At 33.6% G+C, this 61,472-nt stretch overlaps 1 protein-coding gene across 1 annotated transcript; it reads left to right on the top strand.

The window, feature by feature from the left end:
- The first annotated feature begins 11,494 nt into the window (after window positions 1–11,494).
- LOC122135772 (prostaglandin F2 receptor negative regulator-like) lies at window positions 11,495–58,946 on the top strand. Its single transcript, XM_042715991.1, has 12 exons — window positions 11,495–11,729; window positions 21,013–21,378; window positions 26,995–27,402; window positions 29,954–30,177; window positions 30,265–30,340; window positions 31,561–31,571; window positions 39,173–39,295; window positions 40,820–41,270; window positions 44,045–44,434; window positions 46,340–46,447; window positions 54,103–54,408; window positions 55,294–58,946. Exons 1-12 carry the CDS (start codon window positions 11,495–11,497, stop codon window positions 55,455–55,457), a joined length of 2,862 nt encoding a protein of 953 aa, XP_042571925.1. The 3' UTR covers window positions 55,458–58,946.
- The last annotated feature ends 2,526 nt before the right edge of the window (window positions 58,947–61,472 follow it).

A 61,472-nucleotide genomic window follows, 5' to 3' on the forward strand; every position in this document is an offset into this window, starting at 1 on the left:
AAAATAAAAAAAAAAAAAAAAAACATAATATATATATATATAATATTAGTATAGTATATATATTATGTTGAGGTGACTGGTGACTGCGGACCATAATCTATGCTCTCTTCCGCCATGCTATAGTGTGTGCCAATATTATAATCGTGTTTAATTTCCACCACGGTGGGCTGCTCTTCATTTTTTTTAAGCATGGCAAATTATTTCATTAATTAATTACTTAATTACTTAATTATCTCTATCAAGGCACAACTGACAAAAATATGCAGTTTTCTTAAAGTGAATTTTAGCAGTGTTCTCATCTTTGTAGTAAAAATATATAATAGGGGCCCCCCTATGCATAACCTTCCGGCAACATGATATAATAAAAACCATAACATCGCCTCCAACACTGGCCTAACTAAAAAGTGAACAACTATTATATGTGTTTAAAAAAGAGTGTTTTAAATTTTTAGCTGTGATTTTTTTTTTTTATTATTTTGTATTTTTTTCAGGGGGCGTCAACACCTGATCTTGGCACTTCCCACCTCAGCATAATTGTGCGGTTTGCGGCCCGGCTGTTAGCCCACCCTACAAACTGGACTACTCATGTTTGCTTGATACTCACAGTCAACTTTTTACAATCCTGCTGGAGTTGAATATTTGGCGATGCAAACTATAAGTGCTGTTTTCCATATTTCTTAGCATTTTATTTAAACTGCCCCCTCTAACAGCCCCTACAACCTACATTGTGTTATGTAGAACAGTAGTAGTACAAATTTAGATTAAGAGCTTTAGATTTTTCATATGCCTGTGGGGTGCCTAGTTCATATTCCCTGAAGACATCCACATCTCTTTGGCTTGGTTTTCCATGTATAGGTCATATGCTAGGGTCTCTGATGTGTTTTCTGTTTTGCTATAATATAAAGACGCGCTGGAACTTTTTATGTAGGTATTATTTCATACACAATCGATTCATCACGTCCTTAAAACCGCTGCTATGGTGCCAGTAAGGAGTATTCTCATGTTTCGCTCCTTGATGACTAAGTAGGCTATTAGCCTATGCTTAGGCATCGTATTCAGAACCAAGAGATGGCCATTCCAATCCCCCTCACCGAGTTCCAGGAGATGCAGAGAGGTTCCGACAGCACTAGGAGCAAAGTTATGAAGGCACAGTATGGTTAGGAGCTCCAGTTCCTTCCGTAACGTCTGGGATTTAGAGCCAATGACGAGACAAAAAGGTGCAAGCAGATTCCTCTTGTCTCTTTGCATCTGGGGGAAGGGAACACCTGGGTCGCATGATGTGGGGAGGCTTACCACATCATTCTTATCAGTTGCATGTCTGCTGGCTTTGTTAGCATCCCCTGTCTTTTAATATTCTAATTTTTTTAACATGTACATTGAAAAACGTTATGGTAGCAGAGGAGTCTCTCTGTCCTCGATGCTTGATTGGATCAAGACTGTTCGCCGTGCATTTATATTAAACACGCTGTTTATGCACATACTATTATATCGATTTAATTTGATCTGTGGATACTGTGCCGTTAATGTATCTCCCATGAATTTGCTCCACAAGGAAATAAACCTTACCGCTGGAAATCATTTGTTTCTCACGGCGGAGTAGCAGTGTGCAAGATAACCTTAAAGAACAACTAGATGACTAGACTCAGTCCATTTGTAGTGCATATTATCGATCGCAATTTACTTTATCTAATACACCATCAGTGAGCGCTGAAGCCTTCAAAGGCGTTTTCTCTGCTGACGATCACTAACGGTCGTCCTGGCTTACTGGATAAGGTTACCCCATAGGGCCTAGATAATAAGCCTTTAGGCATTGTTTTAGCAAACTTTACCAGCGCAACGCTACTTTTTTTTTGTTTTTGTTGCTTGCTGAATGTCTGATGTTCACAGTGGAAATATGTGACATTTATGGGCAGTATAGCAAGTTATGGCAAATGACGAAACCACACTGGATAACTACTACATTTACGTAACGAAAAAGAAAAGGACAACTTACCGTTAGTACGCCCACTTTCTGGACAGATTGTGTTTTGATCAACGAATGAAGCATGAAAAAAAAAAGGAAGCCCTGGCCGATACAAGAAATGTTGCTAAGGTTTCGAATAAAGATTTAAGTGAGAGCATACGCATTATTAGACTGGCAGTACCCCACCACTAAGCGATCCCAACACATAATCACAGTAAAATGAGTAGACCTGCCCCCTGCCCCATTCCTTTCTTTGAATCTGGTTTAAAATAATGGGGAGGAAACAAAATGTTAAAAGTGCGTGTATGTGATGCCAAGTTATGCAAGCCATATTTTGAGAATGTTGTGCTTTTTTGGACATTTAATGCCATGCCGTCAGTGCTGATCAACAGCACCCACACAACAGTGCGTATTGATTCACAAACACACATTCACACACACACACACACACACACACTACACGACACAGCTAGTGAACACACAGCTAACCACTCATTCCTATACGAGAAAGAAATGTCTATGCGGGTTCCTGGCGCAGGTCTTACCCCTGAAACAGATCTCTTTTAAATACACTGGATCACGTGGTCTCCTCACTCACTTTGCGTTCTCCAGTGTGCAGGGTGTATGTGGCCTGTCTGGGTTACTGCTGTTGGTCCATGGTATTGTCCTCATATTACGATACTTTTTTTTCCTTGAACCTTCTCTCCATCCGCTGTATTTCCACATGATTGTCCTTTCAGAGAGAGGGCTTTCCCCCTCACAGGCTCCAGGAAACATTCACCAACATCTTTCCAATAAGCACTCTTTTGGTTAATATGAGGTTGCTGACCGGCTCTATGGATTAGAATCTATATAAATATTATGCTATTCAGTCTTCAGTAATAATAATTAATATGGATCATAAATAATTAACACAAAAATATGTTTTTTTTTTAAAGTATTTGTCTACACGTCACATTTTATTTAGGTCTATTTATTGCTATGGTGCCTATCATTTTAAATAAAACGAATAAATATAGTTGGTATAAGAAAGAGAACAAACAAATAAATATTATTATATGTGTTGAAAGTTTAAATTATGGTCTCAATTATTTCTAATACAGATATGTAAAGTACTGTAATGCGATAATGACTATGAAATGTACTACAATGTACTCAAACTCACAGCCATAACATTAAGGCTAGGATTTTTTTCTTTGCTCTTTGCTGTTGATGTCGACGGTATAAATTCACGCTGTGTCTGAGCTGGCAGATATTTTAAGTTAAGATTTCCAGTGCTTTTGTCCAGAGTTGCGTGGGATTTTTGAAGTTGGCGTTGGGAAATGTCAGTGTCTGTCCTCCTCCCGATCCCATTCAATGCCCCTTCAAACAAGCTCCAGCTTTGTCTCTGTGTTTTCCATATAATGCTGGGTGGTGCTAGGAGCACTGCCCCAGTCACTAGAGTGAATGCAGTTAGTTCACTATTCACCGCCCTTTTGTCACACATCATCTCCTATAAATAAGACATAAAATAAGGGAAAGTGATTCAACATTATAGAAATTATATACTAGCGCAGCAGAACACTTATTTCATTGTATCTTACATTTTGAGCCTACATTATTTTCAAAACAATGTTAACAGTAGGCTTTCTTGGGAATTTGAGTTCAAAATATTTTAAGTTTTATTTTATACTTTCTACTCGATTTTGTTGGTTTTAGAACCGCTTTGATTTTACTCAAAACTCTTAAAGCACCAAATTAAACGTGAAATTACAATTTAGTGGTTTGAGTTTCTTTTACAATGACTTCTCTTACAAGGGTAAGGCATGGTGGTGCCATGATGCACTTGGGGTAAAAATTATGGCAATGCCAAATATTAATTCAGCACCAAGTATAAACATACTATAGTATAAGCATAAGTATAAGCACATAACTATGCATATGCATTTATACAAACAGCTTAATTTGTAGAAATACATCCGTAAAATAACAGAAAAATTACTGGCAGCTCATTATACACAACATTAACCATTAATTAATATACAGAGATTTCTGTTAACACAATGCAGTGAAGTGTAAAATTCTAACTACTGGTTAAAACACCTGTTAAAAAACAATAATAAAATAATAGAAAAAATTACTTAAAATTATACAGTAGGTATACTGTGCCTATATATTACACATTTTTTTTTTTAGTAATGTGTACCTGAAACAGATTCGCAGATGATCAACGATCCATATAAAATGGCATGGTCTGAAGAACATCATGTTTTCTTGTTTCTTCTCTTTGGTCTTCTCTACAATAGTCTAGTAGTCTGAGGCATCTCTGTGCCTTTTGCTGAACACTTGTCAACGTGGGCTATTGTCTTGAGTCTGTAGGTTGAGTTGGGAATTGTTTGTGCCCCTTGTGGCAGAAAGGAGGATTGAACCTGACATGAACTTTCCAGCAAATTCAGAAGAATCTCTGTCTCATTTAAGAATTAAAAAATTTTATGTCATGTGACACACTTTTATACCTTCGTAAACTGGTTTGTGAATATCTCTTTCCCAGTTATTTTATCAGTATAAACAGGGCCATAGCTGGGGTTTGTGGGGCCCAGTGCATGTTATACCCTTGTTGTTTGAAATTGTGTAAATACTCTCTTCAGAAAAAAAGGTACAAAAGTTGTCACTGGGGGGGGTGGTACCTTTTTAAAAGACACAACTTTGTACCTAAAGAGTCCATGTTGGTTCCTTAAAGGTTCATATTGGTACCTAAAGTGTAGATCTTAGTACTTAAAAGGTACAAAAAAGTTTTTCTAGTACCCTTGTTTTGAAAAAGGTACCGCCCCAGTGACCCGGCTTTTGTACCCCTTTTTTTTCTAAAAAAAGTTGTAGCACAGCTAAAAATAAAAAGAACACAAAGATACAAATTAAACAATGTTTCAAGTTTAGGTAGGTGTTCAGGTTCAGAAGAAACTGACATAATCACAAAGTTGGTTGTAAAAATAGCATTGTACAGTCACTGCTATGGTAAGAAAACAACATATGTGTACCCTTTCAACACGATGTCAATAATAATAAAATAATCAAGCTGTATATTTCTACATGAGAGTTTTTTTTTTTTTTTTTTTTTGGCTCATCTTAAATGTATACTGTTAGGAGTTTATATTAATCTTCTGTTGTTTTTAGCAACAGGTCGGGGACTCCGCTCTCTGTGTAAATAAACAATGAAAAATGATGAAAGTTCAAGGTTCCACGGTTGAAAACAAAGTGAAATCAAACACCACTTACAAAAAAGTTGTTTTGAAATGTTTTTGAACATTTACCATGATAGGCAATCTGTGATATTTTCGGAATACCTTGGATCTACTATGTTAACGTTACATCCAAGTAAAGCTCCAGAGTACAATCTGACACACAAATTTTCTAAATAGAGCTGTTTTTTTTTTTTTTTTTTTTTTTTTTTTTCAGGTGAGGGTCTAAGTACAGGCTAAGAACAAACCATTAATGTAAAAATACAATGGTTATTCATATCAGTATTAACTGAATTTAATAACTAATATCCACTCCATAAAACCAAGGTGTTAGTTTTTGTCCTGCTCTTTACTGTGGATATCAATGGAAATATAAAGTTACCCCTCATTAAAAGGGAAGTTATCCAGAAGATTGGCAGTATTGTATGAAAATTAATAAATGTCATGCAGTTGGTTATATGTTAAAAAACCAAAAGGTCAACTGGTATATAAATGACAAGGTTTTTATTAAACTTATAAGGACATTTATTTACTGTTTTGTTGATTTATACTGTCTTAAAGGATGTCCAGAAATTATGTCAAATCAATAGCACAGACACAGACTCACACAGAAAGTGTGAGTATCAGACCAGAATATGAAATAAACCACAGGGTTTTTGGGCTAAATATTTGTACTTTTGTAATTTGCCCACCTTCTTGCTAAATGACACGATGGCTTGTGACACCAAAAACATACGTGGAGTTTGACACACGGCCACTGATGGTTCCTCCCACAATTTCCAAACTACAGATCACTGAAAACTTATTTTAGGTCGTGTCCAAACCGTAGAGAAACACACTGTCCTCCGCTTGGATCCAGTTATAAGATTGCATCTTGCATTCACACTCAGAAGCAAGCCTTGAGCTGTATGCTTTTTCTATCTCGTCTTGCTTAATTTTTTTAAAATCAGATGCTCTTTCAGCATTCTATGTGGCAGGATTGAGATTAAAAATAGCTGGCCCAAGTTCACCAAAATATTCAGATCCAATCTTTATTTTTTAGACAGAAAACACCCTGCTTGACAGCAACATTAGTGGGGCATCCTTTCACACCTGTGATGCACCAGTGTCAAACAGGCCTCCGTACTGCAAACTGACATCTTTAGCTCATGGTTTCTGCGTAATTCATATGTCCTGCGGTAACCGCCCCAACTATGCTCGCGAACCAGGAAATTCTTTCTGATTCCTCAAGTTGATGTGAAAGGTTCTGGAACATTTGCTGTTTTCAGAAGCACAATGAGCTGCAAATATAGTCTCTTATTTTTTATTCCTCTGCGGCTTCGCTGCACTCACTGGTAAGTTGTGATTACATTTTGTATAGATGTGTTGTTAGTGGGCTAAAGTGTATTGGCTCTTTTTTCCGTAATTTAAGGGGTGTTACTGCTGACCTTAATATAGTTTCTTGTTGAGATCAAACATTACGATGTGATTAACATATTAAGGATAGTAATCCCTCTCATTATTCTTTGGTCTCATGCATATTGTGCTATCTTTAATATCAAAACAATGACTATAAATGATGTGAAAATAATCACTTGTTTCATTGTGGGGGGGGGGGGGTTCAGTTAACTTAAAAAAAGTACTTTATATATGAATATCTAAATTCATTTTGTTAATCAAGAGTCAGATTCATGTAGAAATATCTCCTAAAAACAACACATGCCCTTTTACAGTGGGACACTGATCTAGTCTACAAATCTAGTGACATTTACATGCAAACCGCTGCAATGAGGGTTTGTTCCCACATACAGCTTTGACAGAAAACACGCCACAGAAATTGTCATTTATAGATAAGTAGTAAAATTCTAGGGAGAGACCAGAGCAATACTGAAAATAGGTGCTTTTAAAGATCTTTTTTTTTTTTAAGTGTTTCCATGAAGGATATTTAACATCCATGTGGAACTTCTGCATTCCCACAAAATGTTTCTTTATAGTTATAAAATGCTTCTTTAGATCATTTAAATGTTTTTTTTTTTTTTTTTTTTTTTAAGGAGAAGGAGATTTTTTTTTAAAGAACTTTTTTGACTGAAAGGTTCTTTGAAGACAAAAGCCTTCAAAAAAAAAAAAAAACCCTTCCCTAAGATTGCAGTTACTAAAAAGGTTTGAGTCAAAAATTAACAAATGCTCATTTTAATGTGCACCGATTGGTTGTTTTCAAACATCAGGTTCAAAACTTTCTTAAAATGGAACATTTTTTATTAAATTCCAGTATCATCATATTATTTTTGTAACATCTGTTAAATAAATAGGTGAACGCAACAGAGACTAACGGAAGACACGAGTCACTATATAACAAAGGCAGATTTGAACTGAATCCTTGTACTGTATTCAACGCCGGACAGGGCCTTTCCTGAATTGCTGTTTCATAATCGTTTTACTGTTTAAGTTATAATGAAAAGACTGTAACAATATGTTCTCTAAAGCAGGGTCCACATTTGTGGACAACTTACCCCATTCAGTTTTGATAACACGCGCCTATTGTTATAGGTCAGGAGTCAGTTGTGTGTCTAAATGAACCCTAACATTTTTTTTTCAAAATGGACAATAATGGCCAGACAGAATAGGGATTTTGAACTGAGATTGGGTGCTAACGTTGAAGTTGTCCCCTGTATATTTAAAAAAGAAACCCATTCCTGAGAAATTCTCGTTCTTTATAATGTAGAGATGTTTATTCCTCACAGTAAACCACATATGGGTGTATGAATCCTGTTGAGTTTTATTTAAATGCTTAATATCATTTTTATTATTTGTTATAAGTTGCAGAGATATGTTAAAACAGATCTACTAGAGGGAGCGTCCTGCACCTTCCAAGCTGCCCAAACAAAAAACACTGACAAATCCTAATGATATCACATGGATCCATCTCTCTGGTGAATGCCTTGATTCAGTTGGATACTCCCCTCCTAAAAAAAAGCGGACTTCAGATCTAAGAAAAGCATTTCCAGGTCTAACAATGGAAAGATGACTGGATCATTAACAATTTGAAAGTGTCAGTCCTGAAGAACACCGGCAAATATAGATACAATGTGTATAAATAGCTGACGGTACAGAGATTGATGCTGGAGGTGAGGAAATTAGAGTTTATAGGTAAGGAGGACAGATATTCATACGCTTTCACCATAATAACAAAACTACATAAGACTGTATATTTTTACAGTATACTTCAGTAGAAGGAAATGCCCCCCGACGCCCATGCGTTCTGTCACAGCAAAAGCTCCTAAAACCTACTTTGAAGATCGACTGCAAAGATGAGGGAAAGCTACACTCACACTGTAAACTTGAAGTCCATCAAATCTGACTGTATCCTGGGTATAAAAGAAAAAAGAGAATATCACGCAGAATGAAAACAACCAAATACTGCTTCTTGACCATCTGATCAATGTAAAGGAGAAAAAGCCGTACTCATGCAGTGTAGGCAATCCTGCCAGCACCGAGCAATCGTAACAGCGTTACGTCATGTAAGCAATTTTTATTTCCACTAAGCTTTTTCCTGTTATTTCAAATGCTTGCATTAACTATTATTATACATTTTTAAATGCTTGTGTTTTATTCCGTCTTAAAGAACCAAGATTTAAATCATGATTTTCTCAGGGTTTTGAACAGACTTCGACCTTAAATACTGATGTTAACAATTAAGAGGGTCGTGCTCCTAGCAGAATTAAGGATTGTATTACTTTTAATGATTTTTACATTTGTTTCATGAAAATAAGCAATGTTTGGTTGTCCTGGTAATTTCCTGTTTTTTTACTGTTGACATATAATCGCGAAAGAATGACCAACAAAACAAAACAAACAGTATTGTTCTAACAAGTTGATAACAGAATGGTGTAAAACTGTATACTAACTGAAGATATCTCACCAGATTTTATAAAGTCCAAGAAAGCTTGCTGCACCTTATCACTGTAAAGAAAATAAAATATATATATATATATATATATATATATATATAGTATATATAAATATGTTTATATAGTTATAGTATATATATTATATAATATAATATAGATATATATATATATTAAATTAGCTTAATTATATTAACTTAATTTTGCATTAGAATAGCTCACCTGCATTAAATTTGTTGAGATAACTCAAATACAAAGCTTTTTACTTAATACAGCTTTAGATTTCAAGTAGAATAAAATTTACATTTACTTTAAGTTGAGGCAATATTTTGTCCAGTTTTTGCTTTATTCCCTCAAAGCCATTAAAAATGTTTGTCTGGGATTGATTAAAGTGACTCTAAAAATGTTAAGATTGCACAATAAATAGGATTTATAACATTTCAAAAGGAAGAAGGAAAAAACTTTCTTGTTGTTCATGTCAAAGCGGTCCATATATTGAGTTTGCACACATGCCGGACATCCCTTGTCTTGGAAAGGGACCAAAAATGCAAGTTAAATAAAAAATAATCCCAGAATACTTTAAAATGGGTTGTTTGTTACTGTATGAGTCATACTGTAGATTCCATTTACTTGAAACGAGGAACATAGACTCTATAAACTTATGATGTGTTTAGTCATTCACCCGTAGTTAATAAAATTAAATGTTTACATGGCATACACAGTTATCTTGCCTACAAAAACGAATTCCAAGCATTTAAAACAGAAGCTTTTTAATCAAAAGGTTATTAAACTAAGTAGGAGTGGGTCCAAAGGAGGGACTTATATTGTGCATTTTAAGACCTTCTCGTGCTTCAACACTGCCACTGCCGTTTACCAGTATTAGGCATGATGCAGTGCTTAGGACGTGTAAACTGCGTCAAATAGAGTTTTTTTTTTTCAGGTGATCCAATTGTTACTGATTTCATGACAATTTTGCTTACAGGTTCAGATACAGGTCCTGGAGGTGGACTCCAGGTCCTCGTAAACTCCTTTGGCTTTGATTTCTGGATCATGGTGAGGCATTTTTAGCAGGCGGTAGAGGATCCTACTGCTGCTGCTGATATGTGTTCTGGTCATCGACTTGGCGTGTCGAAGTTGTAAAACACAAAGGCAGCACGAACAGGCGGTAAGGAGACGTCTACATCGCCTGCTGAAATTATGCATTGAGCATTTGTATTTTCAAACAAAAAAGAACACTGATCTAAAAATTACTGAAGCTGTCAATGTTCTTGTTGAGCTTTAATACCGTGTTTTTAAATGCCAAATGGTAAGTAAAATAAAGTCATAGAATTATCGTAAAAGTAAATCTTTAAAGATTACAAAAGAATAACACATGGGGGAATTATGAAGATATCGTCTCAAAAACTCATTATTGTTGTACTTTACAAGTTTAAAAACAGGAACGCAAAGTGCCTTTTACCGGACGAGAGCATTTGGTTAAAGTGACAGGTTACGAAGGCTTCTATTATATGCAAATATATACTTAAACACACATTTTATGTGTAATATTATATTGGACTATGTTAAGCTACTGTTACCCCACAGTGGCATTTGCCAAATCTCTTTGTTTAGGTGGCACCAGACAGATCGAGAGAAAAGATACAACAAGCTCCGCTAAAATCCTTTATACAGACATTTTTATGTGGTTTTCTGAGGCACATTAAAAGACAATTGGCACTAAGGTTTTTTAAGAAGCCACACAATCACCAAGCCTGGAGTTATTTGAGAAAATATAATTGCAGCACACAAACTTAAAGATCACTAAGTGCACTGCTGGTTTACAGTGTTTATTTGGTTTCCTGTTTTTTACCTTGAGAAAAAAAATAAAAATACTAGAACAGGATACACAATTCAGAAGTTCTATCTAAAGATTAAATCTGGTTATTTTAAAAGATTATTATTGTTTATCGGGTTCAAATAATTTATCCAGAAAATATTCCCTTTTCAAATTATTTTATTTAGAATTTAGATTATAAAAATCTATGGATATTAATATAAATAGTAAATATAAAAGCGGTTAAAAAATTTTTTATTTTGGGGGGGGGGGTGTTAGATCTGACGGCTACACATAAACACATATTTACATTTATATTTATTCACTGAGCAGATGCTAGACATTGTTCAGATTCGTACAAACTAGCAAGGGAGACATTAATGAATTTTTTTCGTTTAGGATAAAGTCAATAATATATATTGCAGTCGTGTTATTCATAAATAGTGTGATTTCATATATACTCAGCTCATCAGCCACAATACTGGCATCCAAAAATAGAATAAAATGTGCACATAACAATTTTTACTTCCACATTCTTAAAATATTCTAACTTTTATGAATATCTATGTCGTTGATATTTTCCAGCTGAAGATGAGATCAGGCTGAGGAGTTTTCACAGATGAAGGTCAGGAACGGTACAGCCAGATCCAAAACCCACTGCTATAGGGCAACCGCGCGCCCCCCCATCCCGCAAGAAGAGCGCCATCTCCCACAATCCCCGCTCAAACCCAGACTCAGCCCAAGCCCAGACCCGCGGTCGACCCTCCACCACCCCCGCCTGAAGACGATGAACGAAAATCCTCCTCCTTACCTCGGCCCGAGGAATAACAACACCGCAAGAGACATGAAGAACCGTACCGAACCAAGGAATGAGACTCTTGTATGTTCACTGAACAACAGTAACTCGGGGCCTTAATGGAATAATTTTCATAAGCCATACTGCGATGCTAAGATTGTGAGATTTAAGAAATAGCATGTGGTCATGTACTCCACCCTCATGTTCTTCCAAAACTTGACCACCAAAGGAGGTCTTAGGCAAAAAATCAAGCGATTCTTGTCCATACGATGTGAAAAGAGATGGTGTATACATTATACTGTAAGCTCCCATAAATCCCAAACTAGTCCTTAAGACCCTTTGTGTGCTATCATACTCAAAATATAACGCAAAATATTCACAATCAAAAGATACACTTTTTTATTTTTTTGAAATCAAGAAAACGTACATAATTAGCGAGTACATATGTGTTTACTCGTCCTATCGTAAATAAAGGAAAGCAATCAGAAGTCAGAAATATCACTATTACTAATAAGTGGATCTAGCTTGAAGAAATTAACAGCTCAACTGAATATTCAACCAAAAAGCTAAAAGGGAAAGCTAAAGTATCCGTAATAAAACATGAATCAATATATTTTACATAGAATCCCATTTGCTGTGTGCTGGCTAGGATCACAAAATGATGTTTAGGTTGGTAACAATATTAGTTACTACTTTGATCTGTTTGTTATGGAAGCACGTTTTCTCCCGCCACTGAATAAAAACGAAAAAAAAAAAAAGAATTGCAACTTTTTTATCTCACAATTATGACTTTTTTCCTCGCATGTTCTGAATGACACAATCTCCCGAATCGCAACTCAAGTGATTAAAACAATGTACTCCGCGAGTAACGTCACCGCTAGAGTTTGTCTAGCTGTTCAAATAAAGGAATAGAATACAGCGAATAACGATTTAAATTGAAGTCTGTTTGTGAGGTGGTGGTTATTTGTTTGATGAATTTTCATTTTCAGATGAATTATTATTCAGGTTGTGCTAAGTAGCTTATTTTCTCTGAGGTTCTTATTCGTGTCTTTAAACATTATAAAACAAGAGACGTCTTGAGCATTATGCTGGCACATCTGTAGATGTACATGCATTGCATTTTTATTTATTGACTCAACAGTTTCTATGGTTTTAACATTAGAGGTTAGAACTCCGCTTTGTTAAATTAACCAACTTTTGTCCTAGTCTGCATTAAGACATTGTTGTAAATATATATGGGTTGTCACTTTTTAGAGTTACAATTAACTTTAAGTAGAAAACAAAAGTATATATGAGCTGAGACATGTAAACAGTATTTTATAGAATATGTTTTCCTTTTGTGCGTGTGTGTGTGTGTATGTGTCTGTGTGTTATGTTTAGACCATAAAAGGTCAAAAAATAAAGACATATATTTTCAATGTTTGTGCAACTATCAATCGTTTAAAAATATTTTTCGTTCAAATCAGTTTTCAGTTCATTTCTTTTGCATTACTTCCTCATTAAGGTCTTTCTCGAACATATTTGAGACTATAAAAGACGACCATAGAATAGGTGGTGAATGTGTTCCTTTCATTTTGACAAATACTCTCAATTGCACAGAATAATGCAAATGCAAAGCAAATGCAAAGAATGAACACGTTTCATTTTTAGTGCTATGTGGTGACATTTTCTCACTAAAATTCAACATCTAACTTGCAAGTGTGAAGGCTCAGGGATGTGGTTAACTGCATCTCATTTCACCCACTGACATGTCAGCTTTTTCTTGTATTGTTTGCAGTTTTTCCTGTGCGTGGGAGATGATGAGATGGATATGGCCCCCAAGGCTACACACGACACACTTAAGACAAAACATCAACTTGTTTCCCTAAATATCTGAACTATTTATTAATTCCAGTCATGCGGTGAAAATATGCTTCCATATCTTGTTTCTTGGTGTAAAAAATTAATAATAGAAATGAGCAAAAGCACAATGGGGTCCAGCAATGGTGTAAACTGAGATTTTTTCTGAAGGCATTTGTTCTTTTAACACTCAATAAAATATATATATATTATCTTACATGCATGCATAATATTGAACATATATACATATTTAGACTAATTTTGCTTGAATTTCAACATCCTGCTGCTGTTGTGCTAAATGTGCAAAACATGATTTGGCTGTAATGTTGAACATAAGTATAAATGCAAAGATTTTAGAGTTTTAAAAGTCTTTTTTAAAACATAAATATTCCAAAATGTTTTTTTTTTGTTTTTTTTTAATGTTTGCATGAATGCATTTAGACTTGTTTGGCATTTTTACTTACAGTATGTTCAACTTTATAGCCCAAACCATATTAAAATAGCTGGAAGACATTAAAATTGGTTTATTAAATATTTAATTTGTTTTATTAATTTAGGTTATTTATGTCAGTATTTGTGGTGATGTGCATTGTGACACTTTTTCCAATTAATCATAAGATCTTTTTCCACAGTTGTGATCGGTTGAGAAGTGTGTGCTAATCTTGGTTTGGATCAGAAATTTTTCATCATGGAAAGAAGAGACGTTTTAATCTCATTTGAGGCCACAGCATGCAAATTCGTCTGAAAGGCTATCATCACTAACACGACATATGTTTCTATATGTAGGTGTTTCCTGTTTTTGACTGTCCACACAGGAAGTGGCTAGAATGGGTGATTATTACTTTCTTAGATACATCAGAAGCACAAATACAAAGCAGCTGGGGACAACAAATGAAGAAAAAATAAATAATAACTTTGTACATCCATCAAAAATTAAGTAATACCTTTGGGTTGCATGCTTCATTATGTGTAGTAATGTATCAGTACTATAGTTATGAAACAAGAAAATGATTTTAAACACTGTTTGAAGGTACTAAAACACAAAGTGTGTTGCCCTTTCTTCCCTTAGGCGCCAATCAGCATCTGAATCCATTTTATACTATGTTCTTGACCAAAACGCTGCATTTTATTGTAGCTGACTCCAGTAAGCAGAAAGAAATTCGGAATTGATGAAAAGTATATTCTCACTTCTCTATTTTTATTTTGAACTGAAACCACACAGACCTAGGCTATACCATAAGAGTGGCACATCACCACTGACTTTTGCTAATAAAGATGCACCACAAACTCAATTAACTGAGTATAGACTCAAGATTTCAGCATAATATTCATGCAATTTAATTTAATTAAATGAAGTGCAGTGGTTTTAAGAAGTGATTTAAGGATGGTTATCAGTTGTTTATGACCCACCAAGAAATGAGTCTTAAAGAGTGATGTCAGTGTCACTACGGTTTCCCTGAAAACCATAAATTCACTTCATGTCATGACTGCAGGTTATGCAACTGTTTCTCGACACTAGATGGCATAAGAGGCTTATGCGCCTCTGATCTGCTGCTAAGAGTATGTTAATTCGATTTAAAAATCATTTTGCTACTAAACAGATTACAGGTTATGTATTCTAGAATGGACTGAAACCATCATAGATCTAAATTGCAATGATGCAGAATTATTATAAATAATTAGTCTATCTATCTATCTATCTATCTATCTATCTATCTATCTATCTATCTATCTATCTGTCTATCTGTCTGTCTGTCTGTCTATCTATCTATCTATCTATCTATCTATCTATCTATCAATTTATTTATTTGTTTGTTTATTTATCGTAATTTTCAAATGAAGTTAAAATCTATCTACACTGAAAAAAATGTTTCATTCATCCAATTAAGAAAATTTTAGGGTAATGATTCCCATCTATATTTTTTAACTTGAGCCAATGAAAAAAATAAATAATAATATAATAATAATAATAATAATAATATAATAATAGATAATAAGAATCAATAATAAAATAATAATAATAATAATTGCCCCTAAGAGTAAGTTATTTATTTTTTGTTTCATGCTCAAGTATTAAAATTATAGATGTGAATCATTACCCTATTTTTTTAAATGGGATGACTGAAACATTTTTTCAGTCTACTGCGGTCTGGTCTGTCTGTCTGCTGTCTGGTCTGTCCTGTCTGCTGTTCTGACTGGTCTGTCCTGTCTACTAGCTTTCTGTCTTCTGTCTATCTATCTATCTATCTATCTAATCTACTATCCTATCTGTCGTATCGGTGCTGACTATCTATCTGTCCTGTCTGTCTGTCTGTCCATGTCTTCTGTCCTATCTATCTATCTATCTATCTATTTCTATCTATCTATCTGTCTGTCTGATCCTGTGCTGTCTGTCTGTTAGCGCTGTCTGCTGTCTATCTTTCTGTCTATGTCTAATACATATCTATCCTGCTATCGCTCTACATCAGCGATCTAATCTATCTACTCTATACTCTATCTATCTATCTTAATCTTTCTTATCCTGTTATCTATCATTTCTGTCTATGTCTATCTATCTAAGCTATCCTCTCTATCTAATCTGTCGCTATTCTATCTATCTTTGTCGAGCTACTTGTCCGTCTTTCTGTCTATCTAGCTAGCTATAGATAATTCTATCTATCTATCGATATATTCTAGTCGGTCGGTCGGTCTGTCTAATCTTTCTGTATGTCTGGTCTATCGATCTTATCTATCTATCTTATCTATCTATCTATCTATCTATCATCTATCATATCTATCTATCATCTAGCTATCTATCCTATCGATATGTCTGTCTGTCGTCTGTTGCCTGTCTGTCTGTTATGTCTGCTGTCTATCTATACTATCTATCTATCTAGCTATCGATCTATCCTATCTATTCTATCATCTATCTTCGTCTGTCTGTCTGGTCTGTCGGTCGATCTATCTACTCTATCTGTCATTATATATATTTCTGTGTCTTCTATCTATAGTCTTTCGTTATATACTATATTGATCCAGTCTGGTGTATGTCTGTCTGTTTGTCTGTCTGTCGATGTCATTCTCATAAATATGCTATCATATCTATTATCGTATCGTAATCTATCTATCGGGTCGTATCAGTCTGTCTGTCTGTCTGTCTGTCTGTCTTTCTATCTAAATATCTATCTTAGATCTGTCTGGATGTCTGTCCTTTCTGTCTGTCTATTCTATCTATATTCTATCTATCTATCTATCTATATATCTCGTTGTCTGTCTGTACTGTCTTCTCGTCTGTCTTATCATTCTACTATGATTATTCTATCTATCTGTCTGTCTGTTGTTGTTGTCTATCCTATCGTAGTCTATTCTTGAGTCTATCTGTCAGGTCAGTCGTATCTATCTACTCCTAGTCTATAGATCTATCTTATATTGGGCTGTCTGTATATCTGTCTGTCTGTTGTCTATCTATCTATCTATCTAATCTATATAGTGTGTGACTCAGAGTGGACGTTCCTCCAGTCCTCGTCGCAGGGAATCCCGCTTCATTCACTTGCCGTCACTCGCGTTAGTTTCGGTAGTTTAAAGCCTCCGCGAGCACGAGTCAATCAAGCGTTCCGTCCGCAAGCTAAACATCGTCTCCCGCTCGCGCTTCAAACGGAGCGGCGTGACGTCACCGCGGCGAGGGGGGTTCGGTTCTCAGGTGTATCCGGTCCTGTCTGTCTCTCGCGGCGGTCGGTCGTGGCGGTCTTCGGCTCAGCAAGACCGCGGAATAACGCGGCGGACCGCGCGTCTCCAGCGACATTGGGAAAGGACTCGAGCGCTGCTACCTGCTTGTGCGCCGCTGTCCGGTGAGTTTCCTGCGGGAAAAAACTCGGCTACAAAATGTAGCAAAGAAATGGGACAAACCATCCGCGAACGGGCGTGATGCTTCTGTTGTATTGACAAGTAACAGCGTTTCCTGTCAGAAACATCAAAGTGTTTTGCCAGGTGACCCTGAAATGTGTTTCAGGTGGTGACATCTGAATTAGCTGCTTTTCTTTCTGTCAAAATATGATTTACTCTGAACCTGATTACATAAGATTACAGTGATTGCACTTTTTATAGCGTTAGCGTTGCTGCTTCGCACGCTTAATGAGATCTTATTTAACTTCATATGTTATTTTTGCTCTGAATTTGTTTTGATAAGATTAATGTGTTCTTTTTTAGATTTTCAGTCATTATAGATTTATTCTGCCGTCATTTCTTTTCCTTATTAGATTTGCATGATGAAAATTTACAGTAAATACCTCAAGGTTTATTAACAATGTGTAAAAAATAATTAAGTATAAATCAACCATTACCATTATTGGATTAATCTGCCTTGATTTCTGACTATTTTTAAATTTGCATTATCAAAATGTACAGTTAGTACCTCAAAAGGCATGAAATAAACCATTATAGAAAAGTGATCTAACTAATCCTCTTATTGTTCTTATAAAAATGTTATTGATTTATTACAGTTTTAGCATAGTCAAATTGAAGACTTAAATAATATTAAATAATTGATTTAAATGACATGCAATGAGTGTGTGTGTGCGTGTGTGTGTAATCTTGTTTTAATTTATTTATTTATTTAAATTAACAAATTTTATTTTTTTATTTTTATAATATGATAAAATGATGCATTGATGGATTTAGTGGAAATAAAACAAGTGGTTTTTTTTTTTTGTTTGTTTTTTTAGATGTTTCTATATTAAGAAAGGGATTTGCATAATTACCATACGGACCTAACTAAACCTCTAGATTATTATAGAAATGTCTTGATTACAAGTTTCAGATTTATATAGTCAAAACATATAGTGTCTACATTAAAATGTAGTTTGTATTGTTACAGTTTTATTTTCATGTTTTTTGTTTTGTTTGAGTGTGATGTGATGTCTTGTTTTTGTTTTTTGCATGTATTTTATTTTGATTTTTATGTTGTGATGTTGTGCATGTGCAAATAAATTTAAACCAGACCAGAATATATCACCTCTCCTCCCTTTTCTTGCTATTCTGTATTCATTTATCACAGACTGGTCTGTTAAACACTTCTGTATCGACTTCATCTTTATCAAGAATTTGTGATTTTCGAATGCTGACAAGATTCCCAATGGACTTGATTTACTTAAAAATAGTTGCAAAAGACGAATAAAATGAGTATATGGTGAAAATAACAATGCTTTAAAGCACACATTTCTCCTGTGTCTTCCCCAGTTTTGAAGTTGCTCAGTAGGCGCATTCAGCCGAAAGCGTGTCAGTCTGTGTTACAGGAGCTTTCCTGTAAGAAAGGAATATTTTAGGATAGTCTTTTTTCATTTAGTGTCATTTGCAAGTCTAGTGGGGTGAGAGTGACAGAGTTATCATTAGCATGGTGCTTCATTTGCATTTGTGGTCTTTTTATGAAAGTGCTGCATGCTTTGAAGATAATCCTCATAATCCCATTGTAAAGTGCCATATGCCAAACCATAGTCAGCACCTGTGTGCTTATGACTCCAGGAATCAGATTAAATATTCAGATATTGTGGTAAAGTTATATATCACATCATATGTCACATAATTATTGATGCTTTCTCACTTTTCACCATCCAGTCAATTTCAGATGCACTGATAACATGTGAATCAGAGATGCCCAAACTTGACTTTTAGTTTATATTATATATCTGTTTTTTATATTATATTGTAATTTATGTAATTATATTGTATATAATTTGTTATTTTGTTTTAACTTTTTTAAATTATTTTTTTATTTGTGCATTAAAATCTAAAAAACAATGTAAGGGAATCTACTTAATTAAATTGTTTATAATTATATATATTATATTATTATAATATATATATATATAAAGATTATATATATATATATATATATATATATATATATATATACTATATTATATATATATATATATATATAAAGATATATATATATATATATATATATAAAGATAGCTTTTTAAGGTAACAATTGCAGGTTACCACTTTTTATCGTGGTTATAAAATCATACTAAACCAAAATATAAAAGTTAAATGTTCTGTTTTATACAGAAATCCAGACATTAAATGGTCTGCCTTTGAGTTTTTTTTTTTTTTTATAATAAATGTCATGGAAAAGTTCATTTATTTCAGTAATTCAACCCAAATTGTGAAACTCGTGTATTAAATAAATTCAGTGCACTCAGACTGAAGTAGTTTAAGTCTTTGGTTCTTTTAAATGTGATAATTTTGGCTCACATTTAACAAAAACCCACCAATCTCAACAAATTAGAATACTTCATAAGACCAATAAAAAAAACATTTTTAGTGAACTGTTGGCCTTCTGGAAAGTATGTTCATTTACTGTACATGTACTCAATACTCGGTAGGGGCTCCTTTTGCTTTAATTACTGCCTTAATTCAGCGTGGCATGGAGGATATCAGTTTGTGGCACTGCTGAGGTGGTCTGGAAGCCCAGGTTTCTTTGACAGTGGCCTTCAGCTCATCTGCATTGTCTGGTCTCTTGTTTCTCATTTTCCTCTTGACAAATACCCCATAGATTCTCTCTGGGTTTCAGGTCTGGTGAGATTGCTGGCCAGTCAAGCACACCAACACAATTTTAATTTACTTTTGGTGCTTTTGGCAGTGTGGGCAGGGGCCAAATCCTGCTGGAAAATGAAATCGGCATCTTCAAAAAGCTGGTCAGCAGAAGGAAGCATAAAGTGCTCAAATTTCTTGGTGGCTTCTCCACCCTTCCTCCAGACTCTAGGACCTTGGTTTCCAAAAGAAATACAAAACTTGCTCTCATCTGAAAAGAGGACTTTGGACCACTGGGCAACAGTCCAGTTCTTCTTCTCCTAGGCCAAGTAAGACACCTCTGACATTGTCTGTGGTTCAGGAGAGGCTTAACAAGAGGAATACGACAACTGTAGCCAAATTCCTTGACACGTCTGTGTGTGGTGGCTCTTGGTGCCTTGATCCCAGCCTCAGTCCATTCCTTGTGAAGTTGACTCAAATTCTTGAATTGATTTTGCTTGACAATCCTCATAAGGCTGCGGTTCTCTCGGTTGGTTGTGCATTTCTTTCTTCCACACTTTTTCCTTCCACTCAACTTTCTGTTAACATGCTTGGATACAGCACTCTGTGGACAGCCAGCTTCTTTGGCAATGAATGTTTGTGGTTTACCCTCCTTGTGAAGGGTGTCAGTGATTGTCTTCTGGACAACTGTCAGATCAGCAGTGATCCCCATGATTGTGTAGCCTAGTGAACCAAACTGAGAGACCATTTTGAAAGGCTCAGGAAACCTTTGCAGGTGTTTTGAGTTTGAGGTTTTTGTTAAATGTGAGCCAAAATCATCACAATTAAAAGAACCAAAGACTTAAACTACTTCAGTCTGTGTGCACTGAATTTATTTAATACACAAGTTTCAAAATTTGAGTTGAATTACTGAAAAAAATGAACTTTTCCATGACCTGTAACTACAAAATAAAGAGCAATCAATAAAGCAGTGTTGTGTTTGTGTTTTATAGCTCTATGCCACTGTAGGTCGGTGACAGTGTCCAGGGGCCCTCTGCTCCGGGTCCAGGGCCAGCCGCTGTCCATTCGCTGTGATGTATCGGAATACGAGGGCCCGAGGGAGCAGGACTTTGATTGGACAGTAACACGAGGAACAGAAAGCATCAAAGTGATCTCGACGCTTGATACTGGTTTCACAGACCGCTCTCTTCAGGACCGCATACAGAGCGGCGACATCAGTGTGTCACGACTAGCGGATAACGCTGTTGAGCTGAGAATTCAAGAGGCTCGAGTTAGTGACAGCGCCACCTACCACTGCAGTACTCCGAGCACAGACTCGTTCATCAGTGGAAACTATAAAGCAGACGTCCAGCTGCAAGGTCAGTATGTACTGTTTTACATGCTAGAAACATGGCAATGCATAATGAATGTGCAAAAATGAGATCAAATCAAAATGGAAAACTTTTTATGCTTTGGACATTCATTTGCATGTCTGTTAAAATGGGTTTCAAAGTACAAGTTTTTGAAAATGATGTCATTATCGTCTACATGTGAATGAGTAAAATGCAGATTTGTGAAAATAGTGGTTGTCATAAGTGCGCATGTGAAAAAAAAATTGTTTTCTCAAGAATCTGTTTTTAGTACATCATTGTCATGTAAACGTGCCCTCAGTATCACTGAGATGCTATTATAGTCTTAAATATTATTTTGAATTATTTGTATATTTTGTTATTTCTTTAAATTTTAGTTAAAGTTTTAGTAATTTTGTTGTGATTTTATCACTTTTAGTTTTTTCATTTAAGGATGTCTATATTGATTATATTAATTATATTATATTATATTATATTTATTTATTTATTACAGTTTGTTTAGTTTAAAAATTATACTAATATTCTAATATATGTATCACACCCACACACATAAAATATATAATAATTCTTAAATCAAATTATATTTACTTTATATTATATTATATTTATTTATTACAGTTTAGGTTTATTAAAAAAATTCTACAAATATTCCTATATATATATATATATATATATATATATATATATATATATATATATATATATATATATATATATATATATATATATATATATATATAGGAATATTTTAGAATTTTTTATATATATATATTATATATATAAAGGAATATCTGTAGAATTTAAAATATTAAATATTAAAGAATTTTAAAATTTTAAATTTTAAAATATTAAAGAATTTTAAAATTTTAAAATATCTAATAATTCTTAAATCAAATTATATTTACTTAAGAAATCAAATTACTTAATATTACTTAATAGTAAACCTTGTTTCCCTGGAGAAATCATCAAAATTAAGTGAGTTGATTTATAAAACAAGTAAAAAATTAATGTCAGTTGGCAAGAAAAATAAACTTAATTAAAGGGAAAACAAGTTTCTTTTTCTGACCCCACTGGCAGATTTTCTTATTTTAAGCATAAACTCACTTGACTACATTCTTCAGTAAACAAGACAAGTCATGTTGTGTCTCAAGAAAATGTATCTTGAGCTAAAAATGTTTCGATTTTTGTACTGGGAAACAAGACAAAAATACTGAGTAAAAACATCATTTTCTGCGGTGTAAAAACAACCCTTCAACAATGAAACGCCGGAGAAGTGTGTTAAATACAAACACACACAATTTTCAAAAATCATTATAAGAAAGAGTTGGGCATGCAGTGCAATGCATTAATTATAGCTTATGTGTGACGTGTTTAAAAGCACTTAATTGTTCAGTGTTTTTGTCTGTGAACAAGCCTAAACTCTGAACGCCAGCAGCGTTCATTATGCAAAATTCACTGGGTTAATGATATTATCATTATCTTTAGTTCGTGAGCACTGACTGAACATGTTGAAAATTGGAGTAATCGCTGCAGATATGTGTAAGAACCCACAGGACATGTGAAACATCTCAGTTGTTTCTCCAGACAGCAATAATATTAAATGCAAATGGAGATTTTTTTTGCAGCTTTTCAGATGTTTCTTCTAAATAAGACCCCAGTAGCAAGAAGTCTCTTCTGCTCACCAAGCTGCATTTATTTGATAAAAAATTCTGTAAAAAAAAATCTTAAATTTTATTACAATTTCAAATTACTGTTTTCTAAGTGATTATATGTTAATATGTAATTTATTTCTGTGATGCACAGCTGTATTGTCAGCATCATTACTCCAGTCTTCAGTGTCACATGATCTCCAGAGATCATTCTAATATGATGATTTGCTGCTCAAGAAACATTTCTGATTATTATCAATGTTGAAAAAAGTTGAAAACTTATTTCAAATGCATAAAAAATTTGTAATTTTTCCAAGCTTTTTACTGTAGTGTAACAAAAACAAAACTGAAGAATCCATTTATGCAACAACTGAGAAATAACACTGGCACCAACATAAAATCTGTTCCTGTTCCCTCTGAGGATAATCGGTATTAGAAATATTTAAAGATTGTATACTGATCTACAGAAAGTCTGTCTAATGATGCTGACTTCATGTAACACAGCTCATTACAGCATTTCTTAGGTTTGTAGGTTTGTTGGGTTTGTCTTCACATTTCCGCTGTAGATGAACAGCGTTCCTGCGCGGCACACAAGCTCAATCTACACTCTAAAAGATACTGGCTTATTTTTGCTTCCTAACCACAAAGTTGAGCTTGTTAGGTCGTATGTTGGGTAGTTTTTCTGTTTACCCAGCCATTGGGTTAGTGGTTTGGCCACGCCCTCCGACCAAAAAACCCAGCTGCTGATTACACTTGAATTAAAGTGTTACTTTGAAATTTACTTTACTTTTACTTTACTTTCTAAAATGCTTGTTAAGCAAGATTAAATGTATGGAATATTGTAAACTGCTGTGCATTCATTGAAATTCATCGTATTCTTGCTGTATTCTGTTTGTGATTTGTAATTTCCAACCCAGTCAGCAATATAGTAATTTATAAACAATAGTTGAATCTATCTATCCATCATCTGTCTATCCATCCTTCCATCCTTCTGTCCATCCATTCATGTCTGTCCATCCTTCCGTCCATCAATCCATTTCTCCATCCATTCCTCCATCCATCCATCATCTTTCCATCCATTCATCCTTTCATCCATCCATCCATCCATCCATCCCTCCATCCATCAATGTCGGTCCATCCATCCATCTATTCCTCCATCCATCTGTGTCTGTTCATCCATCCATCTGTCTGTCCATCCATTCTTCCATCCATCCATCCATCCATCCATCCATTCCTCCATCCATCTATTCCTATATCCATCTATGTCTGTCCATCCATCCATCCATCCATCCATCCATCCATGTGTGTGTGTCTGTCCATCCATCCATCCATTCCTCCATCCATCTATTCCTTTTTCATCTGTCTGTCCATCCATTCATCCATCCATCCATTCTTCCATCCATCTATTCCTCCAACCATCTATGTCTGTCCATCTATCCATCCATCCATCCATGTCCATCCTTCCATCCATCCAACCAACCATCCATCCATCCATCCATTCCTCCATCCATCCATCTATGTGTGTGTGTGTGTGTGTGTGTGTGTGTGTGTGTCCGTCCGTCCATCCATCCATCCATCCATTCATCCATTCCTCCATCCATCTATGTCTATCCATCCATCCATCCATCCATCCATCCATCCATCTAGGTATGTGTGTCCTTCCATCCATCCCTCCATTCCTCCATCCATCTATTCCTCATCCATCTGTCTGTCTATACATCCATCCATCCATCCATCCATTCTTCCATCCATCTATTCCTCCAACATCTATGTCTATCTATCTATCTATCTATCTATCTATCTATCTATCTATCTATCTATCTATCTATCTATCTATCTATCTATCTATCTATCTATCTATCTATCTATCTATCTATCTATCTATCTATCTATCTATCTATCCATACATCCGTCCATCAGTCTATTCCATCCATCCATCCGTGTCCATCCTTCCATCCGTCCATCCATCCATCCATTCCTACATCCATCTATGTCTGTCCATCTATCCATCCATCCATTCCTCCAACCATCCGTCCTTCTGTCCATCCATCTTTCCATCCATCCATTCATGTCCATCCAACCATCCATCCATCCATCCATCTCCATCACCATCCACCATCCATCCATGTCCATCCATCCATGTCCATCCATCCATCCATCCATCCATCCATCCATCTAATCGCTATATCAAATCGTTCTTCTATCTGTCTAACTATCTCTGTATCCATCCATGCACTAACAGTGGAAGATGATGTGAAGAGAAAAACACACACCTTTTTGAAAATCTTTAGATGTGTTAACATGAGACTAGTGAGTTTAGTCCATTTACTAATCAAGTAAACTAGATATATACAGTTAGAATTATAGATTCCACTGTGTTTTTGTGCTGGTCATTTTGCACTGCAGTCTCTTTCCTTTGGGCCGGTGGTTCATAGTTGATTGTAACAGAGCAAGTAAAGACTTTTGAATGTATTTAGAGAATTTACTTCTTTGTTTGCATCTGTTTCCACATGAGTTCACCTCTGATGGTCAAACTTGTTGATCTGGTTCTGTCACTGGTGCATGACGTTCATGATCAGACCCGGCAGACACAAAGTCTGCTTTTATTGTGTCAGACTAGCATTGATTCTTTTAGTAATGCTCTGTTTTGTTTCACTTTTATGTGTGTCTTTATATAATCTAAGTTCACTGGTTGGATGACGATGTACAACGGCATTTCCTGCCATATTATTACTATAATTCATTGACAGTAAGGTGTGTTAAAACAAACACACGCCTTTTTTTTTCTTTTTTTTCATGTCTGTGTCATTCAGTAATAAGTATTGTTTGCATTTGAATAAGAATTTACCTGTATTTTTTGCATGAAAAACGTTACCATCTTTTTTTATAACTTAATTTTATTTAAAATTAAGGAGAGGAAAGGTTAAAAATTGAAGTGCAGTAGTAAAATAAAGTGCAATATCTAATCCTCTCTTAAATATACAAGAGACAAACTTGTGTACTGAAAATCCAAATGACATTTTCAGTAAACTTTTCCTAATTTTTAAAGCTAAAGAAACAAAAATTATAAATGTGCTTCTTTGAAATACTAATGTAGTGATCCAATTTAAAGTAGGATTTTCATTGTCTGATAGTGATAGAGCAGACTGACAAATAATACTTAAAAGAAATAATACTTTTATTCATCAGTGATGCAGTAAAATTGATCAAAATTGACAGTAACGATGTGTAACAAAAATGTTACAAAAGATTTCTATTGCAAATAAATGCTGTTCTTTTTTAACTGTCCATTCAAAAGAATCCGGAAAAAAATGAATCACAAGAACCACAAAAATATGAAGCAGCACAACTGTTTTCAACATTGATAATAATCAGAAATGTTTCTTGAGCAGCAAATCAGCATATAACAATGATTTCTGAAGAAGATGCTGAAAATTCAGCTTTTATCACATAAATTACATTTTACAATATATTCACATAGAAAATAGCTGTTTTTAATTGTAATGAAGTTTCTGTATTTTTCTGTACTTGGTGAGCAGAAGAGACTTCTTTCAAAAATACAAAAAAAAAAAATACTGACCCCAAACTTTTAAACAGTAGTGTACATATTTTAAAAAATGACACGTATACTATTTCAGTATTTTCTGATTGTGCAAAAAAAGTGAAAATGCTTAGTATTCTGAAAAATAATTCAATTTTTCACTCTGAAATTGTTAGTAAATTTCACAAATAATAATCACACATAATCTAACACATTGAATTAAATGTGACATTTTGAAGTAGATAAACTGAAATAGTATTTTATTGTAAAACATACTGCAATAATAATAATTTAAAAAGACTGGCTTTTGGGAGATTTTGGATGCTACACAAATCTCCAGTCAACAGATAAATCAAGCTGGCCGATATATCGGTTTATCGGTGTGTTAGTGCTTGTACCTCTTCTCTAAAACTCTTCTTTTCTTATCTATTTCAGTTGTTCCCAACAGTCTGATTGTGGCTCCCGATGTCCCAAACCCTGTGATCCATGAGGGCGGATCCGTCAGACTTCTGTGCAATGTCTCCCGCAACTTCATGGAGGGAATTTACCTGTCTCTTACCTGGTCAGTCAAGAAGGGCTCATCTCTGCTGGAGGACCTGCTGACCTTTGGTCCAGATTTGGGCGTGTCGGTTGGCGACGACTACACGCTGCGCTACGCAGATGGTGGGATGCGGCTAGAAATGGGAAACGGTGTCTCGCACAGTCTCGTGCTCTCCGGAGCAACGCCGGCCGATCAGGGCATGTACATGTGCACGGCCAGACTGTGGACAAGAGAGCAGGGAGCCTGGAACCGTATTCAGGAGAAGACCATGGAGATAGGAGAAGTGACTGTCACCCCTACAGGTTAGTAACTCTCTAGAACAACACGAAAAAAATAGCCCATAGCGCAACAGAATAAAGCCACAACACAGTGGAATTAACACAATTAAAATATATAAGTAGAAATTATGTAAGATTCCCTTATGTTAATTTGCATTTTTCATATTTTAAGACATTTTTAGAAGAATTTTAGAGAAACCATGACACTCAAATTATGCCATTTGCATCTAGATTTTTATATTTTAGTATTATTTTTATGCTATTTATAGTATTAATTCAGATTTAGAATTGGCTACTACTTTTTTATATTTTTTCGATTTCACAGTAGTTTGTGCTTTTGTCATTTTGTTTGTTTTTAATTATGTAAATTAAATTATTTAATTAAATTATAAATTTCATTAGTTTTTTTAATGTAAATTTCACTATGCATCCAGTTACATTATAAATAAAAATGTTTGTGTATATTATGTGAATTAAATTGTGGATTAAATTAAATTATAAAAAAATAGTTTTTTTTTTTAATTGTTCATGCAATAAAATGAAATTATTAATTATATTAGTTTTGCTTTTAAAATGTGTAAATTAAATAATGCTTTCATTGAAATCAAATTAAATTAAATAATGCATTTAATCAAATTAAATTATACATTATACTAGGTTTTTTTATTGTGTGTTTTTGTTTTGTGTTATTTTATTGTTTTTTAAATTGTGTAAATTATACATTCTGTGAAATTATATGATGAATTAAATTATATTATTTTATATTTTTTTATAAATAATATAAATTAAAATATCCATTGAATGAATTTAAATTACAAATTTTATAGTATTTTTAAAATTATGTTAATTAAATTATAAATTAATTTTTTTAAAATTTTGCATTAAATAAAATTTATATTAGTCTTTTTAATTATGCATTCAGTTAAATTAAATTATGCATTTTAAATTGCATTTTTTTTATGTAAATTTATTTATTAATTAAAGTATGTATTTTTTTTATGATTGATTGAAATAATCCAATTTGATCGGATAAAAGTACTTACGATGAAACATTGTTATGCAGCTCGCTCAGATGATCTTTAAACAGCAATTGTGATCAAATAAATAAATAAGTTGCATTTGGAGGAAAGAGAGAATTAACGAGATTTGATTATGATTGTTAAAGTCATGTAGCGCTTCCCTCGAGAAGAGTAGATATGGTCTTTTGACCGGTTTTATCTTGTTTAACGTCTTCAGACCTTTCTCACAGACCAGACTGTTTGAATTCTCGTTGCCAGTGAAATTCCTGCCTGGTTACCATATATACTGTCAATGTTACTGCAGAGTTTTAATTAAATCGGGAAGACTGTGGGTGTCTGGAGAACCATCCAGCAGACCTTACACAAACACAAACTCTCAGAGTCTTTATGTTGTTTGAGATTGTAACTAGAAGATGATAAGAGAATATAAAGCACAGAAGCAGTCTGTGTCATCTAACGTGATGTGCTGAATATCACTGATCCCCAGGAGAAACGACTGAGAGTTTGCTTTGAGAAATTAAAGGAATAGTTTAACCATAAATGACAATTCAGACATCATTTGCTTACTTACCTTATGGCAAACCTGGGATAAGTTGTTTTTTTATGTAGAAAACAAAAGGAGAAATTCAGCAGAATGTTCATGCTCCTCTTTTCCATATAATAAAAGTATATTTTATAATTTTATTTATATTTATTTATTTATAATTTTGTTATGTGCTTTTACTGTTTTATACTATTACAGTATTTATAAAATATTTTAAATTAGCTTTTATTTTTATGCTTTGCACTTTAATTTCAGTTTAAGTTTTAATAATTTTATAATGTGCTTTTATTTTTCATACTACGATATTATTTATTCATATTTTAAATTGGCTTTTATTTTTTCTCTTCCATTTCCATTTCAGTTTTAGTCATTTTATGTTCTTTTGTAATTTTCATTAGTTTTTTTGCTTTGTTTTAATTTCAGTTTTGTCATTTTAGTAACATTTTCCTGCAAAGTTTAGAATTGATGTTTTTGTGTACAAGGCGTTATCTGGTCTTGAACCAAAATAAATTAGAGACCTTCTAAATCTTTACTCTCTTTAAAGAGCACTTAGGTCTAGTAAACTTTGGAATAGTTTGCCTGTAAATGTGAGATTTGATCCTTCACTAGCCAGTTTTAAATCTGTTCTCAAATTTTATTTGTTTTCTCTGGCTTTTCATTAAGGTTAGTTTAAGGGTTTTGATGTCAAATTGTTCTGTTCCGTTTTTTTAATGATGCATGTTTCCTTTTAATGCTTTTTATATGCTTTTTTATATACTCTGTAGCTTTTAAATGTGCTATAGAAATACATTTTGACTTGACTTGACCTGGCAGTATTAAATCTACTATTTGTATTATATTTTATTTCAGATTTAATGGAAATTATTTTTAAGAGTTTTAGTGGGTTGCAGATGCATCACTGTTAGTCTTACTGTATGTTTTTATTTAGTTTGCATCATTAAGATCTGGATTATTTCAGTTCCATCACTAATGCTTGCATATTTTCTGCTTGTCTTTCTCTTTAAATCGTCAGCGAGCTCCCTCAGCGTCCAGGTTCAGGACGCCAGCACATTGTCCACAGGAGAGACGCTGCTCCTCACCTGCTCGGTTTCTGCCGAAGCCTCGGTGGACCTGGAGGTGATGTGGCTGATGAACGGCACGCGAGTTGTGGCCCGTCTGAGTCGCGACGGCGTGCTGACCAATGCGTCTGATGCGGTGGACGTGAGGCGGCTGGGAAAGTGGGATTTCCAGCTCAAGGTTCGCGGTGTGGAGCTGTCTGACGCGGGACTCTATGCGCTGTTTGTTAATGCGGCCCAGTCCTTGAAAGACTCGTTCCAGCTCAAGGTTCGCGGTGTGGAGCTGTCTGACGCGGGACTCTATGCGTGTAAAGCGAGTGCGTGGGTTCAGCGTGATGGTGGAAGTAAGTATCATTCATAACATCATGACTCTTAACATAAACAGCCCGCAGCGTCTCACGTTTTGTAGCAAAGTGTGACATTTCGAGAGAATGCCATCTGAAGCTCTTTAGAGCTGCATATAAATGCGTTCTGCTTCCCTCATCCATAAAATATTAATTTGATGTTGATTATTTGGTATTTAAATGACATTAAAAGCATGATATGCCGTCTGTATTAGTGCACTGAAAAATATTTTTCAAGCGATGGCCTTGGGTTTTCTATTAGAAGATGATTCGCAGATCACGTTTTATCAGACTAATGTGAATGAGGCATCTTTTAGTATCAGTTAAGACTGGATGATATAGCTAAAATAATCATTTTAAAGCTGTATATATGTATTCACTCTAAAATGACTTAAATAAAACTGTAAATACATTCAAGGAACTATTTAGTTATTGCTAGCAAGATATTTTATTTAATACCTAAACAGTAAATTAAGTATATTAAAAACAATCAAGGCATATTTTCACACTTTTTTACTTAATGAACACAAACAATTTTCATTTACACTGTCAGAAAATTAATACTTTTATTCAGCAAAAATGCATTAAATTGATTACAGTAAAGACATGTATAATGTTATAAAAGATTTCTATTTCAAATAAATGCTGATATTTAGAAGTTTCTATTCATCATAGAACCCTGAAAAATAAAATGCATCACAGTTTCTACATAAATATTGTGCAGCAAGTGTTTGTTTTCAACATTGATAATTATGAGATGTTTTTTTTGAGGAGAATATTATTATTTTAGTGTTTTTTGTGGATATTGTGTGACTGAAGACTGGAGTAATGATGCTGAAAATACAGCTGCGCATCAGAGAAATAAATTACAGTTTAACAGATATTTACATAGAAAACAGCTGTTTTGAATTGTAAAAATATTACAGAATATTACTGATTTCTTTACCGAATAAATGTAGCCTTGCTAAGCAGAAGAGATTTAACATTTTACCAATAGTGTATATAAAAACAATAAACACACACATTTCCACACGTATATTTAATTTAAATGCTTTAATAATTAAAAATGCCTTGTGGGAACCTGCAAACTTTGCTGAATCAGTTTTAATGATTCACTCAAACGGACAGTTTGAAATGATTCATGGAAGTGAATCATAAGAGGTTTTTCTGTCACCAGCTAAACGATCACAAATATCTGTGACTATTCAAATATCTTTCAGCCCTTAGAACCGTAAGTGTAAAACCACTGATAAAATCTAGGCGTGTTATTTTACCGTCGCTACCAGACCGGTGAGTTCTTAACCCGTCCATCAATGTCAGGTGTCTAGAACTGAAAGAAGAAAGGTTGCCTTCGTTAGATTTGCGGTCTGTTTGTGGGAGTTTAGCTCTGTCGTGTTAATAAGCAAGCTTCAGGCATGAGATGTTTCTGAAGATCCGCTCTGTCGCCGGCTAATGCATGAAGGCTGTGGGTGGTCTTCCTGATGGAGGACTGCTGTCTCTAAACCCCTTGCTCTTGTTAGAAGTCAGCGTTAGTCGTTTGGGATCTCGTTGTCAGCGTGATTCACAGGGAAGAGCTTCAACTTGTTTATTCTGTGAGGAACTACAGAGAAAGAGAAGGCGGCGCTTACCTTAAAAGGCAAACTCTGGTGTTGTTTACTCATCTTAATGAGTCTGAAACGTGTAGGATTTTGTTTCAGCTCCCAAAAATACAGAAAAAAAAATGAAACTGGCTCATACGACTGGTTCAGTGACATCAAGCTTGTGTTTGGTTGTGCACATTGTTTGAAGACTAGACTGAAAATTAAGTCATTATTCACTGAAAACCTTCCCTCTAACAGCATTTAAATAGCAAGGTTTGCAGTGGCAGGTTTGAGATTAATTGGTTTCAATATACGTTTTGAATGCTTGTTTGTAAAACGGATAGTTGTGCGTTAACTAAAGATAATATTATTAAAAACATTTTTGTTAATAATGCCTTGAAACTAAGTGAAATAAGTTTACGTTGAAGCAATAAAATTACTCATCAGAAATAAAAACTAAAATAATTAAACTAAACTGAAATAAAGCTAAAATAAAAATATTTATGTTGAAGCAATATATAATATAATATATATATAATCTAATAAATATAATATAATATATATAATATAATCTAATATATATAATATAATATAATATAATTAATGGAAACTCAAGAAATATTGCCTTTGCACTGACTGAAATATATTAAGTTGCAATAATTACTAAAAATGAAATTAAAATTAAGATAAATAGAAACTTAAAAAAAATACCAGTAAAAATGGCAAAAGCACATAAAAAAAATTACAAAACTTAAAAAAAGCATAAATGAAAATGAGAAATTTTGCATTGCTAAAAAAATGGAAAAAGTTTTAAAAATGAATCAAGTCTATAAAAAAACATTGAAAAAAACACAGCAAAATAAACTAAAATTTTAATTAAAACTGAAATGAAAAATAAAAATAAAAGCTCATTCAAAATATTAGTAATACTATAATAATTTAAAAATAATAAAAATATTAACAATTAAAAAAATGAATTTAAATAAATAAAAATACATTTAAAATAACACTGCTTGATGCCAGATTTCCGATGTAATCTAGTGTCATGCTGTTTTCTGACAAACTAATTTCTGTTGCCCTCCTTTGGATAAAAGCATATGCTAAACAATTAAATGTAAATGTAACAGAATGAAGAAGTGCACAGATCAAATATTGTTTATTTCCTTACTGTCCAAGCATTTTCCTTTAGTGCCACGAAATAGGAAAGATTGACATTTTGTTCTTTTTCTTTTTTAATTAAGGAAAAAAGCAGTGTTTGGGATGGGGTTTAGGTTTTTAATTGCAGGAAATTCCCACCAGCACTGTAGACCAACAACTTTCTGAACCATAAAAAAGACTCAGAAAACATCACATATTATCTGTGACTTCCTGAAGTGGCCTGGGTCGTGTTTTCAAGACCAGATGTGACAATAAACGTCTTTTTTATATATACATCTGGAACTACTATCCGGATCCTATAGAGTCTCTCTAGAGCACAACAGCAGGTTTTCACAAGTTAAAATGTATGAGAGTTTGTTTGCAGTATTGTTTTTGTTTGGCTGACTTTTTAATATTATTTTTTGAGGATGAGTTGGTGGAGGTTTATTTGTAAAACTGTGAGCCAATCGAAGACGTTGATCTGTTTGGTAAATCAACACCCACTACAAAGGCCCACATCACTCACACTTTACACCACCTCTTTTAACCTGCGTTAATTGAATGTGTTCATTGTTTTCAGTATCCCCCCAGCTCCACCCCACTGCGCTCTACAGTCACGTCACTTAACGCGCTTTCAGGAAACAGGTTTCTTCTGCCAGAAAACACCTGACCTGTGCAACTGCTAATGTCTGAACTTGAAGGAACGGTGTTTTTATGTGGGACCGCCTAAAAGTATTGTTTTTCCCTCCTCTGTTTTCTCACTTCCTTCGCTTTGGATGCATTGAGATGCTCCTGAACCAGATCTGTTCAGAAAGTAGGCAGCAGGGATTACGCTGATTGATCGTTTTTCCTCAACTGGGAGCATCACATATACACTAACTGTATAAAAGTTATGTAATGTGTTTTTATACAGAAATCTCTTATACTCACCACATGCTTATTATAGTTAGGAAGCATTTTTGTTACTTGAAATAAAATAAACATTATGTTTAAGTTATTTTTAAATATAATTATTTTTATTTTTTTTACTTTTCATTTTCAAATAATTGCCAATCCAATATTTATTCATTTTTTTAGTTGAACTTCAAGTGCTAAAAAACTAAATAAATAAACTAAATAAAATACAGCTAATAAATAAAATTTATCATAAAACTATAGACATATTTTTTAAAATAACATACATTTTTTAACATTTAAAAAAACACAAAAAATGTAACAAATTAAACTAAAAAAACAAAATAATAAAAATACAAAAACATCTAATTTCAAAATTAACAATTATTAAAGACTATAAAAGTATATCAATTGATACTGACATAAAACTTACTCACCAAGGCTGCATTTATTTGATTTAAAAATACAGTAATATTAGTAAAATTCTGAGATATTATTACAATTTAAAATAACTCTCTCTTGGTGAATATCTGTTAAACTGTAATTTATTTCTGTGATGTGCAGCTGTATTTTCAGCATCATTACTCCAAGCTTCAGTGTCACATGATTCTTCAGAAATCATTCTAATATGCTGATTTGCTGCTCAAGAAACATTTCTGATTATTATCAATGTTGAAAACATTGTGCTGCCCAATATTTTTGTGGAAACTGTAATGCTATTTTTTTTTTCAGGATTCTTTGATGTTCAAAATATCATCATGTATTTGAAATAGGAATCTTTTGTAACATTATAAATGTCTTTACTGTCACTTTTGATCAACTTAAAGCGTCCTTGATGAATGAAAGCACGAATTTCTTTAGAAACTGCTAAACCAATTAAGACAATTTACACCTCAGACAATGCTGAGATATCCGCTCCTCAGCTTTTCACATTTGTTATATTTGTAATAATGAAAATATTGTCTGAATTATTTGGTTGTCTTGGTTGTGTTTTTTTTGTTTTTTTGTGTTTGCTTTTTTGATTTAGTCTCATCTCTGAGCTCTTTAATGCACATGTGAACAGTGATCCAGGTTGGTGTATTTGGTGTGTGTTTGTTTTTTGTTTATTTTTTTTGTTCTTTTTTGTTCTGTGTGATGAGAGTGCGGGGTCTTGAGGTGTTGATGTTGATGTATATTGGTTTTCTGATAAGCGCTGTAGCCTAGATAGTCTTACACTCTTTGCATGTTGTAGTTTGCGCCGTTATCAGCCGGTTTTGAAGAACGGCGTGTTTGCTGTCGTCTGTGCAGCGCTCAATCAAAGCAGTGAAGTGCACTAACACCACGCTGACATACTGTACCGCCTGAACCCATGCCATATGCTCCCAGATCGTATGAAGCAACGCCGGCTCAATTGTTAGGGAAACAGCTGAAGATTTCAGTAGCTGTTTTTCATCTTGTCATGCACTGATGGATGATTTGTGCTGCTCAAACTCATTAGCGTTAATGATTTTGAGACCCGGTGAGCCCAGCAACCAAAAGCCATGTTAATTCTGTATAGTCTCTAGTGTCATGTTTGGCCTGTTTGTTGTATCGTTGTGTACATACAGCATATCATAAGTCTCTTGGATTAAATTATTATTATTATTTACATTTTACTTGTTTTTAGTTTTTCCTTTTATTTTATAATTTATAAGTATAATATTTGTTTAATTTTTTACATTTTTTTATTTTATATTTTTATATAAATAATATATATATATATAATAATATTATTATTTCTAAATTATTTATTTTCATATTCTTGTCTAAATTTATATTTTGATTAATTGTTCTATTTGATTAATTAATATAGTTTGTGCAAAATTATTCTGATGTTAGTGTTTTTTAGTTATATTTTATTCTGATTCGTAAAATTAATTACTTGATTAGTAATTAAAAAAATTGTATTAAATATTTTTACTTTATTAAACGATTTCCTATTTTATTCTAATTTGTAATGTATTTGTATCTGATTAATTGTTCTTTTGTATTTTATAACATTATTATTCTACTTAAAGTATTGCTAATTTATTCTATTCCGATTTAATAATAGAATATTTTTTTTATTATGGAATCTTTTAATTTATTAAATTAACATCTATTTTATTCTGATTTCTAAATTTGTATTTTGATGAATTATTCTATTTAATTATTTTATTCTCTTTTTAATAATTATTATTTTATTACTCTAATTATAAATATAATTAAGAAATATGTATTATTATTATTATTATTATTATTATTATTATTATTATTATTATTATTATACAATTATATGGGATATTTTTATTAAATTATTTGGTATTTCGTTCTGATTTCTGAACTTTCATTCAGATTTTTGTTCTTACTGATGTGTGTGTGTGTGTATATATATATATTAATTGTTTAAGTTATTTTAGTCAGTTCTGTTTTATCCTGATTATTCTAGTCTGTACAGATTTATATTTATGTTCTAATTTACTGTATTAAGTAATATTCCATTCTATTCTTTTATTATTATTTTATGGGTTGTTTTCTGTTGTCCATCATGTTTGTTATTGTTTATATTTTTTAGTGCTGATGTGGATCAGGTGACCTGTAATCTAAACTCATGTTTCGCTGCATCAGCCTCTCTGTATTTAATTAACAAATAAACCAAATAGACGAGGACCAATCTGATAACATACCAGCACCGCAGCTTATTCTCTGCACAGCTGTGCTGCAAACTAAAAAAAGCGTGAGAGAACGGAACAGACAGAAGAAGATAGAGCACAAAGAGATAAAGTCTGATCATGTGGAGTGGAGAGGCTCTTGTTTAAGCTGATTGACAGTCACTCTCTCGGGCCCTTATTCCGTTCCCAGGACACTTGGTTCCCGTCCATAGAGACCGCCTTTAGAGCTCCTGTGGGACATTCATCTCATCGGCTCTGTTTGTCTGGGTGAAGAAACACACTGTCGACCTGCTCTCATCCTGTCTCTATTTATCTTTCTTTAACTAGAACTCTCTCTGGCTACTAACCGCCTGCTTCTCCTCACTCCATCCCAAAAAGTCACATGACCAAACTGTGCTTAGTATCATGAAGGTCTTCTGCAGGAGGAACAAACTAAGTTACTAACTTATAAAATTAATTAGCTAACTGGGAAAAGTAGTCGCCCCTCTTGAAAAAAAAAGAGAAGAAATATTAAACCAGTTTTAACCTATATTATATTATATTATATTATATTATATTATATTATATTTATATTATATTATATTATATTATATTATATAATTATATATTATATTATATTATATTATATTATATTATATTATATATTTTAATTATTTGTAGTGCTATTATATATAAGTGTTTATTTATGTTTTAAATTGGCTTTTATTTTTTATATTTTATTTTTTATATTAAAATTTTTAGCTTTTAAATTTTTTATAGTTATTTTTATTTCAGTTTTTGTAATTTTAGTACTTCAATTTTAAGCTATTTATTTCAGTTAGTTGCTAATGCAAAAATTCTATTTTAAGTTTTTTTATCTAATATTTTCATTTTAGTTTATTTCAGCCTTTATTTTAATTTATTTCGGTAATCTCAATTACCGATTTTTTTGTTTGTTTGTTTGTTTTTTGTTAAATAATGACAACGTTGGTTTGAACCTTCTTTTTAAAAAATGTACTGATGTCCATGACTACTTTTAGACTGACAATGCCAGTTTTTCCTCCTACAATCAGGTTAAATGGGTTATTGTTGACTTAACAATTAATGTCTCAGTTGTTTCTCTTAAGCAGCAATCATAAGGAGATTTTTGCTTAATCTATCTATTTTTCAGGAAAAAAAGACCCCATTTATTTTAAAATAGACCTCATTAATGTCCTCTAAACTGTGCTCAAATTTGCCAAACAAACAAGTCTGCAATTAGAAGTTAAAGATCTTAAAAATGAACTTAAACTTTCTCATGAAATGCCTCTCTAGAGGGCAAATTTGTTTATTTTTGAGTATGTGTTTTGGTGTTTCCATCACCAAAACTTACCTTACACTGGTAACCAGCACTAAAGGCCCGTTTCACACCAAGGACGATAACTATAAAGATAACGATAAAGATATAGTTCTAAAAACTCATTTTCAGTATTAAGAACAGCGTCCACACCACAACTATAACGATAAAGACAAAGAAAAAAAAACGATAGCGTTGGAATATCTTTCAAAACTATTTTTTTCCAGCTGATGAACAATAAAAAATTGACAGCCAATCAGAATCCATCCTGCTGTAACGCGCTCGAGAATTTAAAGCGGCAGACGATCGTGCGCTTAGAATAAACAGAAGATATCGTTCGCTGGTGTGGACGCTAATATCGTTATCTTTATAGTTATCGTTCTTGGTGTGAACGGGCCTTAAGACAGTTTTAAAGGGTCATTTAAGTTTAATGTCCAACTGTACTATTTGCCCTTTTAAAGGCACAGTTCACCCAAAAATTGAAATTTTAATGGTTTAGTTAACCTAAAATTGTTCAAAAATTGTATATTTTAGATTATTTTTTATTTTTTACAAAGATATTTGTGTTTTTTTGTTTTTCTGAACACAGAAAATTGACGGCAGCCATTGACTTCCATTGTATTTTTTTTTCTTCTTCATTCTATGGAAGTCAGTGGCAACCGTCAACCACTCGGCTACCAACATTCTCTAAAATATCTTCTTTTGTGTTCAACAAGAGAAAGAAACTCATTCAGGTCTGGAACAAACATGAGGGTGAGTAAATGATAACAGAATTTTCATTTTTAGGTGAACGATTTCATGTATCAAGGATAAAACCCATTTTAAAACATTTTAGAATACTTTGTATCCAAATTTCAACATAAGATGAGGCTTTATCAGAGTCAACAAGATGTCAAGTGAATAAACTCTTGATGCATATGAAGAATGTCTGTGTATTACTCCACTATAAGTGGGAGGGGCTTATCGAACAGGAAGTGATGCGGATGAGAGCCACACAGTGCAGATGGTCCCAATGAGTCAGTCGGCGTGACGTCCAAAAGCTTAACGCAAAACCCACCACCACATGTGAGGCTCAAGTCAGTTGTGTTTGTGAGTGAGAGTCTGGATGATCTTCATTTTTCCTGCTCCTCTCTCATGTGTTTTTCTGAGCTCTTTGAGTTTTGTGAGTATTTGGAGGCTGTGTATGTGAAAGAATGGCGTTTTCTTTGGCACACTGTAAGTCTTTGTGTGTCTCTAGTACTGCTCACCCATGCATGAAGGTCCCAGCTGTATAGGAAGCGATGCAGGGAGTCGTTCACTGCCCACCGGGCGCGAAGCCCAGAAACACTTGACACTGGTGAGCCAAGAGCCTGGAGACTGGGTCAGCGCACACCTTTAATGAGTGTGTGATTGTGCACATGAGCCCATGTTTGGAGGACTGGGAGGAACACTTATACTGTCTCACATGTCTAAGACTTTTAAAATGTAGGCCTGTTTTTGGTAGCGAAAAATTTAAGTTATCCAGCTTTCTTTTGTTCAACAAACATGGACTGAGACACTTTGGCTTCTTTAGTTTTCCTTTCATTTTGTGTGATTTGTTTTGTTACGGTTATAGTTTTGTTTTGTTTGTTTTGCTTTTTAGCCTTTTTTGTGATTTGTTTTGTTAGGGCTTTTTAGTTTAGTTATTGTTTATTTTATGCTTTAGCTTTTTGTTTTGATAGATTTTCTAGGGATTTTTGTTTTGCTTTGTGTATTTGTTTTATGCTTTAGCATTTGGTTTTGTGTGATTTGTTTTGTTAGGGCTTTTTGTTTTCTTTTGTGTTTTGTTTTTATTTGTTTTGATTTTTTTGTATTTGTTTAGTTTAGTTTTTTTGTTTGTTTGTTTTTTGCATTTTAGCTTTTGTTTGGTAGGTTGGGGACTCTTAGTTTTGTTCATTGTTTTGCTTTATTTTGCTTTTTGTTTTGTGAGATTTGTTATGTTAAGGGTTTTAGTTTTGTTTTGTGTGCTTTTTAAGGGTTTTTGATTTATTTGTGTGTTTTTGTTTTTATTTGGTTTGAGTTATGGTTTGTCAGGGCTTTTTAGTTTTGTTTTGTGTTTTTTTCAGCTTTTTGTGTTTTTTTGTTTTCACTTTTTAGCTTTTTTTGCTTTGTGTGATATATTAGGGCTTTTTATTTTTTGCTTTATTTTATTTTTTATCATTTTGTTGTGTGATTTTGTTATTGTTTTTTGTTATTTTTATTTATTTATTTATTGTGATTTTTATGTATTTTGTTTGTTTTGCTTTTTAGCTTATTTGTTTTGTGTGATTAATTAGGGCTTTTTAGCTTATTTGTTTTGTGTGATTAATTAGGGCTTTTTAGCTTAGTTTGTTTATGACCTTTTTTAAATTTTTTAGCTTTTTGTTTGTTATTTTTGCTAAGGTTTTTTTGTTTTGTTTAGTATGTTTTGTTTTTGTTTGTTAAGCTTTTTAGCTTTTTTGTTTTTAGTTTTTTTTATTTAGTTTTGTTTTGTCTAGTTGAGTGTGTTTTGATGTTGTTGATGTTATTAGTTTCTTTGTTTTGTTTTGCTTAATTTTGCCTTTTTTGTCATTTTTTGTTAATGTGGTAATGTTTTGTTGTGTTTTGATTTTATTTAGCTTTTTAGATTTTTATACGTTTTCTTTTGACAGGGTCTTCTTAGTGTTTTTTGTGTCAAAAAATGGGCTTGAATGTTAATTTCTAATCATGAAAATGACTAAAATAAGAACACAATGTGGACACACACCTCCAGTTAAATACTTTTTCTGAGAAAAACTAGAAATAATATCCTAAAATGCACAACATTCCTTACAAATCCCAAAATTTAGGTTATATCCTTATTTATTTATTTAACTATCTGAAATAGATGTGCAACACAAAAATTTAGTTTAACTTATTTTTTCTTTCTCTCTCAGATCCAGAATACACTGTTCTTCTGAGCTCATCTGTGAACGCAAAGTTCTCCGGTGACATGACGGAGCTGGAATGCAAAGTCACAAATGTGTCGAACCTTCATAGCGGGCGGCTGGGAGTGTCGTGGCTGTACAGAGACGTTCAGCCCGGTGACGTCCCGGTATCTACTCACACCATCGCCTCACTGGATGAGAACGGGAACCTCGTGGCAGGCAAGACGTACAAGAGCCGTGTGGAGGCGGGGCTTATTACAGTGATCCGAACAGAACCTTCCGTGTTCAAGCTCCGCCTCCTTCGCACGACAGACGCCGACGTCGGTGAATACACGTGTGCTGTAACCGCATGGGTACCGTCTCGACATGGGAACTGGAAAAAGGCTGCCGAGCATGTGACCCCAGCGCTGAAAGTCAGCTTTGCTAACAAGCGTAAGTGTGCATCCATTTGGATGGTTTTGTCATTTTTTAGGGTTAGTTTATTGTTAATTTAATATTTTTAGGGCCCAAGCACCGCAGGGTGAGGACTCTCTTGGAATTGCTCCGTTTATTATTTTATTGTGTTTGGTGTATCATTGAATTACATTGTTTGTCAGTATAAAATATATATTTTGCTTATTTTGGTTATTTTGCAAATATCATATCATATCATATCATATCATATCATATCATATCATATATAGACTATGTTTTATTCCAAAATCCAAAGCACAAAAGTGAATCAAATAATATCATGAGGTACAGTACGTATAGTATGCACTTGGAAATATTTTATTTTATTATTATTATTTTTTTTTTTTTTTTTTATTATTATTCAAAAGGTACAGTATTATTATTGTTGTTGTTGTTGTTGGTGGTGTTAACAACAACAATGACATGAAGAAGAACAACAACATTAATGATGATGATAATAGTAGTAGTAGTAATAATAATAATAATGCTATTAATAATATAAGAATCATATTATTGTTGTTATTTTTTATTCAAAATCAAAATGACAAAAGTGAAATCATGTTGTGAGAAAGTTAAAGTATTTTGATGGCCAAGTAATTTTTATTTAGTTTTATTTATATTTTTATTATTAATTTTATTTTAATAATAATAAAAAATAATTATTTTTGAAAAAATTATTATTTTATTTTATTTTGTGTTTGTATGTATGTATATATATATATCTATATATATATATATTATATATATATATATATATATAATCTATATATATATATCTATATATATATATATATATATATATATATTGTTTGTAGCATTTTGGCTTTGTGAAAAGTTATTTTACACACAAATGTATTATTATTAATAATAACAATATTAATATTACTATATCAACCATTTTTCCACAATCAAAAGTTCAAAAGTTAAACCAGTCGTATTATGAGGTAGTGTAAGTATGCATTTGGATGACTATGTAATCTTAGAGGGTTTGTTCCCCCAAAGAAGAAAATTACAAGACCATGCAACAAGTTTCAGCAAGACTAGCAAACTGCATTTGCACTGTGTGTGAAAAATCAAGTCGTCTAGTTTGTTTAAGACACCTGTGAGTACTGCAGCTCAAATGTTCATGCTTCTATTCTGGTCTGACACATGACATCTCAGCTCATTGATTTTCCTGCATCATTTCTATAATTACCTGAACGAAATAACCATATGCATGGAAGTATTTGAACCGGTTGACCTCAACCAGCGCCGTCTCTGTAATGGGGACATCCTCTGTTTCATGAAGTATAAATTATGCAGTTTGTATTATATTCTGATGTGTTTTGGACTGAAGCATTTCTCCACAGGGTGCAGTTTATTCTGACATGCTGAACACTTGTGTTCAGAGCTGTTGCTGCATCAAGTTACACAGCTGCAATTGCAGCTATAATGACAGCTGAACATTTGGCATAATTTTGCCATTATCTAATATTGTGGCCGTTATATTGGGAGACTTTTTTATATTCCAAGAGACTTGCCAATCCATTGTCTTATGCAATTCAAGACCAATAACTTTGAGCGAGAAGACGTGGCTCTCTGTGGCTGCATAAAAAGCAAATGCAGTGTTGCATCATGACTGTATTTCTGCATGATATTTGGATGTCGATCCTTCAGAGCTCAGAGTTCTCAGCTATGTTTTATTTAAGTTTTAAATTTATCTTAAAATTGTTGCTGAAAATAAATTAGGAGAAATAAACACAGAGACAAAAGTCTGGGTAAATGCCTGAAGCATTTATTGTTGTTGTTGTTGTTGTTGTTTTTGCATTTTTTTTATTTAACTTTTGTTTGTATAATAATAATAATAATAATAATAATAATAATGTAATCATCATCACTTAATCTTAAACTGAGATTTTTTTTTTTTTGTTTTATTTTTTTTATTTTTTTTTTTTGTTTGTTTGTTTGGTTATTTTATTTTTTTTTTGTTTTGTTATTTATTGTTTATATTGCTTGCAGCAATATATTGATGATAGCGGCTGAGATCGCATTAATATCAGTGTCACATAATACTACATTTTAATTAATATTTTTATATTTTAATATGAACTTTATATTAATATTAAATAATACAAATAAAAATCATATAAAAGAAATAAAAATATTAACATTTATTATGTTAAATGATAATAATAATTATTTTTATTATTAATTTATTCCTTTGTAATTAAGGTATGTGCTTGTAGTATTTTTATTAGTTTTTGTTATTTATAAATATTGCTGCTTGTTTAATTTTATTTATTTCAGTTTTAGTTTTTGTTTGATTTTGAATTTACTTGCTGTACTAAAAAATAAAATTGTGTTATTTATTATAAAACTGAATTTATTATTAATTATAAAGCCATTTAGACATTATGATAAAAATTTAAAATTATTAAAAATAATGTTTACAATGAAAACTTAAAATATAAAAAATAAAAGCCAATTTAAATCTTAAATAAACACATATATAATAGCACTATAAGTATTTAAAATATATAATATAATATAATGTAATATAATATTTTTTAATTTAAATTAATTTAATTTAATTTAATTTAATTTAGTCAACAAGATGTTTTTAATAATTTAATTTTAAGTTAAGAATGATAACCCTGATTGAGATCTCTGACTTTAAATTGCAGAGCAGATATAAGCAAATATGAGCATAGTTTGAGGAGAGAAACCTCATGTACATTCATTAAAGTTTTGTTCTCCTCATGTGTCTCACTCAGGTCCTGTTCTCAGTGTCGCGGCCCGGCGTCTCCGTGAAGCTTCGGCTGCTGGCTCCACGTTTGAGATGAGCTGCCAGGCTCACGTCCAGAACGTCCCGCCGGAAACCGCCTTCTCCATCCTCGTCTTGTCCGAGAAGGCCGTCGGGTCGCCCAGCCGCAAACTGGCCTCTCTGGACCGCGAGATGGTTCTGCAGCTGGAGGAAGACCGGGACCTGATTCTGGCGAAGACCGGGAAGAGGGAGTTCCAGTTCCGGATCCCGGCAGTGCAAGTGACCGATCGTGGCTTTTACTGGTGTGAGATGAAGGCCTGGACGAAGCAGCCCGGGGAAGACTGGCATGAGATGGCCAAAGGAGTATCCAATAAGGTTCAGATCAATTTCATACACAAAGGTACAGAATGCAAGATATATTTGGATGAATTTCACAAAAACATTTCCTTTTCTACCATTAAGAATGCTTCTTTAAGAAATAGTTTTTGATTAGAATTGTTGTTGCTTATATAACCTGTGTTTGTTATTTTATTGTATTTGGTGTTAATATTTCATGCTAATTTTGCTTGTAGCACTTTGGGTTTGAGAAAAGTGCATTTACAAATAAACTTATTAAAATTAATATTATTAATAATAAAATATTACTAATAATAATCCCATTATTATTGTTGTTGTTGTTATTATTATTAGAAGAAGAATTATTGTTAATAATAAAATTATAAAACCAATAACAATAATACTGTTATTATTATTATTTTTATTATTGTTGTTATTATTTACAGAAAATCGAGAGCAGGGCAATAATGTAGTTCACATTTTGTGACGAAAATAAAAAATCAGTTAAGGTGGGGTTTTTTTTATTTTTTTTATTAATGTGTTACTTTTATTTTATTTTATTGTTTTCTTTTCTTTATTTTTATATTTTATATTGTATTTTATTTTATTCAATTTTTTTCTTTTTTTTCTTTTTTTTTTTTTACGGATGTTTGGCTTATAGTACTTTGGGCTTGAGAAAAGTGCTTTTACAAATTAAAATTTTTATTATTATTATTATTATTATTATTATTATTATGACTACTGTTATTAGTAAAAATATTTTTTATATTTATATTTACCCTGAAATCAAAAGGACAAAAATGAAGTAAATATTATTGTGAGGTAGTTGGCATTACAAAGCCCTGACTATGTTGTGAGGCTAAAGAGCTTTTAAATGAATGCCAATTGTATTTTAAACAGAAAAATGAAACAAAAGTATTCATTTGAAATCTCATTAATAACATTAGATCAACAGATAGATCTTAAAAATTCAGATATTGCAAGTATGTATCAATTGTAGTGATGTCACTGGCTTGTGAGCAGTATCTGAAGTTTGTCTCTCACAGCTGGATGTTTGTAGGAAACTTCACAGAAGGATGAATGTAACGCTTATGAATCAATCAACAAGCTGAACTTAAGACTCTGATATATACTGTAGGAAACCACAAAGTGATAATGAGACATATGCTCGATCACAGGGACTGTGCCTACTGCAAATGTGTGATTTCTGATAAATAAGACATCATTCATCTTTATGCTCTATGATTCATTATGGCACATGATGTATGTGTGCTTGGTGTGTAATGATGATTTTCAGTTTTGAAATCTAATTGGATGAGCCACATTTGAAGCCGGCATATGCACATCTATGATCAAACATCAGTCAAATTCTGTTCATTTCCACTGTAACCATACATCTATAATTAGACTAATAAACTACACTGCTTGAAGGAAGCAAATAAGCATTAAACTGATCACTTTTATAATGCTACCAAAGATTTCTATTTCAAATAAACGCTGTTCTTTTGAACATTCTATTCATCTGTCAATCCTGAAAAAAAGAAAATGTATCATAGTTTCCACAAAAATATTCAGCTTTCAACTGTTTCAATAATTAGAAATGTTTCTTGAGCAGCAAATCAGCATATTAGAATGATTTCTGAAGATCATGTGACACTGAAGACTGGCGTAATGATGATAAAAATTCAAGATTTGATCACAGGAATAAATTGCAGTTTAACATATATTCACATAGAAAGGGGTTATATTAAATTGTAATAATATTTCACATTTTTTACTGTATTTTTGATCACATAAATGCAGCCTTGATGAGCAGAAGAGACTTCTTCCAAAACATGTAACAAATCTTATAGAACTTTTGAACAGTAGTGTAAATGATTCACATAATGCTCAATGCAGTATGCTTTAATATGTCTATCTTATAAGACTTAAATTATGTTATTTTTGTCCTGTTTTATAATTTCTTAAGGTCCCACGTTTGATGTGTCCATCAGTTCAGACACAACGAGTGTTTTCCCCTGGGAAACTGTGAAGATGGAGTGTGACGTCAGTGTTAGCGGCACGTCTCCGACTACAGGCGAGTTACACGCGTTTCTTTCTCATCAACACACAAATGACATAAACAACACAGATGAATGCTAATAAGGAATAACTTTACACTGCTGGTGTAAATGAATTAACAGTTGAAACATTTTAAATGTTATAGTTTGTGTCTTTAAACATAAAGTAAATCTTGTTAGATTCATGTTTAAAACATGAACAAAAAAATAAAAAATTCAAGATGCAATTTTGCTTCACTGAAAAAAGTTTAAGTTTGCTAAAAATGTGCTCACCCTCAGGCCATCCAAGATATAGATGAGTTTGTATCTTAATCAAATTTGGAGAAATGTAGCATTGCATCAGTGTCTCAGCAATGGGTGCTCTGCAGTGAATGGGTGCCGTCAGAATGAGAGTCCAAACAGCTGATAAAAACATCACAATAATCCACAAGTGATCCACAGCACTCCAGTCCTTCAATTAATGTCTTGAGAAGTGAAAAGCTGTGTGATTGTGAGAAACAAATCCATCATTAAGACATTTGTTACATAAAAGTGTTGCTTCCAGCTATAATATGAGTCCATAATCCATAACAATTCTTCCTCCAGTGAAAAAGCCGCTTCGTCTGAATCAGGAGAGAAATCTGCACAGATCAAGCACTGTTTATAAATGAAAACTGTTCAAAACAAATATGTGGGTGGATTTTGATGTGATAGACAACAGGAGATGGACTTTTTCACTGGAGGAAGCGTTATTATAGATTACGGACTCATATTTTAGTTGGAAGCAACACTTTGATGTTAAAAAAGTCTTAATGATGGATTTGTTTCAGCTTTTGTCTTCTCAAGACGTTAATTGATGGACTGGATTACTGGTGGATTATTGTGATGTTTTTATCAGCTGTTTGGACTCTCATTCTGACGGCACCCATTCACTGAAGAGCATCCATTGCTGAGACACTGATGCAATGCTACATTTCTCCAAACCTGATGAAGAAACAAACTCATCATAAGTGACAAACTCGTCACTTCCATCAAATATATTGATGCTAAAACAAATCCGAATGAAGCATTAAAGAAAAACATCACTTTGTCAAGAGATCACAATAGTACTTTGAGTTCAAAACAGTACATCTCATGCCAAATGAGTTATTTTACTAAACTCAGGTCATGAATAACTAGGTTATATTATTTTATCGCTGACTGCTGTTATCAGCCTTACTTTGTTCATATCAGACGACGCTCATTTCTCTGCGACAGCTGAGAAAGAAATTATGCAAACCCTGTTCCTGAGATGTTCCACACCACAGCAGCCAAAATCAACAGGTTCACAGCGAGACCCAGATGAGACTTGTGCAATAATAACAGATCAGCTAACAGCTGCTTTGCTCTGAGTGTGTGTGTGTGTGTGTGTGTGTGTGTGTGTGTGTGTGTGTGTGTGTGTGTGTGTGTGTGTGTGTGTGTGTGTGTGAGCACACCTTCAGTCCAGTTTATTGTTCACAGTTCCTAAAGATCAGGCATTTATGGCTTCATTGAGTCATCAGTACACTTGTTGATTTATATCATCCATTTCCTTGTTTTACTTCCTTTAGGTGTGTTTATACGATGAAAGTTCATTTAATGTTCACACGGAGTAAATTTGCTTAAGTGATATTCTCAGAACAATTAGAGCTTTGGTCCTCTTCATCATACAGTATATTATATGTATCTTAATTCAGACTTTTTGGCTCATGTGTGCTGTGAGAAAAGAGAAAATGAGAGATTCGCGATCACTTTTTGTTTCATGTCACAGTCAGAACGTTTTATAACCATAATATGTTGGTGTGATTTTATAATGAACAATGCGTTAATTTTTCAACATGATCTTTAACTGTTTTGATAAATAAGTAGTCTATGTATTGCAATGTATCACTAAAACACTTTTATAGTTTATATTAATATTTTGAATTAGTTTTTATATTTTCTGGTTCATTTTAATTTATTAAAATTTTAGTATTTTTATTGCGACATTTTAGCAGTTTTTTATTTCTTATATTGATAAAGGTTTTTATTCATTTTAATTTCAGTTTTAGTTTATTTTAAGTTAAACAAAATTTACAAAAATTATTAATGTTGCCTTGACAACTAGTTTCAAACAATGAAAATAATTTGTATTTTAGTTTAAGTTTTTTTAAGTTTAGTAAACTATAATTAGTTTAGTTATAATTAGTTTATATATATATATATATATATGTATATATAACTAAATTAATATTATTATATCGTATTATATATAATTTAATATGATAATTATATTGTATTATATATAATTCATATATATTATTTCATTATATAATATACATTATATTAGCCAAAACTGAAATGATAGGATGGTGATATCCAAAAATCAAACCATTTCAAAAGCACAATAAGCTTTCATTTTACGACATACTGTAATATGAAGTCTTTATTGCATTACAAATGCAACTGAATATCAAATAGGGCTGGTTTGAAAAGTTGCTTTTGCAAATGGCCCTTTAAAAAAAAAGAAGGAAAGAAAAAGTACTGTACTTCATTTTTGCAAAAAAAAAAAAGCAGAAAAAAAACTCATTGTCATGTTTGTAGTTATGATGGTTGCACATTATCTTTTACTCAGTCTTTTACTCAAATATATATATATATATATATATATATATATATATATATATATATATATATATATATATATATATATTATATATATATATATATATATATATATATACACTTTTTAAGCTTTTTTTTTTTTAAGTTTTTTTTTTTTATATATATATAAAAACAAAATATAAAAATAAGTCAAAGGAAAGGAAGGAAGTCAAATGAGCAAGTTAACCTACAGTGACTTTCATTGAACTGAAGTATGAGAAAGTATTTCAACACCCAAAAAAAAATCCAGATTTCACCTTTATGATGACGCTTTTCTCTGGGAATATTTGTAACCTGTTGGAGGTTAAATGTTGGTCAGAATGAGGCAATAGGCGAGTCTTTAGGAGGATGTCAGTGGAATGTGGCTCAGACGTGTCTGCGCTTGCCTTTATTGCAGCACAAACGTGGAAATGAATGTTTAATGTTGGGAAAAGACTTCATAAACTGATGTCATGTGAAACTGGGTCACGCTGTGTGTGTTTTTCAGCATGCAGCAACATGTCACGCTGTCTCAAGATCAAGACGTCATGTGTTATCATTTATAATGTAGACACAGTTCAAACAGTTATTGTATCGTATGCAGATATGCAATACATATATATATAGTTATGTGATTTTTGTTGTCTGATTAAAACGGTTTGAGAACCGCACAAGGTAACATGCACAAACACAAGCCATTTATTTCAGAAATTCGCCTCAGGTGTGTTTATACTTCTGCATAACCTCTTATTTATGAGTCTTAGTTTAGGTTGCTTCATAAGATCCTTTCAAAATATATGCAGCTTACCTAGTTTTGATTAATATCACATGCATTCTTTGTGCATAAACCAGTACCAGAACAAAAGCTTATTTCTGCATAGAATAAACACTCAAATATAATCTCACAATTCTGACTTTTTCTCACAATTCTAAAATTATATCTCATAATTCAGACTTGGTTTCCCCAATTCTGACATTTTTCAAGCAATTATCTCACATTTTCCAAAACTTCTCACTTTCACTTTCAATTCTGACATTTCATCTTAAAATTTTTAATCTTGTAAATGTAATTTTTTCATTTAATATTTGTATTTTATTTTATTTCAGCTTTATTTCAATTAACATTTTTTTAATTAGTTGACAATAACAGCACTCATAAGGACTGAATGAGATCTCTTGTGAGTTTTCTTTTCTATGCGCGTTTGTAACTCTGTATGTGTTTAGTTGTGAGTTTGTGTGTATTGCAGTATTAGATCAGATTGTGTCAGCTGTAATACGAGCAACTTTTCCTGGAGACAGATCCTGCCGTGTTGTTTTATCTGTGAGAATACTTTAACTCGTTGTAATCTATCATTCCTCTAATAGATCTCATTCTCCGCTGCTTTATTTCCTCCTAAGGCCAAAGTCGTGGCACATCAGTAACACTGTAATCTCAGGGGATGAACAGCAAGTACTTCCCCTCGGCTGCGGGGCTTCATAACCATCTTTTGTTTTCTATGTAAGGCTCTGCATGTCTGTTGTCCCAGAAAAGAGCAGGTTCGAGTCAAGCTTCTGCATCTGTATCACCTTGATGTGCCTTTAGTTCTTCCTCCAGACATCTTCATGATATATGGTTTAAATGTCTGACAGCACACTGAAAATCTAAGATGCAAAACCAGTTTTCAATTTGGCATAAAAATGTAATTTTAAAATTATAAACACATTTTTAAAAACTTGTACATTTATATATTTTTAAAAATATAATTTTTATTTATTTATATATCTTTGTTGTGTAATTCATTTTAATTGTATACATTTTATGTTGTATTTTTTATACAAACATGTTTGTTTTGACACTATTTCCAATTTTAATACTGTGAAGACGCTTTGACACAATCTGCATTGTAAAAAGTGCTATATAAATAACTGTAAATATGTATGCAATTTGCTTACATTTTTTATATTTGTATTTAATATATTTTTAAAATATTTTACAATAATATATTTAGTTTTAATATTCTAATATAATCTTTTATAATAAAATTATAATATAAAAAAATAATTTAATTTATAAAATTATATAATTTATAATAAAAATTAATTCTGAAATTCAGTAATTATTTAATATTATTACACACATACATATATAATTTGCTGTTATACATTTATTTGTATATTTGACATATTTTTTATATATTTTATATATACATTATTATATATTCCTAAATTTAATATAGTTATTATTAATATTATTTAATTAAAAAAAAATCTTATTTGTCAGTGAGTTTTGACTCAAAAACACGTCCTGAGGTGGTCACAGTTAATTTGATAAATATTACAAAGACAAACGTAATAATGAAAATGCACATTTCACGTTGACTTCAAAATTGTGTCACAGCGGAAATGAGTTTGAATAGGCCTTTACATTCGGAGGACTGACATGTGCGTTTAAAGGATCTACGAAAATCTGTGACCCTTGCGCAGATCATTCGGGTTAAGCACATTAAATCGAATGCCTTTGCGCTGTTCATAAGTCCCTCAGGCCAGATGTGTGCGCGTCCGTCAGCTCGTATCTCACGAGGCCTGCTCCTCCTGCTGCTGACCCTTCCTCATTACTGTGAGTCAAGCTCCACACACATTAGCTCAGGATGGACACGGGATGGAGGAGATCGTGGGAGGAATAATAGAGCCTTAGCATTTCTGCTTGAGAGCATCTCGCTATCTCAAACGACTCGATACGTCGTGAAGATAAAGCGCTGCCATTACCGTTTTACCATTACAATTATCGTCCACTGATTAGATGCGAGCATCATTGTGGCTAGTGTTCACACTCAAAAAACACTATCGGATTTATTATTTTCACAAACATGCAAAATGGTCATCGCTATAAATGAGACTATTTGGCGTCCAAGGATTTCTTTTTGCACAATAGCATTCTGGTCAAACATGAGCACTGGGGTTATAATTAACCACATTACCCACAATCCTCTGACGACTCCACAGAATAACTGTAATTAGCAGGATATCGGATATGACTCAAATCTATTGCACTCCAGGTCAGTGCACTTTTGTTCTCTTTATGTCTTCCCCACCGGATTGAAAAATCACCAGTGAGATCTGTAGTAACTAGTTGTTGTTTCTCAACAGCACTGAGATTAAATGGAGAGTCTCCTGCTTCTCTGATGATTCTCCAGTAATGCCACATACATCTCCTCAGTGTGCTCACATTCATTTTATAAGCTCTGCATTCTTACTTTGTCCATTATTGACTAAGTTATGTCTGTTTTTTATTATTTCTCCGTAGGAATATGTTAGGAGAAATAGCTGAGAAGTTGGTTATTAAAAGAAGCAAACATGGAATTCTTTAATTATTTATATTTTATCTATTTATTTGTTTGTGCATTTATTTGTACCTGAATGTGTACCCTCATTCATTCATTTCATTTGTGCATTTATGCATTTATTTCTCAATTTGGCCATTTATTTGTTTATGCATTTATTTAAGCATTTGTGCATTTTATGTATGAATTTATTCATGCATGTGTACATTTATTTATTTGTGCATATATTATAAATATATTGTGTTTACTTATGATTTATTTATATTTTTATCTACGCATTTATTTGTGCATTTATGCCTTCATGCATTTATTAATGAATTGATCTATTAATGAATTTACATTAATTCTTCTAAATTCATTAATTCTTTAAATCATAATTGTACAGTGTTTTTAGGACTTACAACATTCTTGGCAATGTGTCATGGCAACGATGTAAAATTAAACATAATTTTAATTATTTATTATTTATTTGTGCGTTTATTCATGCATTTGTGCATTTATCTAATAATGCATTTGCATTAATTCTTCTATTAAAATTTGTGTGTTATATTAGCTGTAAATCAAGCTGTAGTTTAAATCATCATTTTTACAGGGGTTTTAGGGTTTACAGCATTTTACAGCATGCGTCATGATTTCTTGAACTATGAAAGTGTAATAACAATTTCATCAAGGCTAATGTCCTGCAATGTTTTGGTTGGTTTTTCTCATTTTCTCATTCATTGTCTCTGTCTGTGTAATGGGGAGAGGGCCGTTGTGTTCAGGTCTTTGAGTCAGCGCGTGGGTTTGACAGCAGTGGGCCGTCGTATAGTCAGTCTAATTGCTAGTTTGAGACCATTGTGGCTTTATACTCGTCTCTTTCACTCTTTCTCTGCACATAGATGTGCATTCCATTGCTGTTCCAGCGATGGGAGACAGAAAGCGTTATTTTTATAGGACATGCCACATCTTCTAATTGATCTTTAGTTCTTTGAACCAGTGTGTGTTAGTGAGGGAAAAAGACTTCTGCAAGAAATGGAGCTGAAAGATTTCCAATTTGATGGGATCTTGGCATGACCTCCATAATAATAAGCTATGCTAGAAAAAAAAAAGGTTGTAGAGGATCCTTAAATAAATGCATGTTAAAGGAAAGTTTGTTTTTTTTGGGGGGGAGATTTGCAGTCCTAAAAATATGTCCTCATTGGTAATATTTTTTAATCTAGAGGCATTTTTCTGTGCTTTCTATGCTCCATATGGAGGTAGAGAAACTTAATATCTTCTTATGACACAATGTTATTGCATTATTTTAGAGGGGAAAAAGCATAACTAAAGTCACAGGGTCCCTAAGCAGTGTTCACTACTCCCTGTACACAGAATAGTGCAAGTTAAGCTTCCTTTATTTATGCGTTTGTTTATTTATGCATTTGTTTAAGCCTTTATTTTAAACATTTATTTATTTATGCATTTATGCATATGTACATATTTATACATTATTTATGCATTTACTTACGCTTTTATTCATGCATTTATATATGTATTTATTTCTGCTTTATTTACACATTTGTTTACTCATTTATTTATCTATGCATTTATTAGAGTTCATTAAATGCATTATTCATGCATTTATTTACACATTTTAATTTTTTTTTTTTTTTTTATTTATTAAATGCAAGATATATGCATTTATTTATTTTTGATTTATTGCTTTTATTTGCAGTACATATTAATCATAATTTCTGTGATTTCTTCCCCATCAGATGATGTAGCATACGAGATGAAGTGGTTTCTGAGTCGTCTGAGGGGTTCAAACAGCCCGTCACTGCTAGCCATTATGGACCGCTGGGGTGTTGTGCACAAGGCTCCTCGCAACGACAGCAGCGACTGCAGCCTGGAGCGCCTGGGACCCAGAAAATTTGCCATGAACATCCACAGCACACAGGACAGCGACGCGGGTGACTATTACTGCACCGCAACACCCTGGATCCGCTCGACTGCCAGTGGGGTCTGGAGCAAAGCGCCGGAGGTCTCCTCACAGAGAGTCTTCCTTAATGTGAAGTTTGCATGTGAGTAATAAAGAAGTGCACAGAATTGCTAAATGTAACCCTCAAACCAAGTCATGCAAGTTTCACAAGCTTTTAAACGTTAATGGGAGGCTGCCAGCATTTGATACTCGTTCCCACGACAAAACTGCGTTTATCCGAAACTTATCAATGCGTGTTGGAGCATGCATGTGTAATATTAAGAAATCTTGTGCATTTGCTTGAAATAGTCTAGCAAAATGTGTCATTGTCATCTTTCAGGAAATCTTTCAAAACCTGTATGACGTTCTTTCCTCCATAGAAGATAAATGGGAGAATTGTTTTCCCCTTTTTCATACAACAGTAATGCATAGTGAATTTGTCAAGCTTAAACAAGACCAAAAAACACCATAAGTCATAACTTCAATCCATGTGACTTTTTCCAAGTCTTATGAATATGATAGGAGACTGAAAATTAAGTAATTTTTCACAGAAAATGTCCTGTCTATCAAAGCTATGAAATTAGCTTTAATAACTTTGTGCGCCTTTTGCGTGTACAAAATTATTATTTATTTATTATGCATTTCTTTATTTGTGCATTTACTTATTTATTTATGCTTCATTATATATACATTTTTATTAATGCATTTATTTATATGTGCATTTATTTATGCATGTATTATTTATGCATTTTCTATATATATATACATTAATGCATTACTTATTATTTGTGCATTTACTTAATGTGTTTATTTATGCCTTTATGCATCTACATAATTATTTATTTATTAGGCATTTATATAATTGTTTATATGCATTCTGTTAAAACTTTAAAAAAGCAGTTTATACCATCATTTTTTTATCCAATCATTCTTTTGTGGATATACACTAACTTTTTGTGTAAGTGTGTATATTTTTGTTTCCTTTCAGTGTGGGACTCAATGAAGCTGCCTTTGCTGTACGGCGTCTGTGCTTCGGTGACTGTAGGCATCGTTTCTCTCGTCCTGGGACTAGTTTGTGCTCACTGCTGCTGTAAAACCACCACACCTACTCCACGCTCTCGCAACAAACTCATGGAGCTGGAGATGGATTGACAAAGACAGTACAGTTGTCCCCTGCCGAACTGGACGGCGTGGTGACAACTGATGAACGCTGGGACGCGTCCCGTGATGTTATGCACCACCTGGAAGGAAAAACTACAATCTCAGAGGAAAAAACTGCTGAATCAGATTCAATGACCAGGGCGAAATACTCAAAAATTGCACTAACCACATTCGTATATCAGCTGGGTGCACGTTTTGTTGGATTTATGAACGTTTCGTCATTGAAACAAGAAGAGATACCTGACAAGATCCGAGCAGGATTTGACAGATTGAAGGATTATATTACTCTACATCAAGCTCCAAAGAGATCGTCTGCTTCCAGATCAGGGTTTAAAGACGCTCGTTTCTACCATGATTCTTCTGAGTTTGGTGCTACTGTCTTTTTGCAAGACACGGGAGGAGCTGAACCCATGTCACAATGTGAAAGATAGCGTTTTATCTGTGATTCTGTGTTGTAATGTATGTACCATTCAGTTTTGTTCTCCAACCCATCCAGAGTTTACCAGCTCTGACCAACCCATCTCTCTAAAAGCTAACTAGTCACCATTATCAACTGGTTGACTGTAATGCGATGGGCGGTCACACTAGATTTGAATATATGATGTTTGAAAAAAAAATAGTTTTTTGAATAAGTAGTATTTTTTAAATAAATAATTCATTTCTAATATTAAAATATATCATCTTCTCCTGTTTCCAATGACAATACAACCCATGTATTGGGTTTACACATCTCTTTAGCTAGCAAGCAATAATCTAGTAATACCCCAAAACAGCCTTCCAGAACTCCTTAACAAATGTTTAGAAATATCCTAGGAATTGATCAACAATTCTGTAGCAATAACTTTACAAAAGTTACAACTATCTAGAAAGAATGGGGCAGTCGTGCCCTAATGGTAGGAAGTCGGACTTGTAACCCAAAGGTTGCGATGTTTGAGTCTCAGGTCTGACGACTGAGGTGAGACCCTTGAGCAAGGCACCAAATCTCCAACTGCTCCCCGGGCACCCCAGAAATAAGGCTGCCCACTGCTCTGGGTGTGTGTTCATGGGGTGTGTGTGTGTGTTTACTACTGTGTGTGTGCACAAATTTCAAGTGTGGGTCACCATACTGTACTTGGCCACATGTCACTTCACTTCACATTCTAGGAAACACTTTTACCATCATAGCAACCAACCAAAGTACCATGAAAATTGAATAGAAACACTAGCAACCCCCCATAGCACACATGTGCATCTTAGCAACAGCTTAAAAATAACTTCAAACATTGTAAAAACAACCTTAACAACTGGATAGAAACGCCATAGCAACTACCTACCAACAATCTACTATAGCAAAGACCAGAACACCCTAAAACAGCCTAGAAATCACTTTGAACATTGTAACAACCACCTAGAACACCAAAGCAATTGCATAGATGCACCCTAGCAACTACCTACAACAATCTACTGTAGCAAAGACCAAGAGCATACTAGCAACTACATAGAAATGCCCTAGCAACTACCTAAAACACAAACATACACCAAGAGCATCCTAGCAAATACATAGCAATGCCCTAGTAACTACCTACAACAATCTACTATAGCAAAGACCAAGACACAAGAGCATCCTAGCAACTGCATAGAAACGCCTTGGCAACTACCTAAAATACTAACAAACACCAAGAGCATCATAGAAACAGCCTAGAAACCATTTTGAACATCTTAGTAACCATCCAAAACACTGTGGCAAGTTACCAACTGCACAGACACACCATAGCAACTAACTAAAACAATCTACTGTAGCAAAGACCATGGTATAATTTAACAGTGTTCATCCTTCCAAAACAGAAAACATATTTCACAAACATCTACATCCCTGTCTCTTTTAAAGTGTTTAGTGTATGTAATAAGTTGTATTTGTAGGGGTTATTAGGCTATAGCACAATTCTTAACCTCTACACAGACCTCTCTAATTTTCAAACCCATGCTACGGCCATAGCAAAGACCAAGAACAGTCTAGAAACAGCCTAGAAACCACTTTGAACATCATAGCAACCACCCTAAACACCATAGAAACTATATGGAAATACCCTAGCAATTACTGTACCTACAACAATCTACTGTAGCAAAGACCAAGAGCATCCTAGCAACGGCATAGAAATGCCCTAGCAACCACCTAAAACACAAACAAACACCAAGAGCATTCTAGCAAAGGCTCAGAAACCACTTGCTACAATGTAGCAATCACTTAGAACATCATAGCAACTTCCTAGATATGTCCTAGCACCACTAGGAACATTATAACCACCCAGAATGCTATGGAAACCACCTAAAATACCCTAGCAACACCAGAGCAAACCTAGTCTGCCTGTAATGACCTTCAACTTTTGTCAAGCTAACTATCTCTTTGAGTTCAAGTTCAGATACTTGTAAGCATGTACTGATGTGAAAATGAGCATTTAATGTTCAGCCAAGAAGAGAAACAGTGGAATTGTTGTCCCTAATTGGTTAATGTCTATTTTTCAAACCCACCCAATTTGAACTTTGGTAGAGAGAGGAAGATGAAGGTCCTACGCCAATTCTCACACGAGTATGAATGAAAGCTATAGTGTCTAGTGTGGCCGCCCCTCGAACGGATGAAATATTGACTCATTGACTCCTACAGATGGGTCACACGGAGGTCAGGGTTTGCTTAGGTTGAATCTGTGCCTTGGGCCTGGTCTTGAAGCTCCGCTAACAGCTCGGCCCTCCGTTCTGCACCTCCACTGCCGCATCACGGAGCAAGTAGAGCTGAAACTCAATGCTGTGCATTAGGGCCAAGAGACCCCCAGAACAAGCACTTTCCTCTTCAGTGACGCCTCAAGGGCATCGGCTGACCTTTTTCCGCTTTGTCTGCATCTGAGGGTCTTTGTCTCCACTCCTGAAGCTATGGGCTAACAGTGCTGGGACAATAAAATAAAAAAAAATAAAAAAGCTCCAGTGAATCTCCAACATGGAAGACAGTGGATATTCACAGTGTTTGTGCTCAGCAAACATTCTGGTGTGTATTTATTTTAACCTCTTTTTCCTCGGTATTAAACTGCCATTAATTCATACCATTTATACTTTATTTTCTAGATCTTTTCAGTCTTGAGAGTGCTTCTGTTTTTGGGTTTTGTAACATTTATACTTTTTAAGATAATTAAGATTGAAGTTTGAAATTGCTCTTTTGACTTTGTTCGCCATTGAAAATGAATGTGTTGATGTCAAACTGAATAGCAGTTGATCTTTGTTATTTTTTTAATTTGCGTACTGAATTATTATTGGTGTAAGATTGTGTTATTGACTGGGTTGTTGAGTGAAATATTGAGTTATGTTGTTCAACTGATTAAAGAGTGGGTACACTAGATAATAAGCATGCAAAATTATTACAGAAATATTTTAGAAGGAATATGGGCAACAGGATGTGATGTCATGGTCCAGTGCTTTTGTTTTTAAAAATAAATCAATTATAAATAATATTAATAAATTTGAAATGTTATAATATCATTTGCTTCATCTTGCCTATGTACATATTGAATTGTTTTTGTTTCATGCATCTCTATATTAGGTTTTTTGAAATAAGTCTCTTCTGCTCACCAAGGCTGCATTTATTTGATCAGAAAAACAGTAAAATTGTGAAATATTATTGCGATTTAAAACAGCTGTTTTCTATTTGAATATCTGTTAAAACGTAATTTATTCCTGTGATGGAAAGCTGAATTTTCAGCATCATTACTCCAGTCTTCAGTGTCACATGATCTTCAGAAATCATTCTAATATGCTGATTTGCAGCTCAAGAAACATTTCTGATTATCATCAATGTTGAAACCCCAATATTTTTTGTAGAAACCTCGATACTTTTGCAGGATTAGAAAATAGAAACTTTAGAAAAACAGCATTTTTTGAAATAGAAATGACTGACACTGTTGACATATCATTATGAAAACCTCAATCATACGTCATTTGGACTGAATTCTATATGATGACGCCATATATTTTTATGCATGTGTCAAAGGAAATGACAGTAAATGTTTTCTGTGTTTTGGTTTTGATCTCTTTGCACTCTCTTTGTTGCTATTTTTTTTTATTTGATTGTTGTTGGTTGTGTGTGTGTGGAAAGATGTTTGTCACTTGTGACGGCCAATTTGTAGGCAGTGTGTTCCACTTTCCTCTTCTTTCTTTTTTTAGCTGCAGTCTGTCGCTCTTCTCCAATTCACTCTCACTTATATGTGTTATTATATTTGCAGTTCTGCTCTTGAGGCATCCCTGAAGCTCATTCAGAAACATTTATTCTCCTTCCAAAGCATCACAGAAACTGTACAGAAATTTATAGTGCAATGGTACTTTTATGTGGTATGGAATGATAATCATAATCATGTGCCATGGCATTTTTAAAAACACTGTAGTATTGCATTGCTGTGTCACCTTAAATATTTGGTCTTGGCTGTTTTCATTCGATCTTTGTAAACGTCCTGGGACACGTGTGGTTGTTCCTGGTATAAGGTCATTAGCTCATAAACGCCGTTTCATTTTCCAGTGTGGCCTCCAGTGCCTTGTAAAGTCCTGCAGCTCTCCGGGCCGAGTGGTAAATTGAGGGCAGGAGTGTTATGAGAACATCACTCTCTGCTCCTCAGTGTAAATGTTAAAGTGCTCAGAGAGACAGAGGAATCCTTTGGTGTCTCGTCAATGTCATGGCGACAATGTAAACTTACCAGGGTGAGAAACCGTGGAGTGGAACGGAGCAAGAGCACAGATTTACATTGAACCTGTCAGTCACTGTGCCAACATATATTGTGCATATTTATGAATGTATTTGCACAACATGCACATATGTATAAAAATAGATTTCACTGGAATGAAATATAAAATGATAAAAAAGATAGATAGATAGATAGATAGATAGATAGATAGATAGATAGATAGATAGATAGATAGATAGATAGATAGATAGATACACTGAACAAAATTATAAACGCAACACTTTTGTTTTTGCCCCCATTTTTCATGAGCTGAACTCAAAGATCTAAGACTTTTTCTCTGTACACAAAAGGCCTATTTCTCTCAAATATCGTTCACAAATCTGTCTAAATCTGTGTTAGTGAGCATTTCTTCTTTGCCGAGATAATCCATCCACCTCGCAGGAGTGGCATATCAAGATGCTGATTAGACAGCATGATTATTGCACAGGTGTGCCTTAGGCTGGCCACAATAAAAGGCCATTCTAAAATGTGCAGTTTTATCACACAGCACAATGCCACACAAATGCTCACATTCGATGGCGTCTGGCACTTTGTAGAGGTGTTCTCTTCACGGATGAATCCCAGTTTTCACTGTACAAGGGAGATGGCAGACAGTGTGTATGGCGTCGTGTGGGTGAGTGGTTTGCTGATGTCAACGTTGTGGATCGAGTGGCCTATGGTGGCGGTGGGATTATGGTGTGGGCAGGCGTATGTTATGGACAGTGAACACAGGTGCATTTTATTGAAGGCTTTTTGAATGCACAGAGATACTGTGACAAGATCCTAAAGGCCCATTGTTGTGCCATTCATCCACGACCATCAACTCATGTTGCAGCATGATAATGCACGGCCCCATGTTGCAAGGATCTGTACACAATTCCTTGAAGCTGAAAACATCCCAGTTCTTGCATGGCCAGCATACTCACCGAAAATGTCACTCATTGAGCATGTTTGGGATGCTCCTGATCGGCGTATATGACAGCGTGTTCCAGTTCCTGCCAATATCCAGCAACTTCGTACAACAATTGAAGAGGAGTGGATCAACATTTCACAGGCCACAATCAACAACCTGATCAACTCTATGCGAAGGAGATGTGTTGCACTGTGTGAGGCAAATGGTGTTCACACCAGATACTGACTGGTTTTTAGTCAGTACCCCCCCCCCAGCCTAAGGCACACCTGTGCAATAATCATGCTGTCTAATCAGCATCTTGATATGCCACACCTGTGAGGTGGATGGATTATCTCGGCAAAGGACAAGTGCTCACTA

The sequence above is a fragment of the Cyprinus carpio genome, chromosome B1 (genome assembly GCF_018340385.1).
Source record: "Cyprinus carpio isolate SPL01 chromosome B1, ASM1834038v1, whole genome shotgun sequence".
NCBI classification, from domain to species: domain Eukaryota; kingdom Metazoa; phylum Chordata; class Actinopteri; order Cypriniformes; family Cyprinidae; genus Cyprinus; species Cyprinus carpio.

Bases quoted from the DNA above. Each gene is read 5' to 3' on its own strand.
- LOC122135772 (XM_042715991.1), top strand. From the start codon at position 11,495: ATGAAGGTCAGGAACGGTACAGCCAGATCCAAAACCCACTGCTATAGG. The intron at 27,403-29,953 runs GTTAGTAACTCT...TTAAATCGTCAG, and splicing joins AGTGACTGTCACCCCTACAG to CGAGCTCCCTCAGCGTCCAG. The intron at 54,409-55,293 runs GTGAGTAATAAA...GTTTCCTTTCAG, and splicing joins CCTTAATGTGAAGTTTGCAT to TGTGGGACTCAATGAAGCTG.